This window comes from Dermacentor andersoni, chromosome 6, assembly GCF_023375885.2.
Source record: "Dermacentor andersoni chromosome 6, qqDerAnde1_hic_scaffold, whole genome shotgun sequence".
In the NCBI taxonomy this organism is placed as follows: Eukaryota; Metazoa; Arthropoda; class Arachnida; order Ixodida; family Ixodidae; genus Dermacentor; species Dermacentor andersoni.
In genome coordinates this window covers 107,794,122-107,866,210 of record NC_092819.1, presented here as the reverse complement: position 1 = coordinate 107,866,210, position 72,089 = coordinate 107,794,122, and the positions used below count along the sequence as shown (strand labels likewise).

Sequence of the window (72,089 nt, the reverse complement as noted above, 5' to 3'; positions counted from 1 at the left end):
GTCATGGTAACTTCAGATGGTATCGGGCTCACTTTTGCAACAGAGATGTCGTTTGCCCCTTGAGGGCTCTCGTCATCAGGGCCAATAATTTTGTAGGCATTGTCTCCTGCATCGAAGAACCAATAAGAACAGCCTGAATTAATAAACATAGCTCTAAAAAGTACGGACATCAAAACTTAACCACAAGCTTTGCACATCAGTGACCAGGCTTAATGAATAATACTTGCAGAAGGAGTTACACAATTGTGTGTGTACATTACAGTTAAGCCTCATTAGAAGAGATACTCAAGAGGCACGGGAAACATGTCTCTCGAAACCAAAAATTTTCAAACACTGAGGAGCCAGACTAGATGACTTTATTATGCATCATCACTAAAGTATGTTTAGATATATCTGAACGAATAATTGCTCAGGGTGGCTCAAAGGGCCCCTAAACCACTTCTCGACATTTTTTGAACATTTCAAGTAAACACGCGCATCAAAATCAGAATGCCGTCACAATTGACGATGCCAAACGCCACAGTGCATAGCACTGTGGGAGCACCACAACACGAAGAAAACGACCCATTGCGCCTCTCTGAACCTATCCTGCACCCCCCAGTTTGTCCTCAAGACATAAGGAAACAACTTGATTGTTGTAATGGCTGCATGTGATCTGAGTTGATTGAAACAAACAATACGTAAGGTTTCCCTGTATGTAATTTTATCAGAGTGCTTTTTAGATGTCCTGCTGGCGATTCTGGCTGCACGATGTTTCTCATGCTTTTTGGCACGATTCCTTTCTTTTCCACTCCACTCTTTTTTCTGGTTTTCTCCCCTTTCCCTTCCCCCTTGCGTAAAATAGCACACCTGAAGTATCAAATCTGTTGAAATATTGTGTGTATCAAACCTGTTAACATGCGGGCTTCTCTGTGGTCAGTGTTGTGTTTTTGCGCTGTACAAGTCAATTCAAAATGAAAGATGGAATGTCCCTGCCTTTAGTTTACTTGTATATATATATATATATATATATATATGTGTGTGTGTGTGTGTCTCTTTCATGTTCTGAAATATATGTACACTCAGGAGTGCCGGCATGCTCTTCTCCCATGCTCCAGTGACGAAAAGGAGAGCCTTTTCATGTACCATAGTAAAACATTCACAGGTTTTCGCTGTGCCCACTACACCACTTATCATATGGATCTGTCACAATACAGAGTAGCAGTGGTCCATATTACTAACCCATCCCAACATAACTATAAATTAGCACATACCGACATGCTGTGAAACAGCTGTTGCAAAGCCGCTGGTGCTGGCAATTTCTGCAGCACTGCAGTGGTACAGCCGAGTGCCACATGTATAGTGACAAATGCATATGCATGTTAGCAACTCACTAGTTGCTGATGGTTTCATAAGCTTTACACTACACAATAAAGTAATCTAGACAACTTTGTTGGAACAAATACACATAATTAGGACACCATTAAAAGACTAACACGATTAATTGCCCCCAATCTCTCACTCACTAACGGATAATACTACTGAAACATCGGTGGAGAGCTCAGATTAACACAGCTCATAAAGGACAAGCTTTCTTTGAGGAAAACAGCTATAACAGCGGTTAGTTTTCTTGATCATTTTATGTGCTAGCTTTGATTTAAATGTCATGCAGTACTATAAAATATGAAGTGGCGCATTTCTAGCAGCAGAAGGCGTCGTCAGCCTCATGGTACAACTGATTTTTGCACTGTTTCTGTCAGTGAGCCGACACATACAAAGAAAACCGAATTCACACATACATATACAGTGCCAAGTGCACTCCTCCTTCTGAAAACGCAGCCGCCAGTTCCAATGCTGCTGAAAGGAAAGGTTATATAGAGTGCAAGGCTGCATGGAACTACCACTTATGACTGTAAGTGTATGATCTGCTGATTGGAGAGGTAGTCACATGCTATTTCTAGTCTCTTTTAGAAGCATTACTAAAGGATGAATTAAAATCTATTCATAAGTTACGAATTTCACGCATCCACAGTTTGGTTAAATAACTTGTGAGAAAAAGACATGTTTACCTGGAATAGCAACCTTTTTTCCTGCTGCAAAATTTTACTTCGAATTAATGAAATAACTTTACAGCGTCATAATATATTGTGTTTCTCGCAACTACTTGCCGGCAGTGGCGAGTTACAGTGTTTATATCTGACTCATTGGGCGACAATACTGCCAAACACAAATGCTTGACGAACACGAGAACACGTCCCTCGCAGAGAATAGCAACCATATATGCCTCTGTGAGACATGATCGCACCTTTGTGGTCAAAATGTACATTAGAACGACACCACCATCTCATAAAAAAAAAAGCCTCAGTACAAGGCAGCAGCCAACTGCATAATGTGAAATTGCAACTGATGTCCACTTACTGGTGGCCTGTGTTCGAGTCGCTTCTGGCAGCTGACTGGGTGCTGCGAAATGCACGTTTTGGGTTGTCCCTACAAAACATACAGGGTTATGTCAAATGTTGAAAATATATATACACCGGCATTTCATAAGTTGCAAAACAAATGAGTTAACTAATAAACAACTGTAATGTAAACAGAGTACACATGATAACATAGGCTGTCAACTGGTAATGCATTACGCGAAAAACCTAATGCATAGGAAAGACTATATTTATACACACGAAGCTGACACACAATTTCATTCTCTCTAGGTTTTTCCGTGCAGTATATTCAATTTATTATGTCTTGTGGTTAGAGCAAAATTAGTGTTAATTACGCACTAAATTATGTACCCTGGAAAACTTTTCTTCAATATGCACCTGTGCGCGCTTCGAATAAGTAGCGTTGTAAAATTTACATACATGGCATTTAACATAGTTGCTGAACAGGGATTTCCTTTGCCCTGTGTCGCGTAGAGTGAGCTACATATATCTGCCCCCCCCCCTTTTTGTACTAGCCATACTGCGTGCCATTGCACCTATACGCACGTCAATAAACCTCACGACACAGAAATAAAAAAAGCGCCGATAACCCATGCCTGCATGTTGTAGGGGGCCTAACCTAACCAAGCATGGGCTGTTGCTTTTTATAGTAAACACAGGCACCGTGCTCATTGCAAGTATGTATCATGTCACTAAGCAAATATGCAATCTCATTGTACCACTATTTTTTTATCACATGGATGTATCTGTTGAGAGGCAAGACAAAAAGCAGTCACTTCTCAGAACTAATCAGCTTTTTTAAAACACATTTCTAACTTTTCAATGACACTTGCTGCTATGTGTTTGTCTCCAGAGAGCTTACTTGCTTTGACATTCCAATCGGAGACATTACATAAATATACCATGTTAAGATGACTGCCTGGAGCCCGTGAGAATTTTCATCTTGGTGTAACATACTGTATCTTGATTTTGTTTACATTTGGTCAAATGGTACACCCAATATACCCACATACTAGTTTTCTTGTCCAAATTGCATGCCAATGTATTTTGATTTTTTGACATTGGCTCCTCTGCACTACGTGAAGTCGCGCTGCACTGGCTCTTTCACATCCTCGTTTCCTTGCAGCTGCCTTCTTGCGTTATATAAAGCAGGTGCCTGAAAAATATCGTATGCAAAAGTCAACACAAGGGCATGGTGCAAAACAACATCAAGACAGTCAAGGCCCTGGCAATAAAAGAAAGTCTTAGCTCTTAGTCTTCTTAGTGAAATGCATGCAAAACATCCAAATGACTGCAACAGTCAACTGCTAAACTAACTTCAATTTGAGATTTACACAAAAAAGAAAAAACGGACAGTTCATCCTCGTTTGGCACGAATGTTCGAATACTCCTGCTAATGAATAGAATATTGGTCATTTTCAGACATCATAGGTCTGTCATGAGTCTGGTGTATCGCAAACACCACTTGTGACACATCCTAAGCACGTGCCCAGTGTGCCCCCCGCACCATCCCTGGTTGTGCCACTGCTGGAGCCATAGTTTGAGGATTATAGCTGCAAACATGATGCTCAGTAGGGATGAAAATATTGTCCTTCAGTTCAATGGATATATGGATGTGCCTATAAAAAAGGGCAACAAGGCTTGTTATGGCAAGCTTACCGACATTTCAATACTAACAAGAAAGTTCACTGCGACCTGCATGTAAGCTTACTAAAAGGCATGAACTTATTTTCATGTATGAGGTGCGCAATGGAGTTCATTTTTTACAGACCCGACTTACTGCTGCAGTTTGAAATCTAGCATTTTAGATTCTTGAAGGAATGTAAAAGTTGCAGTTAAACCGCAGTTATTAGTTTATTACACCAACCTATTGTTCTGTGTACGACAGACTGGTAACACGGAATTGAAGCAACATTCTATTTTGATATTTTATTTCTCTACTAAAAATATTCAAGCGATAAACACATTTTGATCTGCCATGCAATAGCAAAATGCACACATTACGCTTGTAACCTCCAGAGGAAGCCTGATTTAGCTATTCATATGACATAACTCTGACACGCCAACTCATATTAGCAAATGCAAAGGCATGTCCAAAACAATAAGCGTATGCAAAGCACCCTTGCAATTGTAATTCCACACAGCAGCCGTTATATTCAATGCCGATGCATAACTGGCTGCTCGACAATTTACCGAGTTCGTAGACATAAGCATCCTTTCAGTTTCGCACCGTGCACGAAAACCGCAACAGGAGACAAAACCAGACCTACCTATATCACACCATTTCAATACATGAGCAAAAACAGTTCAGTCTTAGGGATAAACACTGTGAGAGCGATTTAGTGCGCGACGGCGACGAGCGACGGCTTCGAGCGACAAAACGGGCCGTCGCTTGAACAGATGGCTCGGTTCTGGAAATCTAGAAATTGTCGCTCGTCGCCCGAAAGTGCTATGAGCGACTAGCCAATAGCTCGAAGCCGGAACTGGATGTACATCGCTCAAATACTACCGCTTGTCGCGCGGAACGAGCAAATGATTCAATTTTTATACGTGCAAGGATAAGAACCTACGGCAAGACCTCCGGAAATATTTTATGGTACTTTTTGTAGTAAAATACATCAACGTAAATTACTAAAGCACGCGTCACGCGTGATTGCAGCCCTCATGCCATCAACATCTAGGAGGCGTCACTCAATATCGTCGCTCGCACGGAGTACGACTTGTAGGCGACGAGCGAACGCGACAGCCATCTCCATCGCGTCGCTTGTAGCTGCCGCGCGCAAGATCGCTTATATGGGGTTTATACTTTTTTCAGCATAAAACATGGATTCCTCATGCGTTTTCAGTAAGTTCAAGATAACGCGCCCAACTGACCTCTTGCAGCATGCAGCTGAATGCCTGCGGCAAAGTTTCTAACTAGCACTGGTGCTGCACGTAACTTCAGTGGTCGCAGATTCCCCCTGCGCGAGACACCGTCAAGCGCGCGGTTTATTTATAAAAAAAGCATGCTGCGAGCAAAATGACGCCTTCTGTTATGTGATTCCTTAGTTCAACAGCGTTCCGTACACAGTATACTGCCACACTGAATAAATTTAAACACACAAAACGCACGCTAATCACGCTCCGCATAGGCTCGGAATCACAGGCTGGTGAGCGAACCATTTTAAGCGTCCTCTCGCCTGGCGTCTTATTGAACATACCATAGTTCTGGCAGCGTTTGCGATTTTTAAAGCTCTTACGGACAACGGCAAAGTGATAAAATCACATGCAGTTATCGCGACGACTGGCTTTTTCGATTGACATCGAGAGACAGCGCGTACGCCTAGTCCTTTGTCAATCGCGTTGGCTAAGCGCAGCGACGACTTCCTGGCGATAGCATGACATATACGGACAATGTGCACCTAAGTTAGAATTCACTTACCGTGGAGGATTTGCTGTTATATCCAAGGCATGACGAACGACTGTCGTGTTTTCGTGGCGACGCGATATGGCTGACATACGATCTCCCTTGGCTGGCCTTTGCTGCTGCTGTGCTGCTCGGCGGACGGATCACCTTTCTCCGGTGCTGTGTTGTTCCGCGATCTTGAGCGCGCGCGCGTGCGGTGGAGCAACTCCGAGTGAAAAAGTAGAGCGCTCGCTACGCGTTCCTTTGAACTGCGGCGGCCTGTTCTCTTAGAAGCAAAACGATGTGTTCTTTGCTCAGCGTGCATCAATGAAACATTGCCATGTTCGGGGCCAGCCACCTACAGTTGAAGCAGAAGATTACGCTACGTTTTGTTCTCTATTGCCGCAAGAGTAGAACGGGCATTCTACTCTCTCTCTCTGAGGGGGAGAGTAAAAGCACATTTCACTCTCTCCTTGGTGAGAGAGTGAACAATGCATTTCACTCTCCTCGACATTTTGCGAGAGTAAAACGACGCTTTGAAGAGTGAACCGGCCGCTTCACTCCTGCGATACCCTTCCTAGTTTTTAGAGTGAAGGAGCAGCACGCGTGACTGCATTTCGAGCACGATTGCGGAAAGTTCGGGTCTATCCAATTAAGCGCTCTCGGGGTAAGGTACGATCTCGTCTGTAAAAGCCTGAAAGTCACAGCCTAAGCCCTGTTCAGTTTCGGGCTGGGGGGAGGGAATTTTCTCCTGCTGTGTCTGTAATGTGACGTAATTTCGTGAAAGGTTGTAAGTTTATCTTTGCAGGGGCAATCCTGCGGGGGAGCCGGACCGCTAGCTCGGGCGCGGTTCGTGATGTGGTAATAATTCCTTCTGCAGTTCCGGTACTAATACGCTAAAATGTACCAATTTGGTAAACTTCCTGGAAGCAAACAATAAGTAATCTCCATGCCAACAACAATCTATATACACTAATAGCAATATCAGCAAATACCAAACATGATGCGAAAATCTATGTTGCCGTCATTACAAGGATTTTGGCTCCAGTCAGTTCTAACTAAAAATTGGCATGAGGCAACTGCACTCTGCTTACTTTTAAGTGGGCGGTGTTTAGAGCTTCAATACACGAAATGGAAACAAACAACACTTTGCATTCCTTGCTATTCTGTCGGAAAACGTAATGGTTTTTTCGTAACAGATCGAATAGTTTTGCTTAGAAATAGACATATAATTTCTTTTATTTATTTCTTTTGTAAAACACATTCGGCCGTATTGAACGGAATTTTCATTTCTTTATTTAGACCTGAATTTCATCTGTTTGAGACGCGAAAAAAACTGAGGTCCATATTCCCCACACATTCCCCTACACTTACTAATCCCTAAGGAATTCCACGGCATGCGTGCTAATTACTGAAAGAGCCCTGGTAAGCTAGTTTTGTGCAACATAGCTCATGTGCTGACCGTTGTAAGGCTCTGTTTTGAGTAGAAACTTCTGTGGATTCTGTTATTGTCGGCACGCTTCGCTTCACTATGCAGAACTTCTGACTTCCATAATGTTGAGGTGCTCTCAGCTGCTGGGAACTAAGGAAAACGGGTTCTTACGAGATTTCTGACCGTTCAGGTTTCTTAGATCCGTATCTGCCGCAAAAGAGGCGGATGCTGTGTCACTGCGCTATTACTATGCTGCAGTGACCGTTGTATTTATTATTCACTGCAAAGACAAATCGCATGGTCCTAACAGCAGCACGTAAGCTTTAAATGGCCGTAAACCAATTTCGCTAATAAAGAAAATAATCGTGTGCTCCTCTTCGGCCTTTTCCGATTCATTCATCACACATCATAATGCCAATACATGATCAATTGTGACGTCACTAGGTCAAAAGCTTTACATTGGTCCAAATACGAAGGACTTCCGATCAATCCCTGAAAGCGCCTTCGTCGTACCGTCGCTCGTAGGATATCCATCGCCATTTGGTTTGGCTGACGTTCGCTATCAACTCCCTTCAGCTCTTGTAGCGTGCTGTGCGTTCTGTTTGTGCCGGCAACAGCGTGTAGCCAAAATGTACAGAGTCCTAATAAGCTGGAGTTACTAGGGCTTTCAAAGAACAACTGCACGCCAACGAGACCTTGGGCGCTTACGTAGTCCAGACGTGTCTTCTAGAAAGGGACGCGTCCGCGAGAGAGCATCTGTCAGGCGAGAAGCGAAGGCTGAACTGAAAGTGCTCGCCTTCAAGTTCAGTGTTGTTTACGGGCTCTGTAAGGTACAGGAGACTGGAAAGCGGTGATTTTCAGTAATACATATTTGAACATAAACGAGAACAAAGGGGGCTAACCTAGGGACCCGATTTTTATTAGTCATATGATCAGAAGCCAACAAGCACTGACACCTAGGACAGCTTATGGACAACATAGGGGAAATTGCTTGTCCTTAATAAATGAAATAAACAAACAATAAATTAATGGGAATAAATTAATGGGATAAATGATAAATTAATGGGAATCTTGCAGCAGGTGGGGAACTATCCTACAACATTCCTATTACGCGTGCGATGCTCTACGAATTGAGCTACTGCGGCGCCGTCTCCCCATCCACTTTTTCGATTATTTATGTTTCCTAGTAGAACTCTGAGAGTGATAGCCAGCGCACCACTCACAAACCATGTCATCAGATGTGGAACATCCTTTCTGCCGCAGGCGTCACGAGTACGCGATCTTCCTCGGTGAAACCAACCGGTTAATGTACCCACATATGCTGCTTGAAGGCATCAATTGTGCCGGATTCGAGACCCTCGTGATGTAATAAACGAAAAGAAAGGGAGGTCCCCGTGGGGCCCGATATTTATTAGTCATATCATAAAAAGCCAACAAACACTGGCACCAAGGGCAAAATACGGGAAATTACTTGTGCTTACTAAATGAATTCAAGAAATTATAAATTGTTGAAAATGAAAGTGGATCCAAAAACAACTTGCCGCAGGTGGGGAAAGGTCCCATGTCTTCTCATGCTCTACGAATTGAGCTACCACGGCGCCGTTTCCCCATCCACTTTCTTGGGTATTTATGTTTCTTACTAGAACCCTGGCAGTGTTAGCCAGCGCCACCACTCACAAACCTTGGCGGCGGATGTGGAAGATCCTTTCCGCTGCAGGCGTCACGAGTACGTGATCTTTCTCGGGTGAAGGCAAGTGGTCAATAAACCCACACATGTTGCCGGATTCGACACCCTCGTTATGTAATATACGGTTATTTATTAAGGTGAAGTAATTTTTCCTATGTTGTCCTTGGTGTCAGTGTTTGTTGAATTCTGATAACTGAACATAGAGGTTTCTGTCGCATGCACTCCGCTTCTGAAGCATGAAAAAAAAATACCTTAGGACGTCTCTGCTGTGGTGCTACACTGCGTGTCTCTCATCGATGCCACGGGCTCTCCCACCTTATCCTTCAGAAGTGGTTGCCCTTGCGATTGACAATACGCAAAGTTCCATGAAACTGCCGACCTGTTCCCAAGGGTCGAACTGAGGAATCTGGTGGCGCGCCGCACCAAGACTGCTGCCGCGACAAAAAGCTAATACGACGCGGGTGACGTCAGCACCCGCACCACCTCGTTCCTGCCGACGGTGGATCGCGGAAAAAAAAATTTAAGGCGGAACCGCCCCAGTGTTAGAATACAGAGTCGCCACCAGGCGCCGCGTCGGTCTGGTGCGCTCTTCGGCACCGCTACCTGTACGCTATTACCTGCTAGATCTGTACATATAGTACAAAGCTTTCCGGCTCCTCTTCTGTTCCATCAGTCCCTCTCTTGTCCTGGACCCCGAGTCGCAGTATTGGATGGCAGATACGGGATGGAGGAACCAGTATCGCTACAGCTAATGGCAAACTGCGAGTTACGAGGCCTGAAGCCGCCCTTTACACCGCGAGGTGGACGCTACGAGACCAACCGACGTCAATCACTTTGGGTGGGTGAGTGTCTGATGCTTGCTTCTCATGTCGCCAGACCTCTCTAGCAAAGGTAGAAGTTGAAGAGCGTTTTGTTCCTTTGGTGGACTATAATTTACGAATTGACCTTCATTAAACGGTAGATTCTAGGTTGAAGTGACAGTAAATTTAGTGGGTGACCAATGCCAGGAACGAAATAACGATGGGGGAATTCCAATTTCAGGACCTCGTTGAAATTTGTGAGGAGTCGGGCATTTACGCGAGCTCCGGAAGAACAAGAAAAACGATTCTCGACGTGAAGAGGGCAGAGGAAATGATAGCCGAGGAAAGCAACGAGGCTTGGGCGACGATTGTGAGCGAAATCTGGGAACAAAGGAATGCGAGAGGCGTGAGCGTGAAGAGGCTGAAATGCGCAAGAGGCGCGAACGAGAGGCAAAAGAGGCAGCATGACTGCGTGCTCTTAGCATGAAGGAGCTTGATCGGGAAATTGAAGAGCTTCAAGTGCGGTGAGTCCCAAGGTGTCTTGACTCCTGCAGGACGGAGCAGGATATCCTTAAATTTCTATATGATTTCGAACGAGTGTCTGAGAAGTGTCAGGCAGGATAGGTGTCAGGCAGCGCTTCTCGACGAACAAGATTGTCGCGGTGCTGCCTTCTCAAGCCGCGAGAGTTTTGGAACACCGGCTGAATGAGGAGAATCGTGACTAGGAGGAGACAAAGAAGGCTTTATTGGGGCATATTGAAGCTATAATTATGGCCGTCCAGAAAGGCCAACATTATCATGTTGGCCTTTCGCGACAATGCGACAACGCGCGACAATGCCGAGCTGTGCGCGACAATGCCGAGCTTGTCGAGCACAGACCGACTGTTGAGATGGCTACCAGCTCACGATGCGTAGGGAATGCTCTGGTGCCTTTCGGTGCACACGACGTGTTACTAGCGCGAATAATGTTGTTTCCACCGTCTGGAGAGGCCGCTTTGAAACCGGTGTTTGACAGAGGCCCTTTTCATTTCGATGGCAGCGGTAAATTCCGGCAAGTTGAGGAAAAACCTAAGGGGGAGAAGGCTAGCGCAGATGGCGTCGGATGCAGTCATGCTCCGTCGGAAGGATGACATCTAACGATGGCCACGCGCATAGTTTGGTTTTGCCGCCCGGTGCGATATCGCCCCGAAGAGGGCAGCGTTCCTACGACCACGAGCGCCGGGACAGCAAGCTGCGGGAGCCACCCAGGGGGCAGACGATGACGGCGCAAGCCATAAAAGTCGGACTGGGGCGGCGATACGATACGCGTCAAGCACGCCACCCGACAGGGTGTTAGGAAAAACCCGAGTAGGATAAATTCGAAGCTTAGGTGGTTGTCCAAATCTAGAATAGGCGTGACGCGCCTCGCTAACGAAACAATTTCACAGAAATACAGACACCGCAAATGCCATCTGCTCTCAGCGGTGTTAAGGCATTGTAAGCAGCGGAACCTATCGAAGCGTCGGGTGTGCTCGAAAGTCGGCTACAAAGCCGCTCCCTTCTTGGGGAAAGAAAGGCGACTGCCTAGCTGACAAAGGGACAGCGTGCACGCAGGTCAACGGATACGCCTCTCGCCCGGCATTCGAAGGCCGCGGGTCGAAGGTCGCAGGTGCTTCGGGTAACACAGCTTAGTTCTTAAGAAGCAAACAAACACTGACACGAAGGACGAGATAGGGGAAATTACCTGCGCTTAATAAATGAAATAAACAAACGATAAATAAATAGAAATGATAATCATGAAAAAACAGCTTGCCATAGGTAGGAAACGATCCCACAACCTTCGCATTACGCGTGCGATTCCCTAACAGTTGAGTTATTGCGGCGCCGTTTCCCCATCCACGTTCTTGGGTATTTGTTTCCTAGTAGAACGCTGGGAGTGTTAGCCAGCGCCACCATTCACAAACCTTGGCGGCGGATGTGGAACATCCTTTCTGCCCCAGGTGTAATGAGAACGTGATCTTTTTGGGTGAAGGCAACCGGTCAATAAACCCAGACATGGTACCTGAAGGCATCAATGCGGCTTGATTCGCATCCCTCATTACGTAAAGAACGAGAAGAAAGGGGCTTAACTGAGGGGCCCGATTTTTGTTAGTCATATCATAGCCAGGTTGCGGGATTGTTCTCCCCCTGCGGCAAGTTGTTTTTTCACCCACTTTAATTTCCATGAATTTATCCTTTCTTTATTTAATTTATTAACCACAATTAATTTCCCCTATGTTGTCCTTGGTGTCAGTGTTTGTCGGCTTCTTATGATATGACTAATAACATTCGGGCCCCTCGGTTAACCCCCTTTCTTCTCATTCAGTTTTGTTCTTGTCTCGCAATTCGAAAGCTATTAGACCCGAGAATGGGTGACCCGCTCGAGCCCGTCTGAAAGGGTGTGTTTGCAAGAACGAAGTGATTAATAACACGGTACTTTGAAAGCCCATTCTGTTATTTGTAATTTTAGTATTCCTCTTTTAGTCCTTGCGATAAACTTTAGTCACGTGTTGAGCGTATGAAAGCCTTTGAGATGTCAAGAAGAACGCATTATTACATGCTCTGGCCCTTCCCGTTCGCGAGGCAGATACTTTTTAGTTGTTTGATCAGTTATTTTACTGAGACCTGATGGCTGAACGCTCCAGTAGAGGAAGCGTCAGCGTTTCCGTGTGTTTGTTGTATTTACGTATGTGTAGGCTAGGAAGAGCCTGACCCCTTAATTTCAATTGTGATTTGATTTAGGTATCGTATGCTTTAGTTCCAAGTGCCAATATAGAATTCAGATTCACCGTTGTTTTTGTGTCATTCGCGTGAGTTTGAGTATTTGTTTCTTAGTTTATTAGGACCGCTTCTGGGCGTTAAATATGTGGTAGCCATTTTGCCGCGTGCATTTAGACGGCAATGAGCGGAGGATTATTTCGGTTGGCGATTACAGTTGTCGGATGTCATTCTGTAATGTTGTGAAGTGTCTCCGAAGCGCACAAATTAGCAACGCTCAGCCTTTGCGTCCTGACTCTCGGGGGCAAAATTGAGTCATCTTCGGCAACCTTTGTCTTTACCAACCTGCCCGCATTACCGTCGATAATCGCTTATTAAATAATTCTGATTTGATTAACACTGTCACCCGCTGACAATTAAGGAAATGTCCGTATCTCAAATTTTCTCTCCGATACGTGTCTCGTGTTGTTCGGAAACCTTTTTTGTTTTGTTGTGTTTTGTTTAGCGTAGCCTGATCTCAGAAAGTTCTTTGTTCAGGGATTTTGGTCTGGTGGTTTGAAGAGCATTTCAAAGTCCCTATTTGGCCTGGGTGGCAGGCGTTGTTGATTGTCGGTCGTTCCAGTGGACCTTGTGAGAGCCGAGCAGCAAGGAAGACCACCGGCGGAAAAATCGGCAGAACCTATCCCTTTAATCAACCACCGACGTCGCTCAACTAACGCATCCAATGGTCCGAGCTGCGTCAGACAGCTCAACTTCTGAATGCATTGTCTTCCGGCGGGGGTGTTGTTGAGCCACACAGCGTACCTAAATGCATCGAGGCAGCGGGCGCTCCCCCTTCCCCCCTTATCCTCCTGAAGTGATTGCCCTTGTCACTGACAACCCGCAAAGTTGCATGACACTGCCGACACCTTACCGTGGGTCGAACTGAGGGATCTGGTGGCGTGGTGCAGGAAGATTGCTGCCGCGTCGAAAGGGGAATGCGACACGGGTGACGTCAGCACCCGCGCCACCTCGTTCCTGCCCACGACAAATCGTCAAAGGAACTTAAAGACCCCTCACCAGGCCCCACAGCAAATTTTAGTTATACGCTTAAAGTTGTTACATGTCCTCTAGGGTGCCTTCTGCCACAAAAAGTTTTGAAATCAGCTCATTATTAGCCGAGATAGAAATATTTCACTGCCACGAACCCATGATTTCAGCTGGCGGGCTCCACTGCCAGCAAGAAGCTCTCTACACTCGCCCCGTCTAGCCTGCCCAAGCGAAATTCCTTCCCTGCGTTGTCCCATACCGGACCTCGAGGAACGCGTGACGCATACGCGACAACCCCTGCCTTCATTTCTTTTTCTCTTCGCTTTTTTTTTCGGCGCTGCGCACTTTCGCTGACGGCGTCGCGCGCGAGCTGTTGTCTGAGCGAACGATTTGGCGCGCTGTGCACAAGGAAACATGACTAACGGTATAATTCATTGCTGCACGAATACTGAGGCAGAACAAGCGGATCGCAGAGCATGATCACGCGCTGGTAGTAGTAGTAGTAAACGACTTAAATTGGATACCTGTGAAGCTTGGTAGGGGGCCTGCTGGGTAGGTCCCTACCCAGCCGTTGGTTAGTCCCATATAGAAACAGAGACGCCTTGCCTCTCTGCTCATTCACGGGCCCTCTGGAGGTCGAGGAGCTGGACGTCTTGTTTCTGGTCTGTGATGGCCTTCGTCCTGTCTTCTCGGTTAAAATCATGTAACACAGGGCAATACCAGAGCATGTGAGTTTATGAGGAATATTCATTGCCACAATCTGGGAAGAGTGGATCAATGTCCGGGTGGAGCATGTTTCAGAAATCCCCTAGAGGGGTAGGACCCCGTCTGGAGCATGCGCCGCGTGCTAGCTTGTGGTCTGTTGAGCTTATGATGGGGGAAGGATAAACTCTGCCTCTTCTCTCTTTTATTGGGATGTGATTTCGTTTAAAGTAAATAGAGGATCACTGCGAGTCGGCCTAGTTGGAACAGATTCATCTTAAAACTTTTTGTGCGCAAACAAGCAGGGACGAAGAATACGTGCAACACAAGGACGAGCGCTTTCTTGGGTTGCCTTGTGTTGCCTCACTCGTCCTTGTGTTGCCATTATTCTTTGTCCCTGTTTGTTTGCGCACAAAAAGCTTTAAAATGGAGGATTACTGTAGACGAGCTCTCCGGAACTCACCCGAGACACCATCCCGTCACGGCATATGAAACCTCGCGCACGGTCCTGGGCTATGTCATTGTGATTCAGGTGACCCGGTAATACGTCTGTTCCCGTGTGAGTGGGGAACCAGACTATGTGGTGAACAATGTCACAGGGGTGTTCGGAATCCTGGCTGCTTCTTTGGCTATCAGTCCCGATGCGAACGCTCTAACGGCTGCTCGGGAGTCCGTGTACACCGTAGTGCGTTTTGTGTCAAGTAATGCGAGAGCTATAGCAGCGAGGCTGTCTAGAGGAGTTCTCGCCGGTCATTGACTATTGCTACGGAAAACTTGATGGCACTAGCGTTCCGCGCCGCGTCAACAAAGGCCTCTGTTCAAGATATGTTCTTTAAGAAAGCGCTAGCCCTCGCTAACCTTCGACCTCTATTGTGTTGGGGGTGGACACTTCTTGGAAAAGGGTCGACAATAATGGAGTTCCTTGTTTGAATATCAAGTTGCGTGGTATCTCCCTGATTGAAGCTAGGACGGAGGCCTGCCGCATCCAGCAGTCTTCTGCCTGCTTTGGAGTTTCATAATCTAATAATTTGTGCTGATGTTTGTGCTTCTATTAACTCCGAAGTTGTGTTGTGTACTCCCAACGTTATGAGTTTGTCTGTGCTAGCCGTGATTGGCACGCCGATCACCGCTTTGATAATTTTGCGCATGAGCGTGTCTAATTTATCTATTTCCGTTTACGCCCTACTGATGTTCGCGACTATGTAAACATGGCTCATGAAGAAAGCATGGTGACACCTAAGGAGTATATCCTCGCCTATACCGCCTTTCTTGTTGGACACTCTCATAATTAATCTAAGCAGGTTATCCGTTTTCGGGATGAGATGGGCTATTGTCTTAGTGTTGCAGCGCTTTTAGTCTATTGAAAGTCCTAGGGTTTTGATAGAGTCTGCTCTCGGGATGGTGTGTCCATCTCTGGTACGAACACTAATGGGCACCTGATCGAGTGGGGTGAGTGTCGTAGTACCTCGTCTAGCCTGTCTGTACAGCAGGCAATCCAATTTTCCAGGCGAGAGTGCCAGTCCTGTACCTTCCAAGAATGGCTCTGTAACCTCCAGAGCTTCCTGTAGAGCTTGTTCGACCGTTCGCTCCGGTTCTCCAGGACACCAGATTGTAACATCGTCGGCATATAATGCATGACCTACCTAAGGAATTGCTGCGTCTTTTCCACAACTTGCGCATGGCTATATTAAACAGAAGAGATGAGATAACTGCCCCTTGGGGAGTACCCCGTCATCCGGGTGGGAAAGATTCTGAGACTGATTGTATCAACATTATTGCCGCCGCCCTGCCTCGAGGAAGAATGCAACGAAGAAGGACTTAACCCCTAAGTTCAAGGCCGATATCTCCTCAAGGATCTATTCATGTGTAATTGTATCGAAGGCCTTGGATAGATCCAGTGCGAGGACCCCTTTTACATCTTTGCTTTGGTAGTCGATTATCGGTGTTTTGAGCAGGAGCATGACATCTTGCGTTGAAAGCAAGGACCTGAAACCAACCATATTATACGGGAATAGTTCGTTCCGCTTGATATGTCTCCATATTCTGTTACGCACTGCATTTTCTGCTACTTTACTAATGCAAGAAGTAAGGGAGATAGGATGGATGTTCTCCAAGCTGGGTGATTTACCTGGCTTGGGTATTAGGACCACTGCGGCCTTCTTCTAACTCTCCTATACAACGTCCTCCTCCCATACCCCATTTATCTCCTTCACTAAGGCGTGAATGGCTTTGTCGTCGAAATTTCTTAACAGCTGGTTTGTAACTCCTTCGGGACCTGGGGCAGACCTTCCCTTTAGATTGTGCAGCACTTCTCTGATCTGAACTTCGCAGAAGGCGGCGTCCAGTTCTGGGGCAGGCGCGCCCTCATACTGAGGGCAGGGGAGGAGAACCTGCGCTTTGGACACGTGGAAGGTATTTGTTGGCTAGTTTCAGAAATATGGAGGCTTCTGAGGTGCCTTCCATTTTTCCTTATTAATTGATCGGTCTAAAACTTGTCTATGATTACATTTGGATTGTCCATCATGTTTGAAGAGGGTCGATTTGCCGCCTTTGCGCATTTTTCCATCCGCTGCCGAGCAGGCGTCGCTGCATTCCTGTTTATTAAGTTCGGAGCACTGCTCCTCATTTTGTTTATTGAGCTCCTCAATCTTTTTCCAAAGCCTGCGATTGAGTCTTTGTGTTTTCCATCTCTCGAGGACAGAGCCTGTGGCTTCCAGGAGGTGCGCTTACCTTGCGCCCATCCCAGGGGCATCAAAATCTGTAACTATGTCCTTGGTGGCCTTTTCGACATCTTTCTGGATCTGTACAAGCAGTTCACTGAAGTTGTCGTATACTGCGTCATCTTCACCTTTTATTTTCCTAAAGAGATCTTAGTCTGTGCATTTATAGGTTTTGGGGGGAGCTGCTATTATTTCCATCCTGAGTTCCATTATGTAGTGGTTGTTCCCCAAGTTCTCCTGTAAGTTGAACTACTTGGCCACCGCATTTCTAGTGAAGCTGAGATCAGGCGTCGTGTCGCTGGTGACCGAGTTTCCCAGCCTTATGGGGAAACGTGGGTCTGAGACCAGCGTTACGTTTAGGTCTGTACTCGCTGCAACTAGGATGGCCCCTTTCTTTGTTCGTGATACATAACCCCAGGAGGGGTGGGGAGCGTTGAACTCTCCTGCGACAATTAAGGGCTGCGAATTCGCGGTGGTGGCGACCCTATTTTGTGGTGAGCAGAAATTATGCTTGTAAACCGAAGGAGAGCTGTATAAGTTGAGAATGAAAATGTTACGTCGGATTTTTCCGTGGGGGATGATTTCAATAAACGGTGCCTGAAAACCGGATTTCTTGTCCAAGTTACGAATTTTGACTTCGTGCTCTTGAAAAGATGCGTGTTTCCTGACGAATGTGGCGATACCTTTGCGATTTTCTCCTTTTTGCTAACCGAAAGTTGCCGGATAATTTACCTTCTCAAAAAGTGCTTCTTACAAGAGCAGGACGTGCCGCATTGACGCTTGTGCTTTGATGAGCTGCAATAGAGCAGCCTTGCACCTTAAGAAGCTGGCGCAATTCCACTGCCAGATAATTATGTTTCCGGTTTGTCCCACCATGTGGATTTCTACTGAACTAGCATAGCCTAAAGGGAACTCGCGTTATCGCGATCCTGCTGTACGTTCTTGGCTTTTGCAATTCTGCCAGTGGTGATGGTCTTAATTTTGTTAGAGCCTATCATTTTTATTTTAGACTCGAGGATGCCAATTCTATGTGTTAGGTGGTAGATGTTACAGTCCATAAGCTCGATAGTGCTAGATTCAATGGCTAAGGCCTCTCTTATCTGAGTGAGCGATTCCTCAATTGCCGTCAAAGAGGCGAGTATGGCTCTGGCTTGGGGTCCTGAGCGAACACATGCCAATGTCAGTTTGCATGGGTTCTCTTTACGTGGTCGCTGGGGGGGGGGGGGGGTAGTTTTGCGCTTATTCGACCCTTCTGCTTGAACCACGACGGGTAAGGCTACTTCGTGAGGTTCCCGCGTCTTACAGAAGAGCTCGAACTCAGACCTCAGCGTTCGTAGTCCCTCTTTAAAGGGAAGCTGAAAGGTTTTCCACAATAAATGAGTGAACATCTCTACATAATGGCTTTCAACCCTCCGAATTCGAATATCGTATCGAAATTGAGCGAAAGAAAGCGCAAATATATTTTATTTCGACGAAAATTGCAGCAGCGGACACGCCCAGCTCGCGCGTCTTGTTTCCGCCTGTGATTGGTCGGGCGCCTCGTGACGTCAACTCTAGTAACCGACCGCTGCCGCTACACATGAAACGCGGTGCCAGGTAGTTTGGTGCTGTTTTTTTGAGACGGTAATGGAAAACTTAGAGAGACTGTGCGTTTCTGAGGAGTTCGGCGTTACTCCCTACATGTACGAGCCGATTGCGAAGAGCCGGCCTCTCGAAGAAGCAAACGATGCTGGTGCGAGCAGTGCTTTCGACGCGAACGAAAGCAAAGTCTTGGTATCTCCTCGTGTTGGAAATGCTCTTTGGTGAGTATGTTTTTTGCAAAGCGATCTAGTGATCTCGCCGATCTTTCGGCGATGTAGTGAGCTCGTTTCCGGTCAAACAACTGTAGTGTTGTGTTCCGGCATGCCTCCTCGTGGAACGTAAGCGGGGATGCGATCGTCGGCATTTGTGCGCTATACAAAGCTGTCGGCAATCTACAAAGACTGTTTAAACGCGTGAAAAGCTTCCCGGTTCATGCAGAACGTGTAGTGACCTTCATCTGTTGACTTACACGTTGACTACCACTCACGTTGATTACCACTCACGTTGACTACCACGCACGTTGACTACCACTCTACATAAACGCAGACGCACCAACAAAGGAATGCAGGGTCGATCGAAGCAGATTACGATGGCACGCACGCAGAAACAAGCGCGGTGAGGCACGGTCGCGGATGCTGCGAAGGAACGAAACATTAGAGTTGACATCACAACACTGCGGTTTCCGGTCTCCGCTCGCATCGTCAGCGTCAGCAGCAGCGCGCGGCATTCGACGGGGGGCGGAGCTACAGTGCAATTTCAACCGACGATTACGTCGCTCCTAATTGAAAAAAGACCCCAAATTTTACCTACATGGTTTGTCAGGTTACCGCATCCGTATATGAGCGTCTTATTGAATTCGACAGACTCTTCAGCTTCCCTTTAAGCTCTGCATTTTCTTTCTTAAGCAATACAATCTCAGATTGCCTTTTTATGGTCCGGCAAGGTGCCCTGTGTTACCTTTTTGCCGCTTGGGATGTTCATCCTGGCCTTGTCCGCCCAGGACATTGGCCCCTGGATTCGAACCCTGGAGCCCGATCGTCCTCTCTAACGGGAGGGTCTGCTGCTATAGTCGCGCCCTCTGGAGCGCGAGCGCCATCTGCTGCCGGGGCGCCCTCTGGAACGGGAGCACTCTCTCGATGCCGATATGTTGCGGTGGGGGGAGGAGAAGGGTTTCTCTCCCGTCATTGCTTCTGCTCCGCTAGCTGTGTCGAAGCCACGTGGTGCTGCTGCCAGCTGCGCTTGCCGTGCGCGCCTGCGGCGTCGCCGTCTTTGGCGCACGATGTATGACACCTGCAAGCGTTGTTTCCACTTGCTGTCTGCCATTTGGTGTGCCCCACCACAGATGCTGCTCTTGGGATCACATTAGTGATCATCCTGATGGTGTGAGCATGCCAGATCCGCGGCATGTTTTTCTAATCTACGCTCTCCGGGCAAACGTCGGCCCTGTGGCCCGATTCTCCACACGCATAACAAACGTCTACTTGCCTGCGATAGAAGGAACAAGGGTAGCGAACACCATCACGCACGACGTTTAGGGGCACCTTGGGTCCGTCGAACAACACGATCACTGTTGGTGTCTTCTTGATTCTTCGAACACCGAGAGCGCAGGGTTTCTCCGGTTGACGATCATCTCCGTCAGTTCTGCGTCACAAATATCCAGGTTGATTCCGAGGATCACTCCTTTACATGTGTCGTACGACTCAGCCAGGTAGGCAGCCACTTCTATGACGATATTTGCTATACAGATGCGGTAAACCTTGGCATACGCGTGCGCGTTCGCCTCGAACGGCATGGCACACACGAGAACGTTCTGGAAGGGGTTCGTACACAACGTGTCGTCGAACACCTGCTCCGCTATTAGGGAAGCCGCCTTGGCGAGCGCAGACTTGAAGATATTTAACGTCCGTCTTCTTAACATCCTACCCTCCCCGAGACCGTATAATTATCTAAAAGTGACCCCTAGGAAGGTTCGCGATTCTGGAAGCTTCCACGACTCGTCTCAATACGTTCTATGGCGCGGCAGTGTGGGCCCCGCCATTACCGCTTCCTTTAGCTGACGTGGGCGCGTTAGAATCACACCGCTCGGCAAGTTTATTCGTCTTGCTCAAGACTTTGAACCAGCCTGAGCACTCCACTTCCTCCGGATTGATTTCCATGCCTTTCACAACCAAGGTATTGGCGTTGGACGCCATTTTCTAGCTTAACGACGCGTTGGCCCTAGGCTCGCCGCCTACCCGACCTCCCCGTATTGTTTGGCCCGTTAGCCGTGTCGGCGCGCCAACGTGGCGTGCAGTGGAAAAGTATCGGGAAAGTCCGAAAAATCCACCCACCGCTAAGATTTTGGTAGCCACTTCCTGCTATGAGTAAACTGCGTCGATTGATGCACAGTTCCTGTGCGCTGAGGCAAAAATTCTGATCCAATACGTTTGTATAAACGGGAGCCGACGTGCTCGCACATGTGCGTTCGTAATCGTCGTCTTCTTCCCACTGGATCACGGTAGAAGATGGCAGCTTCGCTACCTGCGCACGTGATCCCACGGCTGTAGGAACAAGCAGGCGAAGCAGTAGTACATCTCCCTTGCTTCGGTGCGAAGCAAAACAAAAAATACTCACACATTCCGTTTGTGTGTTTCGTTATTCCTCTAAACTTCAATTCGTCAATTCAACCAACAGATAGCACAAAAGCAGACGTTGCCTTGAACAATTATCGAAGTCACATGTCACTACGAGCGACATGACACTGCGGACAGGAGCACGTAGGCGCAGAGACACAAGGACGTCACCGTCCGGCTTGGAGCACGGTCTCCGCGAGGGAAAGGGAAAGCGGGCTTCGTATTGAAATTTCAAACTTTTCCGCGGCGCATGGCGATGCAATCATTTGCAGATAAGGACGTAAGCGCGCATTGTATCATCTGCGCTTTTAAACTAAAAATGGCCAGACCTAGTGAGGGGACTTTTAGGGCGGAGCCGGTTCATTGCTAGAAAAGTTGTTAGAAAAGCAGCCACCGTGTGGGTCTGGCGCGCTCTTCGCCACCGCTACCTGTACGCTATTACCAACTACATCTGCACATATAGCACAAAGCTTTTAGTAAAAGATGCGGCGTCGATGGTACGACGCCGCATATTTTATCTGACGATGAACAAATCAGTTACAGGTCATTGTAGTCCCCGAAATTCGCTGCACGTATCCAACAGTGCGGTGGCGCATTTATACAAGGTCAAGCACGTCGTTTCTTATGAATTCACATGTTTCAATGCTAAATCAAAGTACCAATTATTAGGCTCTCTCTGCCATGTACCCCACGGTTGCTGAGCAGCATCTTCGTCGCTGAAATCGGCAGTACGTGTCTTGTCGTAATGCGTGAGTTAACCCTTACAAAATTATAAATGCAATGTTCATTCTGCCGGCATGTTTTGCAGACAATGTTTTCGTTGAAAGGTTACCACCACTTACCCGTATTGGGTATGCCTGTTTCTGAGCTGTCATTAGCCTCCTTCGTGCCCTAATCCGGAAGATAGTGCAGTTAAATGTAATTTCCACTGACGCCACTGAGTATGCGGCACCCGGCTAGTGCTTACGTGCCAATGGGCATGTCAAATTGGGACCACAGTGTACAGAAAAACTATGATGATGATTATTGTGATGATGGCAATGAAAATAACAAACAAATACTATTGCTATATGCCATTATTATAGAACATAACATACAGGAGGAGGTTCCGGAACCGCAGACTGGATTAGGACCATGGAGTAAAGTAGGAGCTCCCACTCCACTTGCGTGGATGAGACAGATCCTGAAACATTGGTTGCCGGTTGACGGCGGCGCCTTCGTCAGACGGCACAGCGCATGGGCGAAAAATGAGGAGGGGTGATGTTCCAATCAGCCGATAGTGTGCGTGCGCGGCTGGACCAAGCTCGGGTGTCTTTGCCGTTGCTATAGCAACGGAGTACGCCCGCGCTTGGCTGTGCTTCCGCAACACCTTGCACATTTGTTTCTAATAGGCTTGACGTTAACAGAAAAAGCATGCTTTCGTTTCACTTAATTCATTTCTTCGTACTCTAACTTACAGGCCCCATGCCAGGTCCTTTATTAATAGAGGTTACATGGAATTGTCCTCGGCACAGGAACAGGCAACACATAGAAAATTAACAAAATATAAAGAATAAAGAAGAAGTTAAAAATAGGGGAATGGAGAAACTATGGCAGTCTGTGCGGCCTCGAGCTATGTCGGAAGACAGTGAATCCAAGCTTCAGGGCAAAGCTGGTTTTTATTACTGCTTTTTTTATCTGAGCGTCGTTCTAGTAGAAAGATGCTTCGCTTGCTTGTTTCCTCGCCCCGCTTTGCATCGCCCGTTTCCGTACTGAAGAAGATAGAAAACTATTCGTAATTCCCACGTCACTAAGGTGGAACCACCTCCCCGCAAACATTGCATCAATGAGCGACAATTTCTTGTTTCGTGATGCCTTAACCAACATTATTTGCTAGAATGCTGTTTAATGTAGTTGCATATCTTGTCCTTTTTTGTAATAGCTTTTGTATTGGCTCATTGTATTCCTACTGAATTATTTGTCAAAATGTGTTTTATGTTGTATATTTTTCTCTTTTATGACTTACTGTTTGAGTTTACCTGTAACCCACTCCCCTCTTTAAAGCATTCGCAGGCTTTGAGGCTTTAATAATTGAAATAAAGTGAAATGAAATAAATTGCCATAAATTGAAACCAACATCGAATTATTGGCTGTGATGCAATATTTTCAACGCAAAAATTTGTGGAGCACTTCCCGTACTGTGAAATATTTCACTAATTTCTTGCCATAAAGATAGGTGCTCTAGTTTCACTTTAGGGCACTCGAAAGTCAGCGCGCGAGATTTGAAGAACAATGTCACATTATCAGGCTCAGGTGCCAAGTTATATCATTGCCTTTAAGCATGCTTTCCAGGAATAAGTGACGCTGCGCATCGCCTGAATGCATGAACAGGCTTCAAGCGAAAATCTGTTCAAGAGGCGACAGTCGCACGCGTATTCGTGCGTGCGTGGCTGCCAGCCGCCGGATCATTCCCACGCGTACGCAAGAACGCTCGACAAGAAAACGTAAACGTGCGAACTTGAACAACAAAAACGCTGAGAAACGCTGAGATAGATATATATATATATATATATATATATATATATATATATATATATATATATATATAAATATATATATATATATATATATATATATATATACGTACGGCTATACAGGTGTGTATTTCAGCCAGGTTCCACTGATACGAGTATCAACAAACCGAGACCTCAGGAGAGCATCTGCGATTTTAGCAGGGTTCGGTGTGCAGGTTATCCGGGTTATCCACTTAAGTCGCAGTCCCCAGTAAAAGAAACAGATATACGAGAATAAAATCGAACTTAAGCGACACTAGGCAGAGTGCAAGAAAAATAAACATAGTAGCAAGTGAAACGTAAAACATACAGGAATATCAGGAGGCTTTAGCCATTTCTACAGCTTGGACCTCAGCTCCAGCGCCTACCCGAATGCTCTCAATGCAGTCAACTATGTTAAAACACATGCGATATTGCGCAGTCTCATCAAAATGAATGAAACGACAACGTACACTGACCACATACAGCGACAAAAGCTACCACGATGGCGCGGTGTACGTTTAAACCTTACATAAGCCACTACGTTAAAATACTACTCATTGTATCCGCGTTCTATACTAGCTGAAGGGACGCCTAAGTTAAACCGAGTACGTTAGGGACGCCGTGTTTAAAACTCTTAAATGCTGCCGCAGTAAAAGCAACGGAATTTGGAAAGCTCAGAGACGGCATGGAACACGTACCGGTGGCATTGACAACCGCAGATGCGCACTTGAAAGCACAGCAAACACCGGCTAATTGAAAACGCCGGGTGGAAAACAACATGTATGGCAGAGTCAACCACTGCACCGACGCGTAGGTGAAGGACCTCCACGACCACCTGTGTAATATGAAATTATGTTCAGCGAAGCTACAGGTGGCTAACCGCAGAATAATCCCTGACGGGATTGACAGTATTGCACAAATAAAATAAATAAAAAAACAATAAAGAAGAAAAGGTTTTGTGCTTTTAAATAAATCTCAAGGTGTGGTAAATGCAAAAAAAGTATTTGTGATGTGCGTATGGTCATTAAATTGAGGCAAAGCTTGCATACGCGAGACGGGTCTTCGCGTTGCGGCTACCTAGAGGCGTATCTCCTAATCACTTGATATGGATAATAATTCCCACTTAGCTAACAATGGTAAAGGCTGTGTTCTCAAACCTTTTTTTTTTGTGTGTGTAAGCGTGTGTGTGGCCCAGCATTCAGTTATATTAAAAAGAGTAAAGCAACCTCGTGCACTGCAACTTCCAGTGGGCCACTTCGCTTTCGGAAGCGTAGTTAGGACGGAGAAAATAAGGCCGCGTGACTATATATTATGTCAATCCACAGCTCAACAGGGAGAAGGATGGTGTACCCGCCACGAAGCGCCATTTTTGTTCTCCCTTTTATTTTCAGGTACCGAAAAAGTGGCTCCTATCACGTGCAAGCGTCTTCCGTACTGAAACTACTTTGTCTTGCTTAGTCTCCTTTATGGCCAAAAGTGCTTGTTGCTAAATATAAATAGAATGAGCTGATATACGAGTATATTGCCATACACACAATGTGGTAATAATTCCTTCTGCAGTTCCGGTACTAATACGTTAAGATGGAGCAATTTGGTAAACTTCCCGGAAGCAAACAATAAAGATTAATCTCCATCCCAACAACAAGCTACACTAATAGCAATATCAGCAAATACCAAACATGATGCGAAAATCTATGTTGCCTTCATTACAAGGATTTTGGCTCCAGACAGTTTTAACTAAAAATGGCATGAGGCAACAGCACTCTGCTTACTTTTAAGTAGGCGGTGTTTAGAGCTTCAATACATGAAATGGAGACCAACAATACTTTCGATTCCTTGCTATTCTGTCGCAAAATGTATTCGTTTTTTCGTAACAGATCGAATAGTTTTGCTTGGAAATAGACATATAATTTTTTTATTTATTTATTTTGTAAAACGCGTTCGGCCGTATTGAATGGAATTTTCATTTCTTTGTTTACACCTGAATTTCATCTGTTCGAGACGCCAAAAAAACTGAGGCCCGTATTGAACTTCTGGCTTCCATAATGTTGAGGTGCTCTCAGCTGCTGGGAACTAAGGAAAACGGGTTCTTACGAGATTTCTGACCGTTCAGGTTTCTTATATCCGTATCTGCCGCAAAAGAGGCGGATCCTGTGTCACTGGGCTATTACTATGCTGCAGTGACCGTTGTATTTATTATTCACTGCAAAGACAAATCGCATGGTCCTAACAGCAGCACGTAAGCTTTAAATGGCCCTAAACCAATTTCGCTAATAAAGAAAATAATCGTGTGCTCCTCTTCGGCCTTTTCCGATTCATTCATCACACATCATAATGCCAATACATGATCAATTGTGACGTCACTAGGTCAAAAGCTTTACATTGGTCCAAATACGAAGGACTTCCGATCAATCCCTGAAAGCGCCTTCGTCGTACCGTCGCTCGTAGGATATCCATCGCCATTTGGTTTGGCTGACGTTCGCTATCAACTCCCTTCAGCTCTTGTAGCGTGCTGTGCGTTCTGCTTGTGCCGGCAACAGCGTGTAGCCAAAATGTACAGAGTCCTAATAAGCTGGAGTTACTAGGGCTTTCAAAGAACAACTGCACGCCAACGAGACCTTGGGCGCTTACGTAGTCCAGACGTGTCTTCTAGAAAGGGACGCGTCCGCGAGAGAGCATCTGTCAGGCGAGAAGCGAAGGCTGAACTGAAAGTGCTCGCCTTCAAGTTCAGTGTTGTTTACGGGCTCTGTAAGGTACAGGAGACTGGAAAGCTGGGATTTTTAGTAATACATACTTGAACATAAACGAGAACAAAGGGGGCTAACCGAGGGACCTGATATTTATTAGTCATATGATCACAAGCCAACAAGCACTGACACCTAGGACAGCATAGGGACAACATAAGGGAAATTGTTTCTGCTTAATAAATGAAATAAAGAGACGATAAATTAATGCAAATGAATGTTGATGAAAGAAAAGCTTGCGGCAGGAGCGGAACAATCCTACAATCTTCGCATTACGCATGCGATGCTCTACGAATTGAGCTACCGCGGCGGTGTTTCCGCATCCACTTCCTTGATTATTTATGTTTCCTAGTAGAACCCTGGGAGTGTTAGCCAGCGCACCACTCACAAACCTTGGCGGCAGATGTGGAACATCCTTTCTGCCGCAGGCGTCACGAGTACGCGATCTTCCTCGGTGAGAACAACCCGTTAATGAACCCACATATGCTGCCTGACTGCACCAATGCTGCCGGATTCGAGACCCTCCAGACGTAATAAACGAGAAGAAAAGGGGGTAACCGTGGGGCCCGATATCTATTAGTCGTATCATAAAAAGCCAACAAACACTGACACCAAGGGCAAAATACGGGAAAAAACTTGTGCTTACTAAATGAGTTAAAGAAATTATAAATAAATGAAAATGAAAATGGATCAAAACATAACTTGCCGCAGGTGGGGAAAGATCCCACGTCTTCGCATTACACATGCGATGCTCTACCAATTGAGCTACCGCGGCGCCGTTTCCCCATCCACAATCTTGGGTATTTATGACTCTTACTAGAACCCTGGAAGTGTTAGCCAGCGCCACCACTCACAAACCTTGCCGGCGGATGTGGGACATCCTTTGTGCTGCAGGCGTCACGAGTACGTGGTCTTTTTGGGGTGAAGGCAACTGTTCAATAAACCCGCACATGTGCACGGAAGGCATCAATGTTGCCAGATTCGACACCCTCGTTATGTAATACACGGTTATTTTTAAGGCCAAGTAATTTTTCCTGTGGTGACTTTGGTGTCAGTGTTTGTTGGCTTCTTATGATAACGGAACATAGAGGTTTCTGTCGCATGCACTCCATGACGAAAATACCTTGGAACATTTATGCTGTTGTGCTACACTGCGTGTCTCTCATCGATGCCACGCGCGCTCCCACCTAACCCTTCCGAAGTGGTTGCTTTTGTTATTGACAATCTGCAAAGTTCCATGAAACTGCTGAAGAACTGATGGCTCAACGCTCCAGCAGAAGACGCGTGAGCGTTTCCGTTTGTTTGTTGTACTTACGTATGTGTAGGCCAGGCAGAGCCTAATTCCTTAATTTCAATTGTGATTTGATTTACGTATCGTATTCTTCAGTTGCAAATATCAATAGAGAATTTATATTCACCGTTGTTTTTTTGTGTCATTCGCGGATGTTTGAGTATTTGTTGCTTAGTTTGATAGGGCCACTTCTGGGCTTTAAATAGGTGGTAATCACTTTGCCGCGTGCCTTTGGACGGCAATAAGCGGAGGGTTATTTCGGTTGGCGATGTCATTCTGTAATATTGGGAAGTGTCTCCGATGCGCACAAATTACCCGTGATCAGCCTTTGCGTCCTGACTCTCGGGGGCAAAATTGAGTAATCTTCGGCAACCTTTGTCTTTACCAACCTGCCCGCATTACCGTCGATAATCGCTTATGAAATAATTCTGATTTGATTAACACTGTCACCCGCTAACTATAAAGGAAAGGTCCGTATCTCGAATTTTGTCTCGGATACGTGTCCCGTGTTGTTCGGAAACCTTTTTTGTTTCGTTGTATTTCGTTTAGCGTAGCCAGATCTCAGAAAGTTCTTTGTTCAGTGATTTTGGTTTGATGGTTAGAACAGCATTCCAAAGGTGCTTCCTTTGGCCAGAGTGGTATGGCGTTGTTCATTCTCGGTCGTTCCAGTCGACCTTCTCAGAGCCGAGCAGCAGGGAAGACCACCGGCGGAAAAAGCGGCAAAGCCTATCCCTCCAATCAACCAACGACGTCACTCAACTAGCGCATCCAATCCCAGCTGCGTCAGACAGCTCGACTTCTGGATCCATTTTCTGGCGGCGGAGGTGTTGCCGAGCAACACGGCGTGCGTATCAACGAAGCAGCGGGCGCTCCGCCCTTCCCTCTTGTTCTCCTGAAGTGGTTGCCCTTATCACTGACAGCCTGCAAAGTTCCGTGAAGCTGCCGACTCCTTCCTGTGGGTCGAATTGAGGAATCCAGTGGCGTGCTGCACCAAGATTGCTGCCGCGACAAAAGGGGAATGCAACGCGGGAGACGTCAGCACCCGCCCCGCCTCGTTCCGGCAGACGACAGATCGTCAAGGGGACATAAGGGCCCCTTACCAGGCCCTATAGCAAATTTTGCTTATACGCTGTTAGTTGTTGCATGACCTTTAGGGCGCTTTCTGTCGCAGAAGCTTTCCAAATCGGCTCATTAATTGCCGGGATAGAAACATTTAAACGCCGCGAACCCATGATTTGAGCAGGCGAGCTCCACTGCCAAGCAAGACGCTTCGCATTGGAGTTCACCCCGTCTAGCCTGCGCAAGCGAAATTCCTTCCCTGCGTTCTCCCATACCGGACTTCGAGGATCGCGCGACGCATACGTCACAGGCCCTGCCTTAATTTTTTTCTCCTCGCTTTTTTTTCGGCGCTGCGCACTTCCGCTCACGGCATCACGCGCGAGCTGTTGCCTCGTGCCGCGAAGAGCACGACTTTACGCTCTGTGCACTAGGACACATGACTAGCGTTATACTTCAGTGCTACACGAATACTGAAGCAGAATAAGCGGATCGCAGAGCGTGATCACGCGCTGGAACACAATAGAAAATGGCATAGTTTCGGCACCTGCGCCGGTGATCGCACGACCGTGGGAACAAGCAGACGAAACGGAAACCCGCCGTGGTTGCTCAGTGGCTATGGTGTTGGGCTGCTGAGCACGAGGTCGCGGGATCGAATCCCGGCCACGGCGGCCGCATTTCGATGGGGGCGAAATGCGAAAACACCCGTGTGCTTAGATTTAGGTGCATGTTAAAGAACCCCAGGTGGTCGAAATTTCCGGAGTCCTCCACTACGGCGTGCCTCATAATCAGGAAGTGGTTTTGGCACGTAAAACCCCATAATTTAATTAATTTTTTAACGAAACGGAAGTTCCATTTCTCTTGCTTCGGTGTGAAGTAAAACAAAAAAAACATGCGGACATTCCATTCCTATGTTCCGTTATTTCTCTAAACTTCAATTCGTCAATTCAAGCAACAGATCACACAAATAACAGATGTTGACTTGAATAATTATCGAGGTCGCGTGTCACACGAAGTTACAGTGCGGACACGAGCACGTAGGCGCAGGGACACGAACACGTCACCTTCCGCTTTGGAGCGCGATCGCCGTGAGGGAAAGGGAAAGCGGACTTCGGATTGCAATTTCAGACTTTCCGGCGGCGCATGGCGATGTAATTTTTTCTAAGCAGAATCATTAGCGCGCACTGTATGCTCTGTGCTTGTCAGCTAAAAATGACCAGACCTGGTCAGGGGTCCTATAACGCGGAACCGGCCCATTGTTAGAAATGCTGTTAGAAAACCGGTCTGGTGCGCTCTTCGGCACCGCTACCTGTACACTGTTACCTACTACATCTGCACATATTGTACTAAGCTTTTCGTCTACTCTTCGTATGCTCCCAGCGTTCGTCTCTCGTCCTCAACCCTGAGAGGCAATAATGCCCATCTGCTTAACTGTAAGAGTGAGCGAACTGCAAGAGTGAGTTCTGACACTCTTCGCCGCGATTACTGTGTCTTCGTGTTCGGTGTGCTTAGTGACGATTTATCACCGATGCCGCCTTCGCGCTTTCATAAATGCAGTTGTGATACGACTGCTTCGGGGCTCCTACGCAGGCAATGTTAGTGCAGCATGCCGTCAGTCTTCACCGCCACTGCCGTCCGAACTCATGGCCAACATACAATGTGAAGCCTGTAACACACGACGGGAGAAATGAAAACTACATATTATTGGTTATTTATTTAATGAACACAGTGAATGGGCAGTGGCAATACAGGGCCACGAAATACCTCCGGTAAAAGAATATAAATATCTTGGTATATGAATAAACGAAGGCAATAAATGTATTGAAACATAGGAAAAAGTTTAACAGTACAGGGAAGTGAAATGCAACTACAATGCCCACGGAGCGCGTTGGGGATAAAATAGGTACAAGGTGCTCCGGGAAGAGTATTTGGGTCTTATGGGGCTCAAGTGCTCCAGTAAAAAGTCGGAGTTGTTGATCTTCAAATCTAAGAAGCTAGGTTGTAGGTGGACGGATTGGGTACCGAAAGTTGAGCCTTGCAGTAGAATCCCTACTAGGGAAGGGTCGTTGATACCCAAAGTTGAAGCAATCAGGGTTGGGTTTTGTAGTTGAAGCCAATGGATCGGATATTAAAACCATTCAGCGTATTACCAAGAAGACGGAGAAAGCCATAAGACTTATAAGAAGGATCTCTAATAGGCATAGGGGTTTAGGAGAAGAAGGCTCGATGCGGTTAGTTCACGCATTTATTATGTGTCATTTCTCGTATGTGGCAGCTTCGCTAAATTGGAATAGGGGGGAGAAAGATAAATTGGGAGCTTTAATCAGAAAATCCGTAAGCGCTGCACTTGGTCTTCCCTGTGACTAAGTCAAAATATATGTTGTTACGACTGGATTTGCATAATACTTTAGATGAAACTGCCGAGGCTCAGCGTACGGAAGAGAGATGGCGGTTGCTAGGTGCACCAGCGAGTAGGTATATTTTAGAATCAATTGAAAAATCGGTGGGTGTGTCGCAGGATGGGGCGCCCATACACGAGTTGAACGTGAAGCATAGGGCCAATATCATGGTTCGTCCCTTTCAGCGGAATGTGCACCCCGTGCACAATGTAGGGAGGCGGGTCGCGACAGCTAGGGCTTTGTTGCGAGTGGCAAAGGATCAGGAAGAGGAGTCTGCGTTTGTTGACGCCGCATGGATTAATGGGGTAGATGCTTATCCGGTGGCGGTGGTAGAAGGCAAAGGGAGCGTTAGAAATGCCGCTTCCATTTATACCAGAGATACTGGGGTCGCCGAGCAGGTGGCTGTTGCTCTAGCACTAATTGATTCAGGAAGAGTTTGATGTTTAGGGACTCGCGATCTGCGATTTAAGCGTTCTCGAGGGGAATTGTTATGGAACCGGCTAACAGACTGCTGCAGGGTAGGGATATCACTTTGCATGCAGTGACTTGGTTCCCGGCGCACATGGGGTCAGTGGAGGGAGCCCCGGGTAACCTAACCGATGTGGCGCACTGGGGGGCACGAGGATTAGTGTGCCGTGTACTCCCCGAAGGGGCTGGATCTGCCGCTGCTGAGTTCAGGGACCAGCTGTTAACCTACAATGAGATCACCAAGCACTATTACTTAGGGCGCAGGGCCTTCCCCCTGCCACATTCTAAATTAAATAGGCCACACGCGGTTACATTAAGGCTTCTGCAGACGCGAACATACCCAAACCCGGTCGTCATGAACAAAATTAGTCCGGACTGCGAGATTTCAGTCTATTGAAGTAAGTGTGGGGGTTGGCTCGATTTAGAACATGTGCTTTTGTGCTGCTTTGCGTTGGCCGGTGATGGTTCTCAAGGAGAACAGTGGTGGCAGCGGAAGCTGAACAGTGAAGTGCTGGCGGACCAACTCAGGGCTGTCCAATAGGCCTGTGTGACGGTAGAGGGACTTTGGCCTCTCTGTCCCGACGTGGAAGCGGCCCGCATCAGTCCCAGACTGATCCCTCAGGACCTAAATAAAGTTCTTCATACCATACCATAACTTTATACATCCTATTCTCACTCCCCAATCCCCCAGGAAGACATCTTTCAGCGACTTCAACTAGACGTTGAATCACCTTGCAACATTTTACAGCGAAGGTGTATACCATTACGCCCCTATGCATCTGTCGTGTCCGTGGGCCAAGAAGGTTGCCCGATCCTGGAGGTAGCAAAATACCAGGTCGACCCACCTGCGGAGGTGAAGCAGGCTTCAAGCACTCCGTCAATAATAATAATAATAATAATAATAATAATAATAATAATAATAATAATATTTATTGTTGCCATCTTACAATAATCGTACATCAGAAGGCAGGCCCGTCAAAGCCAAGGAAGTGGCTTGCGTGACTTGGCCCATTATAATAATAATAATAATAATAATAATAAGTAATAATAATATTATTATTATTATTAATATTAATAAAGTGAAATAAATCAAGCCTTGCGTGTACTTCTCGTGTTTGTCCGTCAAGAACAAAAATGATGAGCGTGGGCCGATCCCAGGGATACCACAATGCCGGGCAGACCAGCGGCGGAGGTGAAGCAGGCTACACGCAGTCCGCCCCTAATAATAATAAAAATAAATAATAAGAAATGAAATAATTAAATCAAGATGAATTGTTCCAAGTGTATAGGTATACTGCAGTGGTTTTGTGAACAGCACATAAACTCACGAGCAGGAGGCATTGTCAATATACACAAAGGCAGAAGTGTACTTGTGTATACAACAAAACACCCTTGACTCACAAGATCACGATGTCACCGACCGTGAGGATGTCTGTACCGTACAAACCAAAGACGGAATTTTGATATCCACAGCGTGTGTATATCCAGGTACACCTAAGTGAGGTATCTTGCATGACCACGCACTTTGCATAGGTTATGCGTAATGACGCTACCCGTGTGCTCATCGTTGCAGGCTTCCATGGGAGCATCTGAAAATGAGACAAGAAAGGTTAACTCAATTTGAGCTGGGAGAGTGTGGTTTGAAGTGGCACACCAATCCAATTCAGTCAACTACTCAACAACGGTCGCGCATAGAGTTAACTTTAGCCAAGATTTTGTCTAAGGTTGTAACCTAACCAATCACTGTATATCACAGTAATTAAATTCAGCTTTATTCACCATCTGCCAAATGTTTCGAGCAGGGACAAAAAGCCTGAAAAGGCTTGACTGTTTCACAAAGCTATCGTCACTTGCATTACGAAATGATGACAATAAATACATGTGCCATTGTCTAACCCCACATGATGTGCTACAGCCTTGCTCATCATCTACCTTCACAAAGTGAAATGGCTCCTCAATGTTTTACAATGAAGCCGTATATGGCTAAGTTCTGGGGAAAAAAATGCTTGAGTCTGCCGAACCATGTAGATCAAGTGTTTCTCCCCATACGTGGGCCGATCCCGAAAATTGAGAAATATCGGGCCGACCCGTCGCGGAGGTGAATTAGGCTTTAAGCACTCCGCCAACTTGCAAAAATAATTTCAATATGTTACGTACAAATAAAACCCCTATCACATATTAAGCAGATAAGAACGCTTACTACACTTTGACCCGAGCCGGCCATGTCTACGCTCGCAAAGCCTTCTCTTTGTCAGCGTTCCAAGCGCTTGCGTATTCTCTTTCCTCTCCTTCCACTCTCCCGTGGTGGCGGTCCCATAAGCGTGCTGCCCGTCAGGACCGCGAGGCGGAAAGAAATGCGAATCGTCCATGTACCGAACCGATCCCGCAAACTTGGAACGCTTCACCATAGCAACGGCCAGGTTTCAGAGGGAGTTAGTAGGGAACCAATTTTGTATGACCTGTGTTTTGTGTGACCGCTTGTGGATTTGGAGTGATCTCACAACCATTACTTCACATCGGGACGTCGACAAACGCACGATCGCCTTAGCTACGGTGAAGCCGTGTGTGCCCTTGGAGTGCGGTGTGGTGCGTATCGGTTCTATGTGCCGGGATTCGTCAGTAAAAGGTATCGTGCCGCGTTTTGCAACAATGCATGGGTGTGTATAACCCCCGGAGCCTCATCACTTCCCGAATCTCAACATCGGGAAGGAGCGACGAGTGGCGCCTCGTCTTGCATTTGTGTGTCATAATGCTTGCCTGTCTCTCAAGCTCCGCAATAGGCAATAGAATGCAAATAACCCCTTCGCGTCCTTGTCGGTCGTCCTATCCAAAAACAACACCGTGATAGCCCTGAAGAAACAAGCTTCAATTCTGGTCTGGCAGTGGCTTCCATGTCCTCTTCTATCGACCTTTCCTTCATTCTATACGACACTTATTAGCGGCAACCTGCACATAAAGGCGATCTTCTGACCAGTGCCTATGCGTCGCAACTTTCACCAAGTGTAGACCAGTCCCAACACTTGCATGATTCCCTGTTCGCTTCCATTTCTTTAGATTCTCGCTTTTTCTCCGTCGGACATCTGTAATGAAGAAGCGCCAGTTAGTTCGGTGGTGTATGGTCAGAGCTTTGTGTGAGGCCCGGTCCCTGCTGCTCGCAGTGTTGGTCTACACCTCGTGTCTTTCCTTGGGATGTGAATAGACCCCAATAAAAACATAAAGTTTGTAAGCTGTTCTGCATCAATCCTTCGCAACGTGAATGGGGCTTGTTAGAGCGAACGGAAGAGCTAGGAATGCAAAAAGACTACGTGAACGTTTTACATGAGCTGGGAAAACGTCTTTGGTAAGAAATTTATCCGAGGCAATAACAAGGGAGTGTGCAGGGAGGCGCTGCCCATTTATCTCGAATATTATTTGATTTAAATAGGGTTGTGATTGAATACAATCATACAAGTCTGTATGTTACATTTTGATGCGTTTTGACCTTTTTTTAGGTTGCTACACACTCTTTCCGGGGCTTATGTTTGTATGCATCTGTCTTTGTATTGATGTATATTTGCATCTAACAGTTCTCACCCCTACCTGGGTCACTGTTTATTCCGTGGTCGAATCTGCACAGGCATGCGGCTGCTGCGCTGAGGCAACAGGGTCCAAAACCAACCATCAGACCAACTTGAGTCCCTGGGTATGTGGCTATGTGTACATACGTGCCACTCTTCAAAGTACCCCTTCCGCGCCAACATAGGTCAGTGTAACATGCAAAATGGGGAAGGTTCCTTTGTTCGAAGAAACTCCTCGAGGCCGACTTGGTGCATTGGATATGTGCCACTCGGTTCCTGCTTGTCTTTAATGAACCTCCTAGAGTCCACGTGGGTCACTTGCTGGGTATGTGCCAGTACGTGTATGTCACTCTTCAATGAACGACTTTGACGCCAGCTCGAGTAAATAGACAGGTCCCACGGCAAATGTGCCACTCAACAAGAACGAAAAAGACGCCTTCAGATTTCTCTGATGATGAGCGGAACAAAACCCACGCCAAAAGGGTTCCTCATGGATAGGCACCCGATGCATGCAGTGAATATGTACCGCTTTTCAAACAACGCTTTTTTTTACGCCGACGCCTTAGCGAAGTGCGCCGTCGATGCACCGCGTATTTGCCGCTGTTAAATGAACCTCTCTCCAACTTGAGTCTCTGAGCATGCGTCGTTGAGTGTGCGGCAAGTGAGAAAACCATTCTCAGCGTTCGCAGTCACCAGCGTGCCACACTTCATGTCCCGAAGGCCACGCGTAGAGTTGAAAGCAGTGCCACTAGATGGCGAATGTTAAGACATCTGCCCTGCGGTCAATTCGGGCACCACTGGCCTCCTTGAAGCCCTTGGGTTCAGCGAGAGCAGGGGAAAAGTAAACATCTCCGCAATAGAGATTAGTAAGAGGCGACTGGAAGATTGGTGGAAGAAATGAAGGGAAGCGAGGAAAAACGTAGACGTACAAAAACAAAGTTCGCAATAGGGGGTCAGAAAATGCGGTTGTGGGAGTTCGTAGTGGTTTTTTTCTCTTTCTTAACCTAGGTAGGACATCACGCAGTATAATAGCTGGAGCTTGGTGGCGCCACCCCCCACCCTGTTCCAAATGGGGCGCTCATAACATCCATCCAACCATCCATCCAAGCGCGCAAGAGCAGCCCTGTAGCTGCATGATGCGTTTCTCAGCATTTGCACGCAGAGGCGCACCATGCGTTTCAGAGGCCAGCGGACAGGCTTCCTGTCGGTGGCGGCGCTGCTAGATAGCCTCAAGTGTTCTTAAAGGGAACGCGCAGTCCCGCAGCAACGCATGCCCCATACATCTTTCGACGGTGGGTGGTGTCGCCGTATTGATTCATTGCTAACCCATTAGAGCGGTCAAATATGGTGAGATATGTTCTGCCCCAATTTTCTTATTCATGCCAAGTAGAGCATTACGCGCAAACGTGTTGCGTCTGTATATATATATATATATATATATATAAAGTTTAAAGAATATTTAAATTTCACTGATACAATCTCTATTATTAGAGAAACAAAAGTGGTTTAGATATGTATTTATAAGTGCATCTCCTGTGTTGTGTACACAACTCTGTACTCTACAGTTATATATGGTTTCAAATTTCGCATATATCAAGGACCTTCAAACCTCTCAAGTATCTTATGTTTATTTATTTCAAATATATGGCTTTATGGAAACGTATGTGTACAGCTGTTTGGCCAAAAGCTAAATGGTGACTTTTTCGAGGCATATCAAAGGTTATAATATTTGAAGTTATTTGCTTCGGTCAATCTTGGTCATCATCATCATCATCACCCTGGTTATGCCCACTGCAGGGCAAAGGCCTCTCCCATACTTCTCCAACTACCCCGGTCGTGCACTAATTGTGGCCATGTTGTCCCTGCAAACTTCTCAATCTCGTCCGCCCACCTAACTTTCTGCCGCCCTCTGCTACGCTTCCCTTCCATTAGAATCCATTCCGTAACTCTTAATGACCATCGGTTATCTTCCCTCCTCATTACGTGTCCTGCCCATGCCCATTTCTTTTTCTTGATTTCAACTAAGATATCATTAACTCGCTTTTGTTCCCTCACCCAATCTGCTCTTTTCTTATCCCTTAACGTTACACCTATCATTCTTCTTTCCATAGCTCGTTGCGTCGTCCTCAACTTAAGTAGAACCCTTTTCGCAAGCCTCCAGGTTTCTGCCCCGTACGTGAGTACTGGTAAGACACAGCTGTTATAAACTTTTCTATTGAGGGATAATGGCAACCTGCTGTTCATTATCTGAGAATGCCTGCCAAACGCACCCCAGCCCATTCTTATTCTTCTGATTATTTCCGTCTCCTGATCCGGATGCGCCGTCACTACCTGCCCTAAGTAGATGTATTCCCTTACCACTTCCAGTGCCTCACTACCTATTGTAAACTGCTGTTCTCTTCCGAGACTGTTAAACATTACTTTCGATTTCTGCAGATTAATTTTTAGACCCACCCTTCGGCTTTGCCTCTCCAGGTCAGTGAGCATGCATTGCAGTTGGTTCCCTTAGTTACTAAGCAAGGCAATATCATCAGCGAATCGCAAGTTACTAAGGTATTGTCCATTAACTTTTATCCCCAATTCTTCCCAATCCAGGTCTCTGAATACCTCCTGTAAACATGCTGTGAATAGCATTGGAGCGATCGTATCTCCCTGCCTGACGCCTTTCTTTATTGGGATTTTGTTGCTTTCTTTATGGAGGACTACGGTGGCTGTGGAGCCGCTATAGATATCTTTCAGTATTTTTACATACGGCTCGTCTACACCCTGATTCCGCAATGCCTCCATGACTGCTGAGGTTTCGACTGAATCAAACGCTTTCTCGTAATCAATGAAAGCTATATATAAAGGTTGGTTATATCCCGCACATTTTTCTATCACCTGATTGATAGTGTGAATATGGTCTATTGTTGAGTAGCCTTTACGGAATCCTGCCTGGTCCTTTGGTTGACGGAAGTCTAATGTGTTCCTGATTCTATTTGCAATTACCTTAGTAAATACTTTGTAGGCAACGGACAGTAAACTTATCGGTCTATAATTTTTCAAGTCTTTGGCGTCCCCTTTCTTATGGATTAGGATTATGTTAGCATTTTTCCAAGATTCGGGTACGCTCGAAGTCATGAGGCATTGCGTATACAAGGTGGCCAGTTTCTCTAGAACAATCTGCCCACCATCCTTCAACAAATCTGCTGTTACCTGATCCTCCCCAGCTGCCTTCCCCCTTTGCATACTTCCCAAGGCTTTCTTTACTTCTTCCGGCGTTACCTGTGGTATTTCTAATTCCTGTAGACTATTCTCGCTCCCATTATCGTCGTGGGTGCCACTCGTACTGTATAAATCTCTATAGAACTCCTCAGCCACTTGAACTATCTCATCAATATTAGTAATGATATTGCCGGCTTTGTCTCTTAACGCATACATCTGATTCTTGCCAATTCCTAGTTTCTTCTTCACTGCTTTTAGGCTTCCTCCGTTCCTAAGAGCATGTTCAATTCTCTCCATATTATACTTCCTTATGTCAGCTGTCTTACGCTTGTTGATTAACTTCGAAAGTTCTGCCAGTTCTTTTCTAGCTGTAGGGTTCGAGGCTTTCATACATTGACGTTTCTTGATCAGATCTTTCGTCTCCTGCGATAGCTTACTGGTATCCTGTCTAACGGAGTTACCACCGACTTCTATTGCACATTCCTTAATGATGCCCACAAGATTGTCGTTCATTGCTTCAACACTAAGGTCCCCTTCCTGAGTTAAAGCCGAATACCTGTTCTGTAGCTTGATCTGGAATTCCTCTATTTTCCCCCTTACCGCTAACTCATTGATCGACTTCTTATATACCAGCTGCTTCCGTTCCCTCCTCAGGTCTAGGCTAATTCGAGTTCTTACCATCCTATGGTCACTGCAGCGCACCTTGCTTAGCACGTGCATATCTCGTATGATGCCAGGGTTAGCGCAGAGTATGAAGTCTATTTCATTTCAAGTCTCGCCGTTCGGGCTCCTCCACGTCCACTTTCGGCTACCTCGCTTGCGGAAGAAGGTATTCATTATCCGCACATTATTATGTTCCGCAAACTCTACTAATAACTCTCCCCTGCTATTCCTAGTGCCTATGCCATATTCCCCCACTGCCTTGTCTCCAGCCTGCTTCTTGCCTACCTTGGCATTGAAGTCGCCCATCAGTATACTGTGTTTTGTTTTGACTTTACCCAACGCCAATTCCACGTCTCCAGCCTGCTTCTTGAGACAAGGCAGTGCGTCTTGGTGCGTCATGTTTATTCGTGTTTTTTGTTCCTGTGTAATCACCAAGTAGATGTCATGTGACCGGTCCGATAAGCCTCGAGAGGTTGTGGAAAACAGCCATATATTCTCTTTCATAGTTCAGCCGGACAACGTACCAGTATCTTCCTGCCCAACGTGCTGGCAGTTGTGCATTTCAGATACACTTATGTGTAAAGTAACCTTTCAATGTTTGAAAAAATTCACGCTTCTGTAATTCAACACGCAAGCAGCCTGTGATGAGGCACTTGCTGTGACAATGGCTTCTTGCATATTGTGCTCGATGAGTCGTTTCGAAAGCTCCCGGCTGCGGTTATTCAACTATGAGGCGAGAAAGTTTTACAGCCGCTGTCACAGACAAAATTACGTAGTGCGACCTACGAGATTTAAGCGAAAGTTTTGTTCCTCTGTACATTTGCAGTGCTGCTTTGTTATGCATTTGGCGACTGTGATTCCTCTAAGCTGCTAAATAAAAACCGATGTGTAGTGGTTGTTGCAGCATTGTTGTTGGGCGTCACCCCACCGATGCTTTTGACGTTGTTGTCCATCCACTCCTTGATCCTTCGCACATCCTCCAGAGTGCGCATCCGTATGCTTGAGGCTCAATTCCATCAATCTATCTGTACATTTCTTTTGTGCCATCGACGATATTTCCATGAGCATGGCGACAAACAATTACGTGCCAACACACCGATGTATTGTCAAGAGCAGTGCCATCCTCGTCCACACAGTATTGTTTTTTCTGGTTTCTGAGGTACACGCACAGAGGCTACATCTCTCAGATTCTGTTCACTGGAAAACGTTGCACGAATTGCTTAATCCTAGCAGTTCCGTGATAGCGCAGAGGTTTGCGCGTCTGGCTATCAAGTACACATTGCTGTTATACATGGCTTCAAATCCTATTGATGCCGCTTACGGACAAACTGTTCTTTGTCACGTGGTGATGCTCAAGCTGAGGATGACGAGACGGCCTGATGGCGACAGGATAACCTCTTTGACAGCAACGGTTGTCGTCATGGTAACGGAATTGACGAACAGAGGCAGCTTTGAACAGTTAGCTGCTGTCGCGGCAACATTTGAAACGCAGTAAAAGCTGCAGAATAATTTCGAACACCTGGAATTCCGAAAAGTGAATGCAGTACTAAATAGACTAGTGTTTCGCATTTGTCACCAATTGGAACGTAGTCGTCGTGTCCATTGCCGTAACACTCCATTGTCCCCAGACAATCACTGCAGGTCGCAGCGATGCCGCGACATGACCGACCTGACGGGCCAACTGTGCGGCATAGGGGCGGGAACAAACAGCGCGTGGACAGGACGAAATGGGACGACAGACTAGGCGCTGAGCTAAGAACGACTGTTGTATTGCGTGGAATGCAATGCAATACATCTTGGCGCGGAAAACAAACGAAAATACAGCATACTGTTTTTGTTTTTTTTTTGTATACCGCGTTAATATACTTGCATTTAGGTTAGCTCCACCATGAAGGTTGTCATTCAAGGACATATCTAGAGATCACGATAATGAAGCGTCAAATAGGATTTGTATTGTTGTGGTTAACCTGCCTTCGCGGATAACTGCTTGGTGTGGCACGTAGCACTTTAAATTTCGGTAGCCTTCTTCACACGTTCTTTCTGCAACTCCGGACTCTAATGTATAGCTTTGTTGTACCTTGCTCTAATATCTGGGTTTTCTGGTACTTGACGCGAAACTTGTATTAGTCTATTGACTGCCCCGTCTGTGTTGTATGGTAAACTGACAATATCTTTCCAAGGAAGCCTCACTTTGTGTAGCTCTCCACCTTGATCTATATCGATTTCGCATGTCGTGACTGGGTTACCTATGTTCCACGCCAATTACTGTTGCGGTGAAACTCCGAAGTTATTCAGTTACCAGCACCTATTCGCGGCGTCTCTTACTTCTTCATTTGTTCTTGGAGCGTGTAGAGCCATGATAGTGTTTTCACTTCGTATATGTGTGTTTATACCACATGCTTCATCTACAATCCAAGCCGTCACGCTCTCTTTAAAGTATGAACAAAGTAATGAACTTGCCTTCGTATTAGTTTTCCTGCCTTCTTTATCACCGACAATATTTATTCCCACCCTTCTCATGTATTACTTCGTCGTCTTCCACGGCTGAGAGTTCCTTGGTCTACATATTAGGTTCATCTCTATACCTTCTATAACAAAAGCTTCAACATTTGATTTTTTTAAATTTCTGCCATGTACATAGACATTTCTTTTTTTTTTCGCTAAACGCTCCAATTGTTATTCGTTCTTTGCGGGCATATTTTCTTGCAATCTTCTTCGCCATACATTCACGGATAAATGATTCTGGCGTCCAGTGTAAATTAAATCTCCAATCAATAGCCGTGTGTAGCAAAACGCACGCAGATATTGACGTCGCGAGTGAGTACCCAGACGTTTCAGCATCTCTCTTGTTTAAGTCTGTCTTCTCGGTGTCACATCTGTCAACCGTATTCTTAAACTCATCGATTGCAGTTCTACAGATTGATGCGGCGCATCTACCTTGACTGGGCTTCACGTATTTTTGGTTTGTGATTCCACGGTGTACACTTAAAATTAACACTGTCTTTCATCTCGCAGTTTCTGCTTTGTTTCGTCGTAAGTTATTGATCAACTACAATCCTTGGCGAAATGGTTGAGCTGATTGCATAGACAAAAGCAATTGCAAATCTAATTTCGAAAATGTTTGAAAAATTTGATCTGCCTTGTTTTTCCTCTTGCGTGAATGATACTCGACACTTTACCTGCTCATACAAAAATTCTATAACCAATTTTCTACATTTGTCTCTATTGACAACGTCACTTCGCTCTCCTGTCATCTCTTTAACATTACCAAGCGTGACAACATTATTTCTTCATGAAAGTGGCACTCCATGAGGAATTGTTTCTATGTAGAGTCAACCACAATATTTTACGAAACACGAGATCGGAGAAAAATCTGAATATCTGCTCAGCCTCACAACGTAGCCCATTATTCGCATTTACAGCCTCTATTATTATATGTGAACATTGTAATGTTCGGTTTCACTGACTACTGTTGCAGGCTGTGCGGAAATGGAACGTTTTCTGAGATTTCATGGCCCGTGAACTATTGTGGTTGACTGTAAGCCTTTTAAATATAAGCAGTGACACAAACCTGAGTGACACGAATTGCGGCCGACGAACTTACAACTACGTGAGGGCTTTGTTCACAGATCGTACAACCACAATAGGACTCGGAAGTGTGAGGTCACAATCAATAGACACACCTAATAGAGGGACGCCACAGCGAGCAGTACTGTCGCCGACACTTTTGAACGTAGCCGTGATGAAACTCCCAGCTCAACTCGAAAAAATACATAAGATCAGACATGCCTTGTATTCCAGACGACATCACGTTATCACGGTCGGAGGGTCCATAGAACAGCAAGAGGCATTGCAGGAGGCAGTGGACGTCGTAGAAAGACATGCGGAAACACGCAGACTGCAATGCGCGCCGGAGAAGTCGGGGCCCCTCATAATCGCGAAGCGTTCATGAGGACGATCAACAGCCCAGGCACCAACCATCCACCTGCGAATAGGTCCTAGAGAAATCACCGCAGGGGACAGACTTCGTATCCCCGGCTTACATTTGCAAAAATACGGGGGCAGAGGAAACGCCATACAGACGTTCCAATACACGACCACGCAGGTCTTGCGCGTGATGCAACAAATTACCAGCAGGAAGAGGGGACTCAAGGAACAGGACCCGATCCAACTAGTGCAGGCTCTGGCTGTGAGCAGCATTGCGTACTCGGCACCTTATTGAAATTTCAGCAATATGGAAGCGGAGGTGCTCCGCCGGCTGGTACGCAAGGTGTACAGGCAAGCGCTCGGACTCACACCCGGAACGGCTACTTTTCGCCTCGAGGAGAGGGAGGTGTACAACAACGCCCGGGAAATGATAGAGGCCCACCTGGTAAAGCAGAAGGAAAAAATACACCGCACAACAGCGGGACATTGTGTCTTGAAACGTCTTGGATATTCTATACGAAAAACCAGTTTACTGGCAAAAATCCCAACACGAATACAGGAAACTATGCACGTCTCACCAGTACTCAGAAACATACACCCGACCTTCCACATCGGACGGCGACATGCCCGAGCACAGGCGCTCGCGAGGAAGTATGAGAACCACCCCAATGTCTTATACGTAGACGCGGCCAGCACAGCACGATGCACTGCATTTGTCACCAGCGTAGTCGACAATCACGGGACCAAAATAAATGCTTCGACGGTTTTCAGATCCAGAGCTGCAGAGGCAGAGGAACTAGCTATAGCGTTAGACATCACGACGAGACCGCAATGGGAGGGCGTCATAGTTCTGACGGACTCCCAGACGGCATTCAGAAATTGTTCCAAGGCCAAGATTTCAAGGGCCGCACATCGCATTCTGATTGGGGCGCACCAGCTCCCGCCATACATACAAGTCGTGTGGACTCCAGGGTATGAGTTCTTAGGTGGCAATCAGTAGACACACGCCTGCGCAGAACGCATGCACACCGGGAGCCACGAGAGGGCCGTGCCGATCAGTTCCACCCCGAGCCCATACCATTAGCCTACACGCACATCCTATAACACTATCGCTTTTCACACCCGCCGTGGTTGCTCAGTGGCTATGGTGTTGGGTTGCTGAGCACGAGGTCGCGGGATGGAATCCCGGCTACGGCGGCCGCATTTCAATGGGGGCGAAATGCGAAAACGCCCGTGTGCTTAGATTTAGGTGCACGTTAAAGAACCCCAGGTGGTCGAAATTTCCGGAGACCTCCACTACGACGTGCCTCATAATCAGAAAGTAGTTTTGGCACGTAAAACCCCACAATTTTTTATCGCTTTTCACGAAGAACACTAACGCCGCCCCATAATACTCTGACGAGAGAAGCAGCCGTAATATGGCGAAAACTCCCAGCACATATCCTCACTTGAGTTGCTACCATGCCCTACACCCTGTGAGGTGGGCTCGGTGACTGCACCACAACGCAGCCACCTAATCCGCTTACCTTTGCGATGCAGACGACCGTCCTCGCATTTACCAGCCTGCTGCTGCCGTCCCTGGCAGGCCTGTCTACGGGGGCGTCATCGTTGTGCGCACTGCCGTACACTGGAGATGACCCTGGCTCCTGCCATCCACCGCCCGGCGGGTGCTCGTCCCTACTGGATGTGCCGCCAGAGGAGCTACACACACCGGAAATCACAGTACCATGGATGGCCACATCGACATCAGCAACAATGCCAACATGTATAAAAGAGCTTCACCCGCTGACGCCGCTTCGTGGGCTCGGTGACTGCACCACAACGCAGCCACCTAATCCGCTTACCTTTGCGATGCAGACGACCGTCCTCGCATTTACCAGCCTGCTGCTGCCGTCCCTGGCAGGCCTGTCTACGGGGGCGTCATCGGTGTGCGCACTGCCGTACACTGGAGATGACCCTGGCTCCTGCCATCCACCGCCCGGCGGGTGCTCGTCCCTACTGGATGTGCCGCCAGAGGAGCTACACACACCGGAAATCACAGTACCATGGATGGCCACATCGACATCAGCAACAATGCCAACATGTATAAAAGAACTTCACCCGCTGACGCCGCTTCGTGGGCTCGGTGACTGCACCACAACGCAGCCACCTAATCCGCTTACCTTTGCGATGCAGACGACCGTCCTCGCATTTACCAGCCTGCTGCTGCCGTCCCTGGCAGGCCTGTCTACGGGGGCGTCATCGGTGTGCGCACTGCCGTACACTGGAGATGACCCTGGCTCCTGCCATCCACCGCCCGGCGGGTGCTCGTCCCTACTGGATGTGCCGCCAGAGGAGCTACACACACCGGAAATCACAGTACCATGGATGGCCACATCGACATCAGCAACAATGCCAACATGTATAAAAGAACTTCACCCGCTGACGCCGCTTCGTGGGCTCGGTGACTGCACCACAACGCAGCCACCTAATCCGCTTACCTTTGCGATGCAGGTCAGTACATCGTATGCCCTCTTCGCTAAAAAATCCGGTAATTATATTTTGGTGCAGTTTCCGAGCCCGCACTGCTGTGTTGCCATTGCCGTTGAGTGTGCTCACGTAATTCATTCCTTGCTCATGCTATCAGGTGACGTTGAGACTAACCCTGGTCCTGAGGGCAACGCTGCTGTACTCGCTGAACTACAGAAGCTAAACGCGGGACAGACCCTGTTGATTACGGAAATACAGGGCCTCAAAACACAGCTGAACACAACAGACCAAACCACAGCAAGCCTAGACAAACGAATGGCCGATCTCGAAACGCATTACCAAACACTTCTTCACCTCAGAAACGATTTTGAAATAATGCAGTCAACCACAATCGACCAAGCTAAAAAGATTAAAGAACTAAAAACACGCCTGGATGACGCGGAAAACCAATCACGTCGGAATAACCTTATCTTCTATGGCATCCCCGACCCTGCTAGCGCTGAAACGTGGGCTGAGTCAGAAAAACTAGTCATTGATGTTTGCCGCAAAAATCTTGATATAACCTTGGAACCTAACGACATTGAAAGAGCGCATCGCCTCGGAAATCATTCAGCCGACCGAATTCGTCCCGTAATCGTAAAATTCCTATCTCATAAAACCAAAGACGCACTGTTATCAAATGGCGGTAAATTGAAAAACACAAACTACAGTATTGAAGAGGACTTCTCCTGCACCGTTCGACACGCGCGTAAACAGTTACTAGTGTTTGCCAAAGCCAATTCTAACAAGTACTCCTTGCGCTTCAAAACCCTGCACATCGGCTCAAAACGCTATGTATTTGACGCATCATCCCAAGCCGTTAAGGAAATAGCATAGCAATTGCCCCGTCACAAAACTTTAACAAATCGTCGACCCGCTCCACCGCACAATGTTCTCTCGTTTTCGATAATATTCACTAACATCCGTAGTTTTCTTCCAAAGCGCGAACTCATATCAAACATCATGTCGTCATCCGGGAGCAACTTACTAATAATAACAGAAACTTGGCTAAATAGTGACGTAACGGATACGGAAATTTTGGCCGATTTACCCGACTTCGAAGTGTATCGAAACGATCGAAAAGGCAAACGGGGGGGCGGTGTTCTCATTGCCATTCATCGAGGCATATCATGCTCTGTTGTTGACGTCGCATCCGACATTGAAGCCATATGGCTCATCTGTCGCGCTCCCCCCGTAACAGTTCTGCTTGGCGTTTGCTACAGGCCCCCCCAGACTAATCCAGACTTCCCACGTCATCTGAACAACATCCTTCATAAACTTGTTTTCACATATCCAAATGCCCGTATTCTTCTTTTTGGTGATTTTAATTACCCGGATATTGATTGGCAGAACATAGCTAGTTCCACAATAACGTGTCATGCAGAGGCGAAGAACTTCATCGATGTCTGTTTAAATTTTAACCTCACTCAATTTATTTCCCAACCAACCCGTGTCTCACGAGAATCGGCAAACACGCTCGACCTGATACTAACAAGCAGCCCCGAGAATGTATCATCCATCAGTTACCTTCCTGAAATCAGCGATCACAAAGTCATGCATGCTTTATTCTCATTTACCTCGACTCAAAAACAGACATCCGATAAAACGATACACCTCTATGATAAGGGTAACTATAATGCAATAACTGAAGAGCTTAACACCTTTTTTCCTCAATACGTATCCGCATTTCACACTCGCTCAATTCATGAAAACTGGCTGATATTCAAGAACAAATTAAATCATCTCACTAATATGTTCGTACCAAGGATTACCTTTCATACTAATCGCAATAAACCATGGTTTACCCAGCACTTAAAACGACTCGAAAACAAAAAGAAACGATTGTTTCGTACCGCCAAACGAAACGACACGCCTGCCGCATGGGGAAAATGCTTCGAGGCCGAAAAATCATACCTACTTTCTGTTCGTAACGCCAAGTACTCATTTTATCACAATGACTTACCAAACTTACTTATAAGAAACCCCAAGCAATTCTGGCAAGTTTTAAACCCAACACATCCTCCCGATATTAAACTAACGAATCATTCACATGAAGCGGTCACTGACCACGACCGCGCAGAAATATTTAACCATGCATTCGCATCTGTGTTCACTACCGAACTCGACGCACCTTCACAATTACCACCCTTTAACTTAGAAACCCCCATGCCGGCAGTCGCGTTCGTCGAAGAAGGCATTTCATCCATAATTCATAATATGAAACTTTCATCATCAGCTGGTATGGACCTGATTAATTCAAAACCTTTGAAAAATGTAGAATCAATTTGTGCATCATATTTATGTCCCATTTTCTCACAGTCACTCTCCTCAGGAATTCTGCCTCTTGATTGGAAAACGGGGAAGGTCGTTCCAGTCTACAAATCAGGTAACAGAGACTCGCCCTTGAATTACCGCCCCATTTCATTGACTAGTGTGCCTTGTAAAATCATGGAACATGTCATCTACTCACAAATCGTAAACTTCTTGGACCGAAACCATTTTTTTCACCCTTCACAACATGGGTTTCGTAAGGGCCTCTCTTGCGAAACCCAACTAGCGCTTTTCCTTCACGACTTGCGCACTAATCTAGACCGTAATATACAGACCGACACCATCTTTCTTGATTTCGCTAAAGCTTTTGACAAGGTTCCCCACCGCCGGCTGTTACTAAAACTCTCAAAGCTGAACCTACCCCCTAATATTCTCAAATGGATTGAAGAATTCCTAACTAACCGTTCTCAGTCAGTCTATCTTAACGGCCATCTGTCTACATCTCTCCCGGTTACTTCAGGCGTCCCACAAGGTTCTGTCCTCGGTCCCCTCCTATTCTTAATATATATTAACGACTTGCCCCTGCATGTTTCCTGTAGTATTCGAATTTTCGCAGATGATTGTGTTATTTACCGCACCATTAATAACTGTCACGATCAATACACTCTTCAGACAGAGCTTAACAACGTACTAAATTGGTGTAATAACTGGCTAATGTCCCTCAATCCTAGTAAATGTAAACTCATGTACTTCACTCGTCATCACAATCCATATCTCTTTCATTATTTCATTTCTAACACACAGATTGAGCAAGTACAATCATATAACTATCTAGGAGTCACCCTCTCTTCTAATCTATCATGGCAGGTTCATGTCGGTAACATCATTTCAGCATCAAACAAAACACTCGGTTTTCTAAAACGTCACCTTCGTCTTGCCCCACCACATGTTAAATTGCTCGCGTAAAAATCACTTATAAGACCCAAATTAGAATATGCATCCCCCATCTGGAGCCCACATCAAGCATATCTAATCACCGCATTGGAAGCTGTGCAGAATCGTGCTGCCCGATTCATTCATTCCTCATACTCATATGACGTCAGTGTTTCATCCTTGAAAGCTACATCCGGACTGCCACCCCTCTCTTTTCGTCGTCGCATTGCTAGCCTCACCCTTTATCACAAATTCTTTTATTCTCCTCTCAATCAAGCACCGTATATCGCCGCCGCATCACTCATATCTCACCGCACCAGTCATCCCCTTCAAGTTGCCCGCCCACTATCACGTACCACTACGTTTTCAGCTTCGTTATTTCTTCGAGCAGCCACGGACTGGAACGGCCTACCCCATGACATCGTCGCCATCGCTTCAACACCTGCTTTTCAAGAACGCGTAACAGATCACCTTCAATGTTAAATCACCATCGCTGTTTGTTTTCCTCACTACAAATGTAATCCCACCCCTTATGTAACACCCCCTGAAATGGGGGCCTTTAAGGAATAAAACTGAACTGAACTGAACTCTATTTCTATAAATATCCATAGTGCGATCAATGCGCAACACTTTACCACATGGTATGGGCTTGCACAAGCACACCACAGCTCACACCCATAACACACCCCACCATGTGGCAATGGGACGCAGCTCTGCCCAGCTCAGACTCGACGGACCAGCTGCATTGACCTGCCCCTGCACGATCACGGACCCGAAGAGCTGGCCATCGCGTTAGCCATCCACGAAGGCCAACACGCGAGCAAACCACTGACGATCCTCACGGATTCCCCGCAGGCTTGCCGCAAATTCTTATAGGGAAGACTTGGAAGACCTGCTGAGGGCATCACCACCCAAACCATCATCTGAATACCGTGCCACACTGGCATCACGGGCAACCTGCAGGCTGACAGAGCAGCTTGAGGATTCGTGCATGACTGAGCACTCATCACGCCGGCTGCACAATACCCAGACACTGTCGCCCTCGAGTATTCAGCCATCGTGAACTACCACAGAGGGAGTCGCTTGCGATATCCACCACCCCATCGAAATCTAAAGACAGAGGATGCCGCTGCCTGGTGTAGGCTTCAATCTAGCACTTACACGAACCTACACATATTACATCGCATACACCCCACAACCTACAGGGACGAATGTCCGTGGTGCGGGCCCACATCAACTCTATACCACGTTACGTGGGAGTGCACACTATATAACATACAACACCCCGACACGAACACCACGAGGGAGCAATGGGAAGCACTGCTGTCCACCTGGGTCCTCGACGACCAGCTCAAGCTGATACAGAGAGCTGAGAAGATGGCAAGAGCCAGCGGCGCCCTGGACAAGGTGCCCCGACCGTGAGTGATTCTTCTGATTATTCTTTTAATAAAGTTTATCTATCTGTCTACCAGCTCAACCTCGTTAACCGAGCGAGAAGGGCAGCTGAGGCCGTTGGACTGAGGGGACCACCCACTGCCAAGCGGAAAAGCTACCTACGCTTGTGTTCTCTCTTCTGTAAAGTTTACTCTCTCTCTCTCTCTTGTTAACGGGACCGGTTCTAGTTTGAGCAGACCATTCTTTTGTTTCCATTAGATGTTGTTCTTACAAAAGTCGCTCTTAATACGTTTCACAGTGGTCTCCCAATTAGGGCCTGAATATTGCAGCCCTTCTATTGCTGCGGCAGCGTTTCCATCTAGTAATGATAACAAGTAATGAAATTTCAGGCTGCCCGGAAAGTTATGCCGTATGTGTACTGCGCTTTGAAATCGAGTCCGAAATCTTTGCCACAAAAGCTTGTTCCTATAGAAGCTGACCGCCTTGAATTTCGCTAATCTGATGTAACGTTTCTCATTTCTTGCATTGGTGATTGTGCTGCCATTAGGAGTCGTAGTTACCGGCACGTTATTCAAATATCATTAGGGTTACTCCTCGCTTACATGACTCCAGTTTGTATGTTATCGTCATTATCTTCAGACCATATTCCACAAGTTTCTCAAACTCTGCGTTCGCAGTTTCTTCTGCGATAAACAATTTGATCTGCGAGTTCACTGTCTTGAGGCTTTCTGTGTTTCGTTTAATTTCATTTAGACTCGTAGTTATAGAGTTCGCCTCCTGTTCAACACTAATTTTCTTCTCTGCTTCTGTTATCAAGTTCTTCATTTGTATCCGGACTGCATTTTTCTTCGGCGCGGTTACGTTCTGACTCATTTTAAGAACGCAGGCTCACGTTTGTGGTCTGAATGACGCCTTCCAACTACCGTTTGGCTCTCTATCCCGGCTTCACTTCCTTCACATCCCGGCTTCCTTCTGACCCGGTGTTAGCCACTACTTCCCCTACGTCATCCGTCAACTCAACTGAGACTCCATAGTCCTGAAGAGGGTGACTAATGACCGCGACACCCTGTTGAGAGCGACAGCACCGTGAAACCCCAATGGTTAAACCCGTTTATTCAGACCATGAGGTAGGATGAATAATGATGATGATGATAATTTATTGTAGAATGGCACAAACCATATGTGCATAATAGGCCACGAACCTCGTGGTGGCATGCTAATTGAACAAAATATGCAAACAAAGATACCAATGAAACCGATAATAAATCAAATTAAATAGTGCGCAATGTGGTAGTCAGCCTTGCAGAAACAGGTAAAAGTACAAAGAAAGCAAGACTAACAATAATGCCTTACCTAAAGGAAAACATCGAGGCGAAGAATACACTAGATTTCAGTAGTATTATTACTTGTATTATGATTGTGAATATGTCTGTCATTAAATATCAAAAATTTTAAAAGGATAAATCAATCGATCTTGGCAAACGGGAAATACATCGATGAAGCTTTGATGGATCATCATCTTGTCCTCCTGGCAGTCTTTCTTATTTTCAGGCTTCAATACCCTTTCTTTCAGCTCTGAATGGCGCCTCCTCAGAAGATCCACACAACTGCGGAACAAGAAGAAACTACTCGAAACAATGGGCACGTAGTAATGTCTAACTATAGAGACATGTATGTCGTACTTATCATGTGTTGTGTTTTAGTTTGCCGTTCTCCGAACGTAACAAAGCTTTGCTTACATAGACGACTCCCGCCGTAGTTGCTTAGTGGCTAGGGCATTGCGCTGTGAAGCACGACGTCACGGGATTAAATCCCAGTCGCGGCGACCGCATTTCTATGGGCGTGAAATGCAGGAACGTCCGTGTCGCGTGCATAAGGGGCGCATTAAAGATCCCCTGGTGGTCAAAATGAGTATTGAGTCCCCCACTACAGCGTGACTTATGACATCGTGGTTTTCTCACATGAGACCCCATAATTCATACATTCATTACATCGACAGACGTGAACTATGCATGCTACCTGTTTGTTTAATTTTTACTTGGCTTGACATTGTGCGCTTGTCTTACGCTTTGGCAACCACAGTACATGACTTCAAACATACGGCGCGCGAATCACGTATGCGCTCAGCTACACGGGCAAAACCTCGTGTCCATATCCATGTGAGAGGAGGAAGCACGCTCTCTTCCACTTTCTTCCCCCTTCCGTGAGGCAGCGTGGAGTGAGTCACTTCACATCCAACTTCCAGGCCAGCAGCTTTCTCGGCTCACCCTCGCATACTGGCCCTCACACCTCCAGCAGCTGATGTGACTACAAACAAAAACCGCATAACCATTCATTACTGTAGCACAGTTCTGTGGCGACAACGACAGCGCCGATCACTAAATACCACCTCGAGTGTCTGTGGGATTGCTATCTACAATAAACATAATATGGCATCAGCCGGCAGAAGTGTCATTGACGTCTACCATTCCTGATTTGCAGCTCTCCGTTCGGATGACACGGTGGTCGTGCATAGCTGACGAAGAAAATGCGCGTCCTGTCGGTCCTGCTATCCTGCCGTTGCCCTTTCAGTAAGGCGTCTTTCTTTCTTTTACTAAACAAATTAAATTATGGGGTTTAATGTGCCAAAACCACTTTCTAATCTTGGGGCACGCCGTAGTGGAGGACTGCGGAAATTTCGACCCCCTGGGGTCCTTTAGCGTGCACCTCAATCTAAATACACGGGTGTTTTCGCATTTAGCCCCCATCGTAATGCGGCCGCCGCGGCCGAGATTGGATCCCGCGATCTCATGCTCAGACACCTTAGCCCCTGAACAACCACGGCGGGTTTTCTTTTACTGGTGCGCTGTCACACCTTAGCGACAACCAATTGGCTCTGCTTTTCGGTGATACGTGCCATTTTGCGCCAGGAGCACAATTGTGGCACAGTGGATCAATAGGGACGATACATACGGGAAGACCTACGAATTCCTGTACACTTTACCTTGTTTTCCTCGACAATCCCTGAGAGAGAACTCACACGACTGCCTTCGGTCTGAGCTCGTAGATCGCCAAACTTGACAAATGGCAGTAGTGTAGAGCACCAGATGGATGAAATATAAACGTCTTGAAAATATGTGCTTAGTATCAGTCTGAGCTCGTAGATCGCCAAACTTGACAAATGGCAGTAGTGTAGAGCACCAGATGGATGAAATATAAACGTCTTGAAAATATCTGCTTAGTATCAATGTAAAACGCCGAGAAGACAACAAAAAACAACGAAAACAATGACGCGCACAACATTCATCCTTATTGTCTTCTTTCGGCTTTTGTCTCTGTGGTGGACGACGCCAAGCTTGAACTAGAAATTGAGCTTGCAACACAAAGTGCCAGGGCGATTTGTTGGACCCCGTAGCAATATAGCGCATAGCGGTTGTTAACAGCGCTTGTCGGCGCCACGCCGTAATGCGGGGGGGGGGGAGACCGGACGAATATGGGACACAGAGCAAGAAAACAAATATCAAGACCCCGTGCTGTCTTTATCCCTAGTCTGTCCCGTGTTTGCGCTCTTTGCCATATCTGAGATAATATATCCTAGAGAGGTGACACCAGTGCGTATGCATAGGCCCGGAACTTGAGCTCTTCAGAAAAACGGCATCGTTGTACTTTGTTAAACAAGCTGCTAGCATTGCCAGTCACTCATTCAGCCGTGCCATAGTTAGCGCGAGATTGATTCCCAAGCCTCATCAACATGCATCGGCATGCAGAGAAGAGGGAGGTTGCTCTATAGCGCAGTTTGTATATTTACACACATTATAAAGTACGCACACAGGGGGCCCTCAGAAGCGGTGGACGTGACGAGATCAAGGAATGTTTAAGACCCCACTTCATAAAAACGTCATGTTCATTAAGTTTGGTCTGCTTCCGCTGCTATATGGTACATCGAAAGGGATATTGAACTGTTTTTTCGGTATACATTAAGATGTACTTCATTTGCGGCATCGAGAAACAAAACTTTACGGCTGCTAAACAGGACTTTACAATATGTAGTCGCAGTTTTTCTGTCTTATACTCAATTTTTTTATTTCTGATTGAATTGTTACGGTTACGGAGGTAAACATTTATCTACTAACGATACGAAGTGCAGCGCGAGTCTGGCTAACGCAGAGTCTTTCTAAACTGTTCTTCGTCTACTCCTTACGATGGCTAACATTGCCATTGTAACGTCCTCAGTTTTCTGGCTACTTTTTCTGAGGCTACCTATAATGGAAACTATAAACGTCATTTTACGAATCAGGAGGGCAAGGTTATAATATAACCTTTATTTTCGAATTGCAGCAAAGTTGGGTAGTGGAAGAAGAACGGCCGTATTACAACGGCAGTACTGTGGGTTCGAATACTTGAGGGTAAAAGGTTCCTTAATGCTGCGGAGGCAGCATTAAGGAACGTAGGCCCTATGATGATTTTAATTATATACATTGGTAACTGGTTACCTTTGTAAACGCGATTACAACGAAGAAGCAAACGCATCCAGTGCCTAAAAGCAGTCGTCCCCACCGCTCCTTCAAAACAACAAAAAACAATTGGAAACTATACTTGGCCCTTAACAGGCAAATAAACAGCCAGTACTGTTGACGTCACAGCAAGAAAGAAAATGTAGGTAGAGTTGAGCATTTGCTCTTTTTCTTTTTTCATTTTCCAAAAATTCTGCACCCTTTCCTCGACTTTGTTCTTTCTTGAAGTTTACTGGTTATTTCGCTGTTAGACGAAGTTTCATTGTCTGTTCTTGGTATATTATTTGTCGTAGCCAAATTGCTAGATTTTGCAACGGGGAAAATTATGGCCCCCTAGCTTTGTTGACCCCGAAAGCGTTGTATATTTGCAGGTCCTGCTAGTCGACATTGTAGTTTTATCCAATCAACGTAATGCCAAGTTTTCAAGAAGCAATCCAGCAAGGGCACCACATCTGGAACTAAAAGTGAGTGCATCTGACATTAGAACGAGACTTCTTGTAGTGTTACGCGAGTATGGAACCCTAACGAATATTACTAAAAAACTAGGCTGATACGACCCCGCGGTATGATGAGTAGAATTGCCCAGGTTGGCAGTGCAAACAGTCCCATAGTGCCGCAGTGCGGAGGCGACAAGGGCCATGACTCACCAGACACCTCCGCGTAACTTCAGCCACAGCATTTTTCATTCCTCGATTGTTTACATCCGCAGGTAAAACGGGTGCAACTCAAAAAAGTGGTGACATTGTTTGAGTGACAGGCTGACAAGTTAGTTTCACCTCGCTAGGCTTCTTGCATTGGAGCATATTATAGGCTCGCAACTCGGTCAATTACCGTCTTAGATCTCTAGCAACTTGATCTACAGGCACTTTTTGGCGAAAACCGAATTTATTACACGAATAACGCGTAATTCCTTTTTATTCAGCCTGGTCTAAAAGAGTTGAACACGAAGTACAGCAGATATCACTATCTTGGTTTCATCGTTAAAACAGTAGGAAGCGGTACTATGAAAAGCTAAACGTTGCAAGCAGCATATATCCTTAAAAATGTAGAGGATGCATTCGCTGAGGCCTCCAAATTAACTCTCGCGTAAAATATCGCGCCGCATTTAGGTACAAATGTTTCAGTGAACGAGTAAATTGTGACGACGCTACAATTTGTGATAAATGTGGTAGTGTCCTTAATATCCATATCTCCTATCCGACTTATTTTCATGGCAGTGCTTGCTGCGTGCAGCAGCGGGCAACGGGCAGCGGGCAGCGGGCAGCATAACCCTCCTCTTCTTCCTCCGTGCTGAAATTCGTTTCTCTCATTGCGACGGCATGACGCCAAATTCACCTCCTCAGCACCTATTCGGGTTCTTAAAGAAGCTGCTATCACCACTTCGACACAAAGGGGTAGCCCTTATTACAAGAAAAGGTAGCCATTCACTTTCATTTGCTCGATGTCGCTACTTGCATAAATATATTCTATTACAATAGATATCAGTTGAACAACTCAGATATAAGAAATCAAGAAAAAAATCTGACTTAAATGAAATCACTATGCGCGTGCGGCAATGTCTTCAGCGGTAGCAACCTCGCTTTATCAATTGGTGTCATGCTCTTGCATTTTCTCGCCATAAGCTACTTCTACTGAAAGCGTTCCTGACAACATTTCGGAATCCTGCGTGTCGACCACCCCGTCACATTTTGATTCCTTATGCTGTGTGCGCCCGTCAATGGCGTTGTCTACGCCGGTAGTGGCGCCGTCCCGATCGGTTCCTCCGCTGGCCCCCGTAATACCGTGTTGCGTAGCCTGCGCCATAAAGTGTACTTTTGGTTTTGGCGTATCGTTGCTGTTTGAATTCTGGTCATTTTCAGACGACGTACGTCTGCATTCTACCGAAAACGTAGGTCTTGATGGCAAAGGTAGGACGCCGTGAGAAGTAGACGTCGAGCCTCTGTCATCATCCGTGGCACAGACCTGATCCTTCGCTTCGTCACTTACTCTCGCTTGGTCAAAGTATACTCCCTTCGCATCCTTTTCACGAAGAATGCCACTACCACTGGTATCAAGTAGCGCTGAAGACGGTGGAATTAACAGTTCGGTATCTTTGGCTAAATCAGTCTGGGTATTCCGTAGTACGATCTTGTGAGAGGTAGTCGATGTACTTGTAGGCGTTTGTTTTATGTGACATCCACTTACGCTGCTCGGATTGAAGGAATTGAACGTCAGCGGTGTGTTGTGCTGAGACATGTCACTTGTAGGCAAGGGTACTGATGCACAGTTAAACCCGTCTGACGTTGTCAGCTTCTCATCCGAGTTGAAAGTATTTATCACTTCGTTCACAGTGGTCTCCGCGGCATTTTGTGCTATGCGTAGTCTCTGGTCAAATGGGCTTGTCGCTGTCACTGGTAGCGCCTTATCAACTGCTACAACGTCGCACGCATGATTAGATTCCATCAGTTGTTCACAAATTTCATTATGCGAACCCATCTCAGAGGCACCGCTATCTTTCGGCATTAGTAGTTTGTGCTTTGTCATAGTTACCTCAGCATTCCAATTCCTGCCAGTTTCCGAGCCACTGGTAGTAAGCACTGGCCTCTGTTCGGGTTCCTGAGCTATAGGATCATGTTGCCTCTCGTCGAAGTATTCCTTGTCACCTAAATTCGTGGGTGCTGGCATAACCTCGCGCGGCTTTTCCCCAGATTTTGATTTCGGGTCTTCGGTAAATGCCCGCTTAACTGGGTGGCTAGTAGATCCTTCTCTTTTCATTTCAAAAGGTAAACCGCGTGCCTCTCTGCGTGGTTTGCGTGTGCCACCAAAAAACGGCAAATTCATGGCGTCGAAGCTGGCTATGCATCGACTCATTCGCTGCGACAAAGACGACTCCGCCGGCTCAGTGACGCCCTTTGGCCCATACGCGTCCCCTTGGTCCCAGACGTATGATACGCGGTTCTTGTTTGGCACAACTTGGAGCGGCGCTTCTTCAGTCGCGTCGTTGTAAGCAGAGCGTGTCGTCTGAATCGTTGGCTCTAACCCGTCGACGAGGGGCACTGCGGACTGGGGCGCTTTATCTATAGAGCGCCGCGGGGATATCGTACTTCGTTGCGGAGCCAGGCTGTTCCTCGGGGAGCGGTACTTCGGCAGCGATGCGGGGTTCTGTGTTGCCAAAGACCTGAACCCTTTGCGCAACCCGATGATGCGGTCCCAGGTACTCATGGTGTCTGCTTGAGGAGCGCTTGTTTCTGGACCAGTTGTCATTACTTCTGGCGCAATAAATGCAGCGCCGTCTTCCAAGGTGTCCAGATAGGCCACGTATATGTAGAGAAGAAGGAGTACCTGCGAATGATTTCATGTATAAACCACGCAGCAGCGTGCAATGCGAAACGAGAAAACAGCTGTTAAGCGCTGAAATTTGTTGCAGTTTGCCGTTCGCAGGGGCAAAATACCTCGGGCTGCTTGCACAAAGCATATTAAAATATCTAAACATAGCGATCTTCACAAAATTTACCTCTTAGTGTTCCAAATGACACTAAAAAGCAGTGAGCAAACTTGACATTTAGAAGAAATGTTTTATTTTTCATACTCTACACCTTACTGCACGGAAACCAATCACGCTAATCTTTATTAACAGCGGGCAACTTTAGCACTGCTAAGATGCTGCCTGCAAGTGGCCCCACTTATTTCACACTCATTATCAGCACGCTGTTTGCTGATAGGCTTCTGTTGTCGACATGCTTCTATTGTTAAAGCATACCATCGCAAATAGCATGCCATCACAAATGGCGTGCTGTTTGTGTTGCGCCTTAACAATATGTTCTACTGTGCACTAGGCACATAGAACAAAAATTTGTGACTATTCAGTTAGAACACAAAAACGTTAACAGTGTACAAACTGTACCGGCCTGATGCGAGGCAAAACTCACAATATATGTATGCAACTCAATTAATAAATGAAGCTCACAAATCATTTCTCATTGGTGTACAATTGTCAAGATCTCTTCTTTCGAACACCGAAGAATATTTTGTTAAACAGCCCTGCGATCATGTAAGCCCCCTAACATCTCCCCCTATTAACACTCTATAAAGAAATGACAAAACATGCTAATGTCTAACTGTGGAGATGAATAAAATTCCAGTCCTTGAAGTGTCAAAACTGATCAACAAGAAGAATGTAAGGTATATTCCAAATTATTATGTCAGAAAGATTGAGGAAGCAGAAAAGAATGGTCACAGCATGAAATCAGGGAGAAAAAACTTGGTTTTGGACAAGGCAACATGTATACAGTGACAGATAAGCAGCGTAATGTACTCAGCAATTTCGATGATATAGTAAAGGCAGCAGAATTCTATACTGACCTCTAACGTACCAAGAGCAAACACGCTACCTTCATTCGAAGAGTGATGAACAGGATACAAAGCCTCCTATAACTAACGACAAAGTTAGAGGGGCCTCGCAATACATGACCCAAGGAAAAGCGGTAGGATAAGGGTGAATAACAGTCGGTTTTGAAAAGAAGATATCATGCTTTAAAATCTTCCGACCCTTTAAACACAATGTTTCGCGACTTCAAGTGCTCCAGAGAGCTGGAAGAATGCCAACAGGAACTAATCCATAAAAAGGGAGGCGTTAAACAATTTAAAAGCTATAAGCCCATTCACTTGCTTTTAGTATTGTATATACTATTTACCAATATAATTTCCAATGGAGTCAGCGCAACACTTGACTTCAGTCAACCAAGAGAACAAGCTGGCTTCGGGAAGACATACTCTACAATTGGTCACATCCATGTCATCAGTCAGGCAATTGAGAAATCTGCGGAGTACGATCAGCCTCTCTATACGGCTTTCGTACATAATGAAAATGTCATGTCATAATAAAAATGTCAGTCATGGAGGCGCCGCGTAATCAACGAGTATAGGAGACATATGGGAATATCTGGGGTAAAATGTACAGCTATTCCACACTTACCTTGCTTCTCCAGATGAACAGTACAAAATTAGCTATCAAGAAAGCGGTCAGGCAAGAAGACAATCGCCACCATGCGATTCACTGCATGCTTACAAGAAATATTGAGGGTATTTAAGTGGGAAAGCCTAAGAGACAGAACCAAAGGCGAAAATCTCAACCTTCGGTTTCGCAGATAACATCTCCCTGTTCAGAAACATTGGGAATGAATTTAAACAAATGATTGAAGGCCTAAACCTAAAATTAGGGTTGAAGAATAATATGCAGAAGAAAAAGAGATTCTTCAATAGCCGGGCAAGGGGAGAATGCATCATCGCCAATCAGCCTCTAGAGTCTGGAGTCTGCACACACAATAGTGATATATGGCACCCAGTGACATATTTTTTTATATTCTCATAACTCAATGAACAACTGAACACGATAAGGTTCTATTACTTGTACATCCTGCAACGGAGCAGCATTTTGGCCACTCAATTAAATGTTATTTCTTTTCTACTGGGCATTGGAAACTTTACAAGATGATAGAGTTGCTTTAACATGACAGGTAGTTATGCTGGAAATATTTTTTAACAGAGAGTTGCAATAATTTCTTGGCCGCTCAAAAAAAACCGATACAGATTGTGCCTCATCCGATACAAAATAAAAAAACACATCCTGCACTAGTTACGATTTTCTTGGGATTCGACATTTGTGAGCCACAGGTTAACGTCTTGCCCAACCGAGGGCCACAATGAGAGTTTAGATTTGTGTAAAATAATAACTTGTTTCTTGACTGCTTCCTTAATAGTTACAAATATAAATTATGGAAAGGCCACTTTTATTCTTTTGTTTATTAGGACGTAGTCTGCTCTGCTTGCAGGAAAGTCGCTGCAGAAAAATCCTAAAATACATTGCACAGCCTTCCTTTTAAACCCATACATTCGATGCTGATACAGATGATGCGCAATTGTATCTGAAGAATATATTATATGCCAAAAGAAGGCGATAGGGTAATGATCACAACGCTGTTGCAGTCACAGAAAAAGAAATAGGATTGCAAGTTCACTCAGAAGCCGCGGAGTAAAGGTTTCTGATGCATGACGCTGGTTCGCGTTAACGACGCAGGACCTAGCGGTTTCCTCTACTTCTCTGTGCATGTCTAGCCTCCTTGCCCTTCCCTTCCCCTCTTTTAATTAGTATGCTAGCAGTTGATATCGCATGTTGGCGTATTCGACACTCTGCTCCTTGTTCTGCTATCGTACAATACTGAAGACACGCTTTTTATATTTCACTTAAATATGCGGCTTCGCCAGCTAAAAAACGATTTTTTTAGCGATAAAGTATGAATGGTTCAACACAACACTTCAGCGCCTGAAGGCAGCTCCACCCGCAAGCACACCATGACTTGCGCCTCTTTAGACAGTGCACACGGCTTGAGACCGACCATGTATGTTGGCCCTGAGGATTAGCATATCTTTTACAGCATGCCTCAAATATACTATTTCCCGATGAGAGCTCTGAAAGAGTGCTGAGATTTGTAAAAAAGGAACATGAAGTTTTACGTGCCAAACCACTTTCTATTATGAGACACGACGTAGTGGAGGACTCCGGTGTTTTTGACCACCTGGGGTTCCTTAACGTGCACCTAAATCTAAGTACACGGGCGTTTTCTCATTTGGCCGCCAGGGAAATGCGGCCGCCGAGGCCCGGGATTCAAGCCCGCGACCTGGTGCTAAGTAGCCCAACGCCATAGCCACTGGTGCTCAGATTTGTAGTGTGCAGAGATATGAAGTTCCCATTATCTGATTGTCCAAACGCGTGTACAGGCTTTCTAAAGACGCCATAATGTGGTGCGTGTAGCCTGTCTAAACGTGAAGTAACATAGGGTGTATTTCTTGTATTAGCAAAATTTTTTATGTGGCAGACAGCGCATTTGTACGTCAGGAGCTTGATAACGAGAATAGGTGTCGAATCGTACAATCGAGCCACTTGCAAATTTTATCAATTAGCGTTTGGATATTTTGACTGAATACCTAAGGGCGCATATTCCAATTTACGCCTTCTAGCTGGTGGGATTGTGAGACATATTCATTTGGAACAAAGTCTGAGAAGGACACCTGTTTTAGAGATGTGCATTCCCAAGTGGATGACTAAACGCATACCTATTCGTTATTTTCTGCTGCATACCACAAAAGGGCCTTTAGTAAAAAATTATGTTCATCATTAAACAAGCAATCGAGAAATCCGCAGAGTACAATCAGCCTCTCAATATGGCTTTCATAGATTACGAAAAGGCATTCGATTCAGTAGAGACACCAGCAGTCATAGAGGCATTACGTAATCAAAGAGTACCAGCCGCTTACGTAAATATCTTGGAAAATATCTATAGAGATTCCGCACCTGCCTTAATTCTGAACAAGTAGGAAGATACCTATAAAGAAAGGGGTCAGAGAAGGAGACGCAATCTCTCTAATGCTATTGACTGAGCGCTTGGAAGAAGTATTCAAGCTATTAAACTGGGAAGGCTTAGGAGTAAGCATCAAGGGCGAATATTTGAGAAACCTTCTATTTGCACATGACGTTGTCTTGTTCAGAAACACTGAAGACGAGTTACAACAAATGATTGAGGACCTTAACAGGGAGAGGGTAAGTTCACCATTAATGTGTAGAAGACAAAGATAAGGATGAATAGCCGGGCAAGGAAACAAGCGTTCAGGATCGCCAGTCAGCCTCTAGTGTCTGTGAAGGAGCGCGTTCACCTGCGTCAATTACTCACAGCGAACCCTGATAATCAGAAGAAAATTTACAGGGGGAAAAAAATTGGTTGGAGCGCATTCGGGAGACATTGTCAGTGCCTGACTGGAAGCTTACCGTTGTAATTAAAAATAAAGGTGTACAATCAATTCATTCTACTGGTTCTGACATATGGGGCAGAAACTTCGAGACTGGCAAAGGAGCTCGAAAACAAGTTGAGGACCACGCAAAGAGCGATGGAACGAAGAATGCTAGGCAGAACGTTAAGAGCCAGAAAGATAGCGGTTTGGATTATATAGCAAACGGGTATAACCGATCCTCTTTTTGACGTTAAGAGAAAATAATGGAGCTGGGCGAGTCACGTAATGCGTAGGTTAGATAAGCGGTAGGGCATCAGGGTTACAGAAAGGGTACCAAGCGAAGCACAGTCGAGGACGACAGAAGACTAAGTGGGTGCACAACATTAGGAAATTCGCTGGCGCAAGCTAGAATCTATAGGCGCAGACAGAGATAATTGGAGGTCGCAGCGAGAGGCATTCGTCCTGCAGTGGACATAAAATATGCTGACGATGATGATGATGGTAGCGCGTTTTACCCTCTACACTGATAGCGCTTATCAGAGGTGTGTGCTTGCTTAAAAATTCATTCCAAGTGAACAAACCTTGAGAGCTTACAGCTCTACTGAAAAATATCCGTATTATCCATAACTCCCATATGAAGTAACATCATATAGCAGAAGGGAAAGAACGGTTTATATATAGGATCCTACGCGTCGCATATCAGACAATTCAATATGGGACTTATGGGGAATATCTTTTTTTTTTTTCGATAGTATTACTTCAATCGTGAAAGCGCAATTTATACCCTAAGAAAAATAGTGTAAAGGTGTTTATTTGTCATGGGCACTTGGAACCGAACGCTAGAGCAGGGCACGAACGCCCACCCCGAGCGGCGTTGCCCGAGCAAAAGCGCTGTAGAGACTGACCCACTATAAAGAGCTGGTGAAGATGGCTATTATTTCGTCCCTCTTCTTCGCTACAATTATACACCCGGAAACCAAAAGGAGCCGCCCGGCGACCTAACAGCTCCTCCCTATGAGTGGATCATAATACGGCTTGAGGCACTCGACGTTGACAACGTCTCGTCCACGACGGCGCATGTCCGAAGATGGTCAACGGGTTCGGTTACGCAGCTGACGGGGGATGTGCGTTCGACTAGGCGGTAGGGCCTTCCATACTTAGGGAGTGGGTTTGAAGAGAGACCAGGTGCAGCGGAAGGAACCGAGAACCACACAAGCGCTCCAGGAAGGAAGTTGGGCGCAGAAGTGGTGTCACCACCAGTGCTCTTTTGGCGTTTTCCGTCAATGGAGATAAAGGCCCGAACCAGATCGCGGCACTCTTCAGCATGTCTTGCCGTCGCAGAAATGGGCGCGCATTCTCATGTATCCGGCTGGTATGATAGAATTGTGTAGATGGCTTGCGACGGTTCTCGACCATGCAGTAAGGAAAAGGGTGAAAAGCCGGTGATCCTCTGAGCAGCGGTGCTGTACGCGTAGGTCACGAAGGGCAGAATGACGTCCCGATTTGTGTGGTCGGCGGGGACGTACATGGCAAGCATGTCAGCGATCGTACGGTTGAAGCGTTCCGTAAGGCCATTGGGTTCAGGATGATACGCCGTAGTTGTACGATTGCCAACGTGGCAATCTTTACGAATAGCTTCTGCTACTTCGGACAGGAAGACACCTCCGCAATCTCTGAGCAGTTTCTGAGGTGGCCCATAACGCAGGATGAATCGACGAAGCCGGAAGGGAGGCAATATCGCGCGCTGTAGCTGCCGGGAGAGCGACAGTTTCGGCGTATCGTGTGAGGTGGTCGACTGCCAGAATGGCCCAGCAGTTTCCAGCCGATTCCAGGGGTAGGGACCCATACAAATTGACGCCGACGCGCCAAAACGGACGGGTAGGACAAGGTAAAGGTTGATAAATGGCTGGCGAGAGGCGGGGTGAAGATTTCCGGCGTTGACAATCGGGGCAAGAGCGAACGAAATTTTGAACGTATATGTACATACATCCCTCGCCAGCAGTACAAACTGTAGAAGGCGCTGGTACGTTTTGAAAACTCCCGAGTGTGCACACCGTGGATTGGCGTAGAAACCTAGGGATATCTCAGAAGGGCAGAATACGAGGTACTACGAACAATGACTGGCAACCATCGGCGTTATAATTGCGTCGATGAAGCAGTTTGTCGCGAATGGCGAAATGGTGAGCTTGACGACGCAACGTGCCAGTGGTCGGTTGTGCTGATGACTAAAAAACAAGTCTATGAGGGAAGCAATTTGATGGCCCTTACGCTGCTCAGAAGCGATGGTGGTAACATCAAGTGAAGAAACGGTAAATTGGGATAGTGAGCAGCAGGCATTGTCTTCAGGTAAGGGAGAGCAGGAGAGGGCGTCGGTGTCAGAATGCTAGCATCTGCTTCCGCAAAGCACGCGAGTATCGTAGTCCTGCAGGCGAAGCGCCCATCGGGCAAGACGGCCTGAGGGATATTTTAAGGACGATTGTCAACATAGTGCATGGTGGTCCGTGGCTACATCGAATGGACAGCCATACAAATAAGCCCAGAACTTAGTAAGAGCCGAGATGGTGGCCACACTTTTTTCTATCACAGTGTAATTGGTCGCACATTTCGCAAGCGTACGACTTGTATAGGCGACGATATACTCCGTAAAACTTTGCTTGCCCTGGGCAAGCACAGCGCCGAGGCCAACACCGCTGGCATTTGTGTGGACCTCGGTAAAGGCTGTCTGGTCATAATAGTTCAAAATCGACGGAGAGGTTAGAAAACGAGGGAGCTTTGTGAAGGCTCCGTCGCACTTGGACGACCACGTAGTAAGGGGTCCGTTGCTTCTCAGTAGCTTCGTGAGTGGCGATATGATGGCGGCGAAATTGCGAATGAAGCTTCTGAAATAAGAGCGGAGGCCTATGAAACTGCGCAATTCTTTGACGGACGTTGGCTTAGGAATTTCGGCGACGGCCCGAAGTTTGGCTGAATCGGGGACTATTCCATCCGTGCATCCGACGTAACCGTATCCAGCTTTTCTGTACACGAGGGTTTAGTTCGCGTGAGTGCCACCACGTGGCATACTGACCGTAAACTTTTCAAGCTTCCCCCGGTGACGCGTGATGACGTCAACAAAACAAAAATAAAATAATTAAAAGCTATCCCTGTACATTGAACTCCGCCACAGTGCTTGTCCCGCCGGCGTTATCAGTGTTCTTGATAAAGCGTAGCCGTTCGTCGCCTGGAAATGACTTATCATCCTAAGAGCGTTTAGTCGCGACGAGCGATGATCGATTCTGGGCTTTTGATACGGTTCTTTTTCTTTCTTTTTTTTCTTTCCTTTTTATTTTTGCCTTTTTGGTGCTACGGAGTATACAAGCTAGGTTAAACGTCAGAAGCACGCCGTGGCAGCATTTCCTCAGTCGGCACACATGGTTAACGTCCGAACATCGCACAGCGTCTACGAGAGACGCCGTCGTGGACGGCTTTTGATTTTGACCTATCGATTTCGTTAAGGTGCCCGCAATTATTTCGCTAGTGACTTTGCTATCCGCACATGGGCTACCGCCGTAGCTGAAAATCGAGATCAGCTTAGTATTAAGATATATACATAGATATGTTGGTTTTGCATCAGGACGCAAAAGTCACGACACAAGAATTGAGCAAACTGTCTCTGTGTCGTCGTCCGTTAGCATGCTATGCAAATATTGCAATAATGAGCGCCATTCTTAAGCATACAAATTGATAGTCTAAAAAATTACGTGGATCCCACGTATATGTGAATCGATGTAAGCGAAGCTCTCGGTGTTATTGTCATTGTGGTACGTAATCTCCACAGAGTATTCAGGCAACCTCAAATGAAATACTGTCAATGTTTGCCTGATTACGCTCGCCATTGTGATGCAAATAAACGTAACTTCAACTCATTTTCTCAGAAATAAACACTGAACGAAACGCTGACGTCATCCTGAAAAAGATCAACAAGCGCCGTAGTACTCGATCTTATGATGCCCCTATTCGCAAGCTTATTTTCATATCATTTTTTATTTTATTTTTTTTTTTTGGGGGGGGCGGGGGGCGATGTGCTTTTGTACCGTAGAAACGTCCCTCGGACGTGTCTGATGTGTTCGTTTTTATTCTCAAGCACCCAATGAAAACTGTCATCGCTGCAATTACGCGATGTCCTGTTGGCAGGTCATCATGGCGTGTCGCGCACGTTTGACCTCGCTGATTTATTTGGGTTGGCCTGTACTATTTTGAGCGTCATACTTCGCCACATTCATTTTGCAAACTATGCCAGAGCTCGACAAGGCCGGCCAACTCGCTAGGTCCCTTTCCTCTGTTTACTTTCTCAAAGTGTGTGCCTATCGCTGTGGTTACCAAATACGTCACACGGTATACTACCACTCAAGCCTTTCTGGCTATCTGAGCAACTGAAGTCGCAGGCTTTCTTCAACACGGCGTCAACGTTCAATATGGCTATCCACAAGTACTTTTCGCGGACTTCGCTGCCCGCCTTCTCTCCAGTGTCATCTCTTACACTACTCGCTCCTGCTGGACGCAACACAAACACGCAACGACCTTAATGAAGTATCAGTTACATGCTAGTTGATGTACGTTTCCGCTGAGCACCGAGATTGGAGCGTGGTCCTGTCTATGGTGACATTATCGGTCTACAGCCTCGCTCAACAGCACTGATCTTTACTCAACACTTTTGTTTTTGTCGACAGGAGCATACTGTATTTCCTCTGAATATACTTTCGGATTTTGGTGTGACTTTGCACGCCCGCTTATTCTGTTACGTTGACAGCGACCGTTGTCGTCAGGCTGCCGCCTCATTCTGAGCTTCGCCGTCACCAGGGAGCACAGAAAGCTGTCTTCACGAACAAACCACCGGCATTCGAGCCCATATATTCGCAGCATCCGGCATTTGGGAGATGGGCACGCTAACGATTACGCTACCACCTACCTCCACCACTTTCTCTTTATCTGCCTTCCCACTTCTCGTTTTTGTCGCAGACGCAGGCAGAAGGGACGCAGAAACGAAAAAAAGGTAAAGACTGCTTGAGCCGCCAGCTGACACATGACCTTAACATTGGCAGGTTACTCTCATTGGAGCGCATGCGCTTGCGGCTAAGTGCAGATCGTGGGTCGCCTTAGCTTTATTGTAAATTTGCTTTCGCCGACTCTTTTCGGGTAGAACTGAAACGCCGGACAAAAATGAGACCTACCGTTGTATTTTTTTTTCTAGGTTTAAGCCAAAAACGCTCATTTATGAAAATAGTGATTTTTAAGAAATGGCATAAGGATACTATATTTCGAGGTCATGTCGCTGCCAACACAGGCCGGCACCACGTATCGACGAAAGGGCAGCACAGTGCCGAAGCACGCGGCAGGTTACTGAATGATGAAAACAGAAAACGGTAAATACAAGGCACACGCCACCATTACCCATTTTTTCTACAACAGCGACGCACAACGGCGGACAGATATTCATTTATCATATACTTCTTAAATACATCTTAAATGGGTTTATTTTAGATTTCATCGCGGAACCGTAAGTGCAGGGAGCACCGCGCGTACACCACGGCACGTATATGCTGGAGCCGCGCTCTTTTTCCTCTAGCAATATGGCCGCCGACGGCTTCACGCCCTCCCGCAGGCGACAGCTGGGATTGACATTCCAGAAGTTTAAGTATATTAACCCCCTAGCATAGAAACGACAGCATGGTTGCTAATAGATTGTTGGCTTGGATATGTTTGGCCCGAGGCCCAAGACGGCACCCTGTCTTCTAACGCGCTGTTATGTTTGCGTTCGCGTGTTTAGAAAGTAATAGCTCAGCGAGCCACCGGCCACAGCAGGCCAGCATGGGCCAGCGTAGACGCCATTGCGCGTGTTGCACCGAGCATGCGCACTGCCGTCTACGCTAGCCCACTGGGCGCGCGGGCCTGCTGGCTCGCTGAGCTATAACTCTCTTTTGTCTTGGAGGGACGCGCACCGTATACATACTGCAAAGGCGCTTGCGTTGAGCGTATGTAAGGCGAGAAACGCTGTTCTAAACTGTCTGTTCTCTAACTTGTGCAGTAAACTCAAGTTTATAGTATTCCCACAAACGCAAGCGTCACGAGTATGGCAACCATAATCGCAAGAGTCACGGTATGGTCGCAAGTTGTCGCGATAGCGCAGCCATAATTCACAGAGCCTATCACTAATGCATACGCGGCGAGGAATGGCCGAGGAATAAGAAATTGCCAAGATTGGTATTTTGTAAATGTTAATTAACCAAGAATGACGGGTGCTTATACTACCGCAAATGACGCATGTTGGCCCGTGACTCCAATCATTTGCTCGCTACATCACACATATACACGGAAATTAAGCTGGTTTCAGAAATTCCCGCTAATATCCTTTCGACCCTTAACTGCGACTTCGCCTGCCACCTGGACTCTGTTTTTTTTTTTTTTTTTTGTACCTAGCTCCTTTCCCAATGTACGGAGACGTGCTTCCACCGACGTTCGCTTCTTTTTTTTAATGAATTCACTCACTCATTCATTTAATCCTAAATTACTGCAGAAGATAGCGTCTCTTCATCTCCATAATCATCCTCCCTCTCGCCTGGAATCTGTCATCGCGAAACAATGCTGCTATGTTGCATATGGCTGGGCGGGACATATACAGTTTTCTGGGAATGCCCAGCAGCGCGCATGCAATTTTCTGTGGGTGACGAGACAGTATAGACCATCTTTTCCGCCACTTCCACACTGAGCACTCCGCTCCGTGAGCAACCATTACCCGGTTCGAAGGCATACCACTATACGAGAAAAATATCTTGGGAACTTGGTCTAAGCATTATTGGATTCATAAGGCCACAAAAGGCGCACTGTGCTTCTTGAAAGTACTTGCTCTGTGTGTACTGCAGTATGTATGTTACACTTCACTCTCGCTACCCCTTCATTTTTTTTCCTCATATCTATGTTTATATTTGAATACGTAGCATTAGGATTGTCAAAGTGGAAAAAAAAGTGTATGCGCGTGAAGTTTTGCGAGCTGGCTGGTCACGTGGAAGAGAGGTAGAGAGGAGATGGGACCGCTTAAAAATGTATATATATATATATATATATATATATATATATATATATATATATATATATATATATATATATTTATATATATATATATATATATATATATATATATATATATATATATATATATATATATATATATATATATGCATGGTGGTATGCTCCAACAAACCCGACCGGCCGGCGGTTACACTTCGTTTCTCGAATAGACAGGACGTGTGCTGAGTGAAATACTCAGCAACATTGCAATTTAGTAAACTTGGCATAAATCAAGGATCCCGGACCTCACAGAGGTGCGACGTAATGCTTACAGCATTTTTTCTCGTATTTACCGCTAAATTACCATTAAATTATATTCCCTCCCCATGTGTACGGTAGCCAATCAAGCACGTCCATGGTTAAACTCCTTGCCTTTCGCATTTCCATTATCTGCCCTTTTCTTTAGTATGTTACACTTTTTGCGTCGGTGGCGTGCCTCATCTCTCACAGGACGAAGTACAAAATGAAAGAAACCTAGCTGCGCTAGTCGAGGGCAGGTTTTTTCATATTCCTGATGCGTCGATTTAAAATATAGATTTCCTATCCAAGCCTAAATGACAGCGATACAGGCGAGCTGAGTTTCGGTAGCTCGTGGGTTTGGACGAACGACGCTACTCACGCAAATTCGTCGTTTGCGTGGTTGTGAACCCGAGTGAAAGGCAGGAGGATAACACGCTTTCCCGAAAAGAAAAATTCGGAATGACCCTTTGTTCTAAGGTTTGACATACGTCAAGGACCCACAATACGAAACACATACGTCAAGGACCCACAATACGAAACACATTGAAGTCGGTATCAGCTTGCAAAGGGGGAACTCACATGAAACGTTAGATTATCCTAAGGAAATTTTTAATAAAATTTCCTTCGTTGCCATCAGGCGAAAGCAGACTAATAAGCATTTAAATTTTCTTTATTCTTGAGGCCTTCTTTGAGTGTTCGGGTTGCTGTCATTTACAACTTCATAGATTAAAAAGTCAGTTGTGAATAACAAATTATTTCTCTAAATGAATAAACGCACACGCAACAAAAATCCTAGCTCATTTCCCAGTATTCACGCAAGGAAGATGTAGCACGTCTGTGCTGTCAAGTTGCAGTGATGTAAAGAACAAGGCCGCTCCAAAAGAGTGAGTCACGGATATAACTAATTATATTGCTCCGAATCTGATCTACGAATCAAGGCATCGGTTCATCAGATTGGAATGGTCGTACATTGCAGCCAATCGCGGGCACTGAAATGTGATCGAGAATGTATACGCTAGTATTCGCTTCACGCGCGCAATCTGATTAGATAACTCTCTTTCGCTATTAAACCCGTGACGACATTCTGGATACTTGAAATACATGCAGGCGCGTCTTGACCTAAGCGATAACTTTGGAACAGTGGTGAGACGCTAAAGGAAGCTCACCCGTAAAAAAAATAATATACTGTTGCTTCAATATCAGCTGAAGTATAACGCGCGTGATAAAAGGGGTCTCCAAGGCTGCAGAGCGGCGCAGACATACCAAAAGTTCGAACCAGAGCTAAACACTTTCACATTACTAGTAGTTATTAAACCAGTATGTCGTGTGTCAATGTAAAGCCCTGTAGTCTTAGTCTAGGGGCCAGTTCCATCACGGGCGCTGTGTCGGAGCTCATATTTCACGTGACTTTAGATACGTCAGCAATAACTGTCACAATATTACGGTATTTATTTTTTTCGGTGTTAACATTAGACAGCCAAAATATATGCCGCGAACACTCATCCTAATACATTCCTACCTTTCATTCTAACCTACGTGTCCCCGCTGCTCCATCTGTTTCGAAGTACTGAAGAATACATCAAATTCTTTCCCCCACGCAGCTATTTTAACGCTGAAGCGTTAAGTTCCCCGTGTCTAAGAAAATCTCGCGTGGGCGTGGTTGTCAGTGAGCAAACATTTTCGCACATATTTAGACATATGTATATGCCATGCCTTGCTAGATGACATGCGGAATATGCGTGTTATGTTGCCACAACTTTGCATCACTAAAGTGGCTCATACCTTGTCTTAAAGTCTTGACAAAGTTATTCCACGGAATTTGGGACTGACAGCCCACAAACAAACGCCATGAAACAAAATACCGATAGCGCATACCTTTTATGTTAAATCTTCTAAAACTGAAATATTAAAAGTGTGAAACAACGTCAGAAACCTGAGAATTTCTTTGGCGCGGCTGTGCACAACCTCCAGGATCGGCCGACTCAAGAGGCCGCGTTTCTACCAGAACGTTCACCTTCGTGCATAGCGTTCGCCGCCAGCGTTTCCCGGTAAATATTACAGTTAGATAAGCTGCAGTTGCCGGGAAGCGTGAGAAGCAGTCAGGGATCTTTGAATGCTATCGGAGGCGTTCCACTCTTAGAGGCAAAGCTTAAGCGTCTCCCGACTTTTTATTCCTAATGGCACCTTTAAATCCAGCCTGATGCCAGCAAAGTTCAGAAATGTAATTGGGAGCGCACACAGTGTTCTCGCATACCTTGTGTGATGTACCGCACCGTTGAGGTGCTTCTTGTATAATGTAGGAGAATCCATTGTGAAGGCAGAAGTGCACGGCTGGGCACGTGCGTTTAAGCTCATGAACTTGATTTGCACCAATAAAACCTGTCCATGCTTTCACACTTGCTTCATAGCAAGCCTACTGCACTGTCAATATGTCGGC

The 72,089-nt window shown here is 46.2% G+C and overlaps 1 long non-coding RNA gene and 2 other non-coding genes across 3 annotated transcripts; all 3 read right to left on the bottom strand.

The window, feature by feature from the left end:
• Positions 1 to 27,082: 27,082 nt before the first annotated feature.
• Positions 27,083 to 27,154, bottom strand: TRNAT-UGU (transfer RNA threonine (anticodon UGU)). Its single transcript has one exon. It is a non-coding gene; the product is annotated as a tRNA-Thr (tRNA).
• Positions 27,155 to 33,637: 6,483 nt separating this feature from the next.
• On the bottom strand, positions 33,638 to 33,826 carry LOC126523106 (U2 spliceosomal RNA). Its single transcript, XR_007597593.1, has one exon. It is a non-coding gene; the product is annotated as a U2 spliceosomal RNA (small nuclear RNA).
• Positions 33,827 to 44,476: 10,650 nt separating this feature from the next.
• On the bottom strand, positions 44,477 to 45,354 carry LOC126526238 (uncharacterized). Its single transcript, XR_011894967.1, has 3 exons — positions 45,107 to 45,354; positions 44,789 to 44,963; positions 44,477 to 44,645 (listed from the first exon to the last, which is right to left on the bottom strand). It is a non-coding gene; the product is annotated as an uncharacterized lncRNA (long non-coding RNA).
• Between the last annotated feature and the right edge of the window lie 26,735 nt (positions 45,355 to 72,089).